At 46.1% G+C, this 70459-nt stretch overlaps 4 protein-coding genes and 1 pseudogene across 14 annotated transcripts; 2 read left to right on the plus strand and 3 right to left on the minus strand.

Moving 5' to 3' along the window:
- Positions 1-9055: 9055 nt before the first annotated feature.
- Positions 9056-11741, plus strand: LOC136552179 (uncharacterized). Of its 2 annotated transcripts, none has more exons than XM_066543713.1 (5): positions 9056-9316; positions 9476-9645; positions 10640-10715; positions 11134-11207; positions 11289-11741. In XM_066543713.1, exons 1-5 carry the CDS (start codon positions 9148-9150, stop codon positions 11409-11411), a joined length of 612 nt encoding a protein of 203 aa, XP_066399810.1. In that variant the 5' UTR covers positions 9056-9147; the 3' UTR covers positions 11412-11741. The 2 variants fall into 2 exon arrangements, with proteins under 2 accessions (XP_066399810.1, XP_066399813.1); XM_066543716.1 differs by having other exon boundaries at positions 11137-11207.
- Positions 11742-18976: 7235 nt separating this feature from the next.
- On the plus strand, positions 18977-22513 carry LOC136552180 (subtilisin-like protease SBT3.5; annotated as a pseudogene).
- A 186-nt stretch (positions 22514-22699) lies between these two features.
- LOC136550056 (vegetative cell wall protein gp1-like) lies at positions 22700-23743 on the minus strand. Of its 3 annotated transcripts, none has more exons than XM_066541499.1 (2): positions 23242-23743; positions 22700-22904 (listed from the first exon to the last, which is right to left on the minus strand). In XM_066541499.1, exon 1 carries the CDS (start codon positions 23657-23659, stop codon positions 23258-23260), a length of 402 nt encoding a protein of 133 aa, XP_066397596.1. In that variant the 5' UTR covers positions 23660-23743; the 3' UTR covers positions 22700-22904; positions 23242-23257. The 3 variants fall into 3 exon arrangements, 2 of the variants coding, with proteins under 2 accessions (XP_066397596.1, XP_066397595.1); XM_066541498.1 differs by having other exon boundaries at positions 22701-22910; XR_010782155.1 differs by having other exon boundaries at positions 22708-22910; positions 23059-23737.
- A 1340-nt stretch (positions 23744-25083) lies between these two features.
- LOC136550057 (uncharacterized) lies at positions 25084-31626 on the minus strand. Of its 6 annotated transcripts, none has more exons than XM_066541502.1 (12): positions 31469-31624; positions 31303-31382; positions 30699-30804; positions 27168-27266; positions 26998-27063; positions 26746-26859; positions 26356-26409; positions 26123-26225; positions 25977-26024; positions 25755-25876; positions 25443-25652; positions 25084-25363 (listed from the first exon to the last, which is right to left on the minus strand). In XM_066541502.1, exons 1-11 carry the CDS (start codon positions 31532-31534, stop codon positions 25551-25553), a joined length of 960 nt encoding a protein of 319 aa, XP_066397599.1. In that variant the 5' UTR covers positions 31535-31624; the 3' UTR covers positions 25084-25363; positions 25443-25550. The 6 variants fall into 6 exon arrangements, with proteins under 6 accessions (XP_066397599.1, XP_066397598.1, XP_066397597.1 ...); XM_066541501.1 differs by having other exon boundaries at positions 25084-25357; positions 26123-26226; positions 26336-26409; XM_066541500.1 differs by having other exon boundaries at positions 26123-26224; positions 26334-26409; positions 31469-31623.
- Positions 31627-37081: 5455 nt separating this feature from the next.
- LOC136552181 (2,3-bisphosphoglycerate-dependent phosphoglycerate mutase 1-like) lies at positions 37082-39508 on the minus strand. Of its 3 annotated transcripts, none has more exons than XM_066543718.1 (6): positions 39227-39508; positions 38916-39009; positions 38010-38068; positions 37782-37900; positions 37535-37691; positions 37082-37376 (listed from the first exon to the last, which is right to left on the minus strand). In XM_066543718.1, the coding sequence occupies exons 1-6, from the start codon at positions 39335-39337 to the stop codon at positions 37239-37241; spliced, it is 678 nt and encodes a 225-aa protein (XP_066399815.1). In that variant the 5' UTR covers positions 39338-39508; the 3' UTR covers positions 37082-37238. The 3 variants fall into 3 exon arrangements, with proteins under 3 accessions (XP_066399815.1, XP_066399814.1, XP_066399816.1); XM_066543717.1 differs by having other exon boundaries at positions 38007-38068; XM_066543719.1 differs by having other exon boundaries at positions 37082-37389; positions 38007-38068; positions 39227-39505.
- Between the last annotated feature and the right edge of the window lie 30951 nt (positions 39509-70459).

Raw genomic sequence — 70459 nt, forward strand, 5'->3', positions numbered from 1 at the left:
TTGAAAACCTCATCTCTTTTACATACTTGAGGTTGTATTGTTATCAATCACCAAAAAGGGGGAGATTGAAAGCATCTAGGCCCCTAGTTGAGTTTTGGTGATTAATGACAATACGAGATTACTATAACTAACATGTGTTTTGTTGTGGTCAAGTGAGAGTTCATGCTTGTTACTCTTAGTGATCACCATCACCTAGACGGCTTGGTGGTGATTGGGTGTTTGGTGATCATCCGGCAGAGCTTGTGGATGACCCAACTCAAGTTGTGAGCGGTTGTGGGTGATTCACCACAACGGAGTGTCGAAGAATCAATCCATAGAGAGCACTTGATCCTTGCATGTATCAAGGGGGAGCTACACCCTTATGCAAGTGCTCCAACAAGGACTAGTGGGGAGTGGCAACTCTCCGATACCTTGACAAAACATCGCCGCATTTCTTCTCCTCTCTTTACTTTGAGCATTTACTTTTGAGCAATTCAATTCTTGTCTTTACATTCTTAGAATTGCCATGCTAGAGTAGGATTGGAACTTAGGGAGCTAAACTTTTGTGCGGTAGATCATTAAAATCACATTCTAGGCACAAGGGGTGAAGTGGGCTAAGTGTATGGTTTAATTATTGCAAAGAATTTTAGAATTAGCCCAATTCACCCCTCCCTCTTAGGCATCTTGATCCTTTTAGATAAGCTAGGAGACCGCTAGGCTAGTGGCATCCGAGTGGTCGATGCACATGGCACATCCATCGCAAGCCGAAGTGGAAGCTATGAAGCTCATCGCGCGCATGCGACATGGACTATGCGTACGTGCAGAGATGGGCAGATCCAGCGTGGCGGTGGCTGGCTAGAGTGGCACTGCTGTGAACTAGGGTGAGCAAAAGCATCACCGATGTTGGCTACATATAGAAGTGCACACGGTCTAGCCTACGACGGCCCACAACAACATGGCCACACATGAGCTACGAGCCCATGGTAGCGGCCATGGCGTGACGCCTTCTGCAGCGTCGCGCGTGGGGCGCGCAACATGTGTGGCATAGCATGAGGCGGTTAGTGGTGGGCTAGTGGTGCTGGCTTAGGTAGTGGAGAAAGGGAGATATTACTCGCCAAGGATGCCCATGGTGGCAGATGGAGCACGCGGCTACGTATGGCGGGTAGAGCTACTAGCGGCCTCTCAACTTGTGGAGATGTGCATCGGATTAAGAAGGTCGAGGCGGAGGTGTATAAGTTTTAGGTGAGGACTATAGCGGTGTAGGTGGCTTGGAACATCGGTGATGAGTTGGAGCTCCCGTGCATGGGCACGGTGTCGGTGCGAAAAGTGACCAACAAGTAAATATTTGTAGTTTTGCTATGCGTTGTGATCCAATGTGGCCTAGCACTCAATGACACAGGATTTATACTGGTTTAGGCAATATGCCCTATGTCCAGTTTCAGTCGGTCGGTAACTTTATTACTAAGCCTAGGTGTTCAAAGTTTGTTGTGGGGTTACAAACGAGTAGGAATGAGAAGGGGATGTTAGAGGCCCGGCCAAACTCTAAACCGAATGGCAAGAGTGATGGATGCTCTAACGTGCGCTAAGTATTAGAGCATATGTGCTGTGTAGTTGGGGGGGTTCTAGAACCGTTGAGCTGTTCGAGTGCTTAGGTTGCCTAGAGCCAGAGAGAACGTCTAGCCTTTTTTCTTTCGAGAGCCGAGAGAACCTCCTCCAGAGAGGAGAGAGTGCATCCCCTTTTATAGTTAAAGGGGATGGCCTTACAAGTTAGAGAAAGAGAGAATGAATATGTGTGCTACCTAGTCTTGTTGCCCATATTGTCGGGTACGAGGTGGTCATCGGTGCCCACAATACTATTTATGTCAGACGCATGTGGCAGGCTCTACCATGTTTGTCTGGTATGGCAAATGTCGGTGCCTACAATACTATTTGTACTCTGATATGCCTAGAAGGTTGCATAGCGCCCGTCTAGCATGACCTAGTGGCACCATCCTAAAGGTGCATAGAGCAAGGTAGGGTATGGTCCTCGATATTGCGGTTGACTTGAGCGCCTTACCTTATCTACTCCGCCTGATCCCCAGGCCCTCACTGAGTGGGTGTCCTTGGTCGATCGTTCCCAGTCGGCCCTAACCGTATCGGTCGGGGAAGAATCGTGGGCAGAGGTCCAGTGTATCCTTAGTCGGAGTTGGACTGTGTCCCCACCCTGGCCTAGTCTTCTGGTCAGGGATCGAATCATTGCCTCGGCCTATCATTATGTTTCTAGGCTGGCCCAGGAGGCGCGCGTTGTCACGATGTCATCTGCTGGGCTAAGCTTTTTTGTAGGGAAGCGGGTCCATTGAGGATCTCAGGTTTATGAACCTGACACATGGTGACTCTGGTCCTATGGTAATAGCAATGACATCCATAGGCTTGGCTCAGCTTTGAAGGTGAAGGCGAGGTGCAAGCGCAATGTGGCCAGGGGCGAGTGCGACATGTACATCGCCTAGCAAGGTGCAACAGAGGCACGGTGGACAACGCATGTAGCACTTTGCGGCATTGCACTGAACAGGTGGCGTGCATGGCTATAGTGTCGAGATGGTGGACTAGAGGGGGGTGAATAGTCCTTTCTAAATTTAATCGCATCGGCTAACCGAAATGAATGTGGAATTTAAAACTATCGATCTAGCCAAGACTATACCCCTCTATCGAAGTTCTCAAGCACCTTACAAAGATCCTAAATAGGAAACAAAGGTTCTGGGCTAGCTAGAGCTCACCTAACAATTCTAGCTTGTAAGGTCACACAAACCTATGCAATTAGTACTTCACACAACCGAGGGAGCTCCTACACAATCTAGTAAGCAAATGCACAAAGCCACCTAAGCTCACTAGCAAGGCTCAATAACAAGGCTACACAAAGCTAAATTAGAGAGCGTAAATTACTTAGCTACACAAACTAAGCAATATGACTAACACGGTTACTTAAACCGAATTAGTCACGCAAGGGAGCTACTTCTATGCTACACAAGCAAGAAGGTAACTAGCAAGCTACACAAGCTAACTAATTACAAGAGCAACTACACAAAGCACAATGTATAAAATGTAAGTACAAGCTTGTGTTGTGGGGAATGCAAACCACCAAGAAGATGATAAAGGCAATGTTGACACGGTGATTTTCTCCCAAGGTTCACTTGGTTTCCACCAAGCTACGTCTCTGTTGTGTCGACCGCTCACTTAGTGGTTCGGTGGCTAATTGGCATCACCCGCCAAACCCACATGTCTAGCACCATAAGAACCTACCCCAAAAGTGAGGGTAGCACAATGACACACTCAACTAGAGTTGCTCTTCGTGATCCTCGAGGGGTGAGAACAATTCTCCTCACAAAATCCTCCTCTGAAGCACCGCATAATCTTCTCGCGTGCTTCAACGAAGTCACAAGCCACCAAGCCATCTAGGAGGTGATAACCTCCAAGAGTAACAAGCACCACCGGCTTGCAACTCGATCACCTAGTGCAACTCGATGCAACCTCACGATACAACGCACTAGAATCACACTCACTCACAATCGGATCACACTCTTGCAAGCACAATTGAGTTGGAGGGCTCCCAAGCACACCTACACAGGCCATCAAGGCTTAAGGGTGCTCAGCAACTAGCCCAAGCCCGAGCTCCACCTTTATTTATAGCCCCTAAGCCAAATAGAGCCATTGGAGTAAAGCTACTGGTTTCTACGATGGCACTAGGCACGGCGGTGCCTTACACCAGACACGACGGTGCCCCTTTCAACGGTCGAATTCCAACACTATGGGGGATATACCCCCAGATGTTACATGGGCCGCACCATCCGAGGTGGCCCGGCCCGTAAGATCGAGGCGTGCACAGCAAGATTACAAGTTGTACTAGATATTATAATAGTACCAAATAGGATACTTTATTTGTAACCCTCCTCCTCCAAACTATATAAGGAGAGGCAGGGGTCCCCCTCAGGGAGGACAATGGATCTAGACCTTAATCGATACAGAATAATGAGACACAAGACATAGGTATTACACCAACACATCGGCCGAACCTGTATAAATCTTGTGTCTTGTGCCTCTGTAACCATCTGGTTCCTGATTACACACAGCGTCTACCTACAATCTACTACCTTAGGCATACCCCTAGGTAGACTGCCGACCATATTTCGTCGATAGTGGTGTGCTAGGTAGGGGGTGTGCGTACTGCTCTCCAAGCGAACAAGACAGTCATCATCCCTGGCTCCATGGCTACACCGAACGGCCTCACGTTCATCGTCGGTCAGATCACCTAAACCACCGGCTCTGATGACTTCATCGCCATGACCATGGAGGAGGCGTGGATTCAATCTGCATCGACTACTGCTTCACCTGCATCGGCTATGTCTCTGACCACGGTGGATACGGCTCTGACCACGGTGGATACGGCTCCGACCATGGTATATCTGGCTCCGACCACCAGACCACGTCGACCACATCTAGAGTGGCTCCGCCGAGCTCCGACCACTAGACCACGTCTAGAGCGGCTCCGTCGAGCTCCGACCACCGGACCACCAGACCACGTCCTGAGTGGCTTCACTGAGCTCCGACCACCAGACCACGTCGCAATGATGATCACCACAAAGAAATGGCGCTATGACAACCGCGACCACCGTCACAACAGGCCGAAAAGTACGAGGATCGGACAACTTTATCGCCATCGACCAGATTTCTATCCAAAGATAAGTACACTTCTAATATTTATATTTAATATAATTTTCATTACGACGTTTCTCCACAACGTCCTTGTCATGATTATTCTTCAAATAATGTTTGTCCATGTATACAATCTTAAATATAACATACATCTATACTTAATGCAAATCCTCGACCAGTCATGTTGACGATCGATGTCTCTAGAAAAGGCCCTGTCTCCGGCTCCTCCCTACACGTGCACGAGCATTTGCCCTCTGCGTTATGGATGGTCGGCAGCGGGTCCTTAGCAACGCTTTGTTCTTCCTACACGTGCATGGGCTCCACGCCCTGTGTTATGGTTAACGGGCTAGCTAGGGCTGGAGACTCAGCTACATACTAACTGGTTGGGCAGTTTATATTAAGTATAAACACAAACTTCATATTAACACTGATGTTTACAAAGCACCAACTGCTTTATAACATCATGCTCATGACTGTTGAGCGTTATTTCTTCACCGCTGATTTTTTCTCCATAATTTATTATTTTGTACATCATGTACTACCGTTCTACATATTTATATTGTAGGAATTTCGAGCTATGATCGGGGACTTCGTCGCTCGCTTCTCGACCTACGCTCAGGGACTGCCTTGATCACTCCCCGACCATAGCTCGGGGACTTTGTCGCTCGCTCCTCGACCTATGCTCAGGGACTGCCTCAATCACTCTTCGACCATAGCTTGGGGACTTCGTCGCTCGCTCCTCGACCTATGCTCGGGGACTGTCTCGACCACGGCTCAAGGACTTTGCATCTCAACTATATGTGACTGGCAACTCGCATACAGTTGGGATATTTTTTCTCACTTAGACCTTGCTACAAGGCTCATACCTCGCCTTCTAGCAAGCTCGGGGACTACATCGGTATGATGCACCTGCCGGTGCATCTCGTATCGCCTATACGACGATTAGATTCTCAACTTAACTGGGAATTCTTTTTAGACCCTGGCACCATGTGCCTACGTCACCTACTACCAGGCTTAGGGACTAAGTGGGCACACTTCACCTTGCGGTGAATGTGTTTGTTTTTTGACCCCTACGTCTCTGATGATCAAAGACGCTACGCTTCAAGACACCCTTATGTTTCTTCACAGAAACCCAAGTGGGCACACTTCCTAGGATGAAAATCTTTTTTCTTTCTTCTTAAGAGCACCATACATTCTTCGGACAACCTACTTCTCTGGCGACAACGGTGGTCGGAGATGTCAAGAACTCAAGCCTCACTGTTCGGAGAAGGTTAAAATGGCGTGTTGCATCAGAATACATGGCGCTCGGGGACTAGCTATGGGGGATATACCCCCAGGTAACACAAGATGGTACATGGGTTGCACCATCCGAGGTGGCCCGGCCCGTAAGATCGAGGCGTGCATAGCAAGATTATAAGTTGTACTAGATATTGTAATAGTACCAAATAGGATACTTTACTTGTAACCCTCCTCCTCCAGACTATATAAGGAGAGGCAGGGGTCCCCCTCAGGGAGGACAATGGATCTAGACCTCAATTGATATAGAATAATGAGACATAGACGTAGGTATTACGCCAACACGGTGGCCAAACCTATATAAATCTTATGTCTTGTGCCTCTGTAACCATCTGATTCCTGATTACACGCACCATCTACCGACAATCTACTACCTTAGGCATACCCCTAGGTAGACTGCCGATCATATTTCATCGACAAACACCGAATAGCTAGGGGTGGTGCACCACCATAGGGGTGGCGGTGACCCCCTGGCCAACTGCGCGAAACACCGACTCTCTAGAAAATTAGGGCGATGCACCACCGTCACCATGGCGGTGACCCCCTGTGCTCAGGTCCAAACTCGCCAGCCTCAGGAAGAAAGCGGTGGTGGCACTAGACATCCCCTGGTGGTGCAACGCCCTGCACATGGTGGTGTACACCATCACCAGCGACGACCACCTTCATTCTTGCTACTCTAAACCAGGGACAGGTGGGCACCGCCCTAGGGGTGGCAGTGCCATCGGACAAGGCATGGCGGTGCCAACCCCAACACACCTTTTCGGCTAAGGCTAGGTGGGCACTACCCTTGGGGTGGCGGTGCCACCTAGGTAGCACCCCGAGCCCAGTTTGCCTTCTTTTTTTTACCAACTTTTTCTCCTTTGCAATTGTGCCAACACCATCAAGTGTTCACCAACTTGTGCATGTGTGTTAGCTTTTCACAAACCTTTTTTTCCAAAGGATTAGCACTCTTTTCACCACGTCACTCAATCCTAACACGTGCAAAGTTAGATCGCTCGAGTGGCACTAGATGATCGATATGCAAACAAGTTTGCTCCTCTTGATAGTACGACCATTTATCCTAAACCCGGTCATAAACTTCTCTACACACCTATGACCGGTGAAATAAAATACCCTTGGTTATACCTTTGCCTTGCATATTCCATTCCATCTCCTCCATTGTTGATGTAACACATGTACCAATCAATCACCAAATAATATGATCCACTTCATATCATCACGTGACCCTATTGATTTATCGATATTGACTTCACTTTCTCTTCACCGTTGCTTCGGTCCATCGGCGCTAAGTCATCACTCAACTTGCCCTTCACACTTGCAACCGGTCCATCGAGTTAAGTCTTGTCTTGATCTTCTCCACCTTGATCACATTACTCTATGTCATGTCTCATATATAATGAGCTCCTTCATCACATATGTGAGCTTTGCAACATCTCCATGCCATTTCACCTCCATAGCAAATGTTGCTCACATATGATGTACATATGGACTAATCACATGTATATCTCACATTAAACACAATTAGTCCACCTAGGTTGTCACTCAATTACCAAAATCAAACAAGGACCTTTCAATGGCCTGGCGAGGATAGAACCTAGATGCCCTGTGGGGATATTCCATTTAGATTTCAAGGGGTTCCTTGCATATTTACCCGTCACATGGTAACACCACGTCAGATAAAATGCCCACATGGTAAATATGGACCTGCGGTGTATCATTCAGCAAGTTTAAGTACCCAGAAATGCATTTTATAAGTTCATGGACCTAAGTGACACCTCGTGACAAGTTCAAGGATATCTCATGCATTTAACTCTTTTTTTAATAACTACATAAGTGGTAATTTTGAAGAAAATTTAAGAGATAAGTACTTATCTATTATAATGACAAAGGGTATTACATGTAAATTTATGGTTGCTCTATATGATGTTTTGTAACAATAGCATAAATGGGTGATTTAAATACAAATTAATGGGTTACTTTATGTGTTCACAATCATGGAGGTGGGTAATTATTTGACGGTGGCAAAACCCTAGAGATGTTGTCGGTAATGGCATGACCAACTTAGATGGGTTGAGTCTGACCACATTGTTGTTGACAACAGACTTCATGACGAAGGTGGTGGCGAGGGCTAGGTGCCTTGCCGAATCGGTGACGAGGTCCAACCACACGAAGCGCATGTCTCGGTGAGGAACAAAGTTGATGAAGATCTATGGGGCATTAGGCAGAGCTTCTCAGAGCAGATTATCTTTGAGAATTACTCCTCAGTTGAACAGCAAAGCTACGCATAGATTCTAGTAGAGGTGAGACAAGAATCACTTCTCAATTTAGCTGCACTATATTTAATTCTCACCAAAATCACTCTAGAGTCACGGAAACAAGGCTTCTATTTTAGTTGGTTCCAGCCTTATGAATTACAAAGTTCGGTGCATGATCCATAAACAAGTCTGAATCACCAACTCCTAAACCTCCACCGATGGTAGCTAAACTATCTTTACATCTGTTACAAACCGAGATTAATCAAGTTGAAAACAAAGCGTGGGGATGCGGTGACCGCACCTGCGTCTTTTGGTGCCTCTTATCTGGGTACAACTGTAGTATCTGCTTATGTACAGACACACACCAATCCTATACACGCACACCACACTCACACCACACGTACACCAGCAAACCTACAACTATACTCAGATCTCGGAATCGCGTCCTTCTTGAGATCACCGGATTCATAGACCTGTAGACGACGAGGCACGTCGTATTTCCTTTGTAGCTCCATGCGAGAGGCAACAAAATTAGGCACAAACCCTAATGAGAGACACGAGTGGGGTTCACAGGAATCGAACTCGCGCCGGCTGCCTGTCCACCGACAGAGCAAGCCACCCGAGCTCTGCTCGGTTCTCACTGCACCTGCGTCTTGCGCGGGGAGGAGATGGATGGGCTCGGAAGAGGAAATATCGCTTTGACAGGGGTGCTACGTGCAAAAGTACAACATGAGTGCCTCTAGGACTCTTTACCAGCCCTGCGATGCGGATCTATCGGTTCGCTGGGTGTAAGCAACAAGGTTACAAGGCGCAAAGTCACGGTCCCACATGGCAGCCAGCACGGTTTTCTCCCTTCGATAGCTAATTTCGCCGTCACCCGTCAGAGGTCAGATCGACACGGAGGTAGGAGAGGACGGAGGGGAAAAGAGAGATGGTGGAGGCATCGCCGGAGTCCGGTGCCGCGGCGGCCGGAGGCGCCTCTGGTACGGCACCGCCGCGGAAGGGAAAGTCGTGCAAGGGATGCCTCTACTACTCGTCAGTGCTCAAGTCCCGCGGCTACAACCCAATCTGCGTTGGGATCCCCCGCTCCATCCCCCAAGGTCACAAACCCTAACCCGATTGGTATTTGCGGCCCAATCCACAAATTTGTCTACTTTTGGATGCGATTTTGTTTCTTTGAAAGTTGAAAGAAAAAAAAAAGTCCGGCTTTACGCCTGATCCGAAGATCTCATGAGGTTATCGATGATTTGGTGTGTTAGTTCCTAACTACGTGGTGGATGAGCCTAAGGAGGAGGCGACGGCGCAGGGGCATGATCTCAGGCGGTTCAGGTACGGGTGCGCGGGTTACTCCATGTTCGTCGACAACAGGGACGGCCAGGGTGGTGAGAGCGAGGGCAAGACGTTGCTGCCGTATTGCAGGGGCCTCGAGGTTGGTTTTCCTCTCCTTTTACAATCTGAGAATCTCTGAACTTAGCAGATTTTCTTTTTACTTTTTTTTTTTTTTGGCCAATGGCCCAATGCAGCTGCCAGCGTGTGTATCTCATTTGTTTCTGTTAAATTTCATATCTAGGAAACATAGCACAGTATATGTAGTGAGTGATTAGAACATAGTATAGGGCCACGAATTTCTTCAGATTTTGTTGTAGTGTAACAAAATAATGGGCTGACCAATGAGTATCTCTCTGCATCCTTCCCTTCATGGAAGATTTGTCGATATTCTGACAAATCAGCAATCCACATATCTCATGTAGGAACAGGATTTATAGTTTAGAAAGATTTATGGACACTAATTCCATGATTAACTACATGGATGCATGATTATGCTAGTGCATATACAACCATACAAGGAGAGACAGGTTTTGTTACCCTCCTAGTAGGAGGGACATTCCATTACTGTCACCCTTATGTTTGCTATTCCTTGTGAAAGTTTCCTTTTTTCTCCGCTGGTAACCATTTTATATTGACCTTTTTATTTAGTCTTGACCTCCTTTTGAGTGTTTTTTTTTCTGCCTACCACCAGCACCATCGTCACCATATGAAAAAAAAAACCCAATCCTGATTTAACCCTGTAATTTGATGTCACCTTTTGACTGCCTCATGCACTACAAAGAATCACTGCTTTGATTCCTAATCATCCTGAAAAGATTCATCGGCACATATGACTCCTGCGAATCCTTTGGTTCAATCTCACTGAATACGAAGAAATGGTAACAAAAAAAAAGCTCCATATGCTTTGCTGTCAGATTCTGTTCTTGAGAATGCTGTGCTCTTTGAATGCAATGAACGAACTTTCTACCTCCTAATAGTACATGTAACTTTTAGGATTCACTAATAGGTGTACCATACATTTTCTATTTGTTGAAGCTTCTCATATGATAAGCTTATGTGCACAGTCCTAACAGGAGTGAGAAATGTCCCTGCAGTTATTGGTGGACAGCAGATTGGTTGAGAGAAAACCATCGACAGCTGAACAAGCTCCAGCACATGTTGCAAAGGATGGTATGTGAAGTTTTCTGTTGATGTTATATATCTATTGGTTCATCCTCTTCTAATTTCATCTCCAGTGATCCTATGTTAAAGATGGAATGATTTGTTCCTACTGAGCACATTAGGTTCGACATGGACTATACTTTGAACAAAAACCAGCTGCAGTGTTATAGCCAAATATGATATTGTACATAGGATCATTTCTTTTCATTTGATAAATGCAGACAGGAACTGGTTGTATTACTACTATACTATTATGCCATGTTGTTATGGTGTTTAGTCAAAACGATCTGTCATCCTGAAGGTTTTGGTTTTGGTTTTATTTTTATTTTCTGGTCTCTTGTTTTTCTTGCACTCAGTGAACCGTTTCTGGTGTTGATCTTTTGTGGAGACTGAACTCATCATAGTAATGTCTTCATGTTTCTTTTAGCAGCAGCTACCACCCGCTCTCACCAACAAGGACAACAGAGACCTGCAAACTTGTCGAGGCAGGAATTCTTGGAAAGGAAAGTTACTGTTCATATATCTTCTTGGTCCCCAGCCCCCACATCGATATATTGCCTTTCTGATGTATATGGATGGTGCAGGTTTAAGAGGAGTGCTGGACTGGTCGCTTCAGGTGTTGCAAAGAATCTAAACAAAACAGCCCATTATATCAAGGAAAATATTCAGGACATATTGTACCCCGATCGGCGCCCACCAAAGTAGTAGCCATGTCGAGGGATCATCTATGCTCAGGTTGAGAGCTGAAGAAATGGCTTACTGCTGGAAAACCTTACATAAGGACTACCTGAGTCGATCCAAATCTTAGTCCCATTTAGAAGCAGCTCCAGTTTCGTCACTGATTAAAAAATGGAGCCTTTCTGGGATGCCAACTTTCTTTGCTCTACTTGCATAATCTTGTAATTTACGGCTGCATATGTACATGCAAATAACTTGCTGCTTGTTTGAAGCGAAAATCAGATTTCGTTTGGTGTATTGATGAACAATGTCAACAAGTCACAGTGCAGTTCAAAGGGGCGAAAGATTTTTCACTCTCCTGTTGCTAACCGGAAGACGATGATATTTGCTCGTTGTCACTTAAGCGACACGTTTTTCTTTTAAATTTTCACATTCAGAGTCACATCTCATGTTCATAATAGTTGCGAATGGTAATCGCCTTACTGAAAGGTAGGAAATAAATCTTGTTCACTAGGTTCGAAATGAATATAGATTAATCGTTCATTGCTTTAGGACCTGTTTAATCCAGCTTATAAGATGCTGAAGATAAGCTACTAGTACCTTTGTAGCTTTAGGAACATATAAGCTGGGGCTTTTGGATACAAGCTTATATAAGCAGGAGGGTAAAGAATCAGTAAATGTGCTCTTAGCCAAGCAGGTATGTTCAGATTACGAGAACGAGCGCGTAGCTCGGTGGTTAGCTTCTCGGGTGCGAGAGCTGCCGGCCCGAGTTCGATCCCCTGTGCTCGCAACCCTCGTGTCTCAGCGGGGCATGCCCCCAAAATAAATCTCGTTTGGACCCCCGGGCTGTGCGTCTGTACAACAGATGCTACCTAGATGAGAGACAAAAAAAAAAACAAGCTATGTTCAGATTACATAGAACTAGATATTAGTCCACTACTTATTAGAACTAATTCTTGTTAATTAGTGAACTAGTTAGGGTAGTCATAGTCCAGAAACTATGAAATGGTTTCCATGCTTATGAAGTTAAGTAAACACTACAAATAGAAACCACATTCACAATGAAAAGTTTCTTTAGAATTATATTTTACGTACTCAGATTACATAGAACTAGATATTAGTCCACTCGTTATTAGAACTAATTCTTGTTAATTAATGAACTAGTTAGGGTAGTCATAGTCCAGAAACTATGAAATGGTTTCCATGCTTATCAAGTTAAGTAGACACTACAAATAGAAACCACATTCACAGTGGAAAGTTTCTTTAGAATTAAATTTTGCATACTCAAATGTCTTCTCTCTTATATCATGTACTAATTACATCTCTTCACATCTTTATTCTCGTGTAACATAGTTTTCTATATAAAAAGTGTTTTATTTTCTCTCTTCATAACTACAATGACACATTATCATTTTGTTTAGTTGACACATAAGAACAACTTCAAGAGACTCTTTATATCCCGTCTAATTTATAGGACTAGAGATTTTGATGAAAAAAAAAACTCTCTAACGATATCTTTAAATGGATCTCCAACTATAGACATCCTCAAATCCGGGTTACTCGTTAGCTAAAGATGGACAGCGAGGATGGATCTCTAGAGTGCGCACAAGCTATAGAAAAGTTGTTAGATGATACAAAGATATAGAAAACGATTTTTACTCAAATGACTTTTTGAATGATGATTTAGAGAGTAAATTTTAGAAAGACTCTTGGAGATGATCTGGTGGCCATAGAAATCATCTAGTTTCTGAGTTGGAAGTGCCTTTGTTAGTTGGACGATCTAGAATTAAACTTCACTACCTTCATTGCCAAAAGATGCAATTCTAAGTGTCGTCAAGTCAAACTATCATAAATTGACTAAATTTATAGTAAATATTATCAACTTTTATAACTCCAAAAAGGTGCATTACGAAAACTTATCATAAAGTTAACTATACTTATTGGTACGCTAAGTATTAGTACAGTTTTATATAACTTTTGTTAAATTTAAGATTGTTTTATTTAATATTTGAAAATGTCATCTTTTATAGTAGTTCCTCCATTCTAAATTATAAAATATTTTATCTTTTGTTATGTATTTAGATATGTACTATGTCTAGATATATAAAAAATAATGTATGTATAAAAAATTAAATTTCTTTTAATTTAGAACCAACTGAGGAGGAAGGAGGCAGTAGGTATTAAACTTTAGTTTTGTTATTAGTATATACTCTCTTCGTCCTTAAGAGAATGCAATTATGGAACAATGTCATATTTTAATATATCAAGTTTGATCAATTATAAATAAAAAATATAAATATTTATAATGTAATAAATATCATTAGATAAATTACAAAATGCATTTTTATAATAAATTATGTTGGAGCTATAAATGTGAATACTATCTACTGAAAACTTGATTAAACATGAAACACTCTAACTGGCACGCGACTCATAGTTGTATCCTTAGGCTATCTCCAACAACAACACCTAAAATACAAGACCCATTCATCCTTTGGGTAGCGCTACAGGCAAAAGTTTCAATACATATTCAACATCTTCTCCAACAACAAGACCCAAAAGAGAATCATTTCTGCAAATGGATTTACAGGAGAGAGGATGCTCATATTTGGGTTGTGCCTCTTAGGCAACCCAGAATATGTTTCCTGTATATGTACTCTGTTGGAGACTGATTTTGGGTCTCTTGCTACCTATTTTGGTTTTGAGTGTCCATATGGGTTTCTTGTTGGAGCGAGTCTTAGGGGACAGAGGTAGGGGGTGTTTGGTTCCACGGACTAAATTTTAGTCCCGGTCACATCGGATGTTTGACACTAATTTGGAGTATTAAATATAGATTAATTACAAAACTAACTGCACAGATTGAGACTAAGTTGCGAGACGAATCTATTAAGTCTAATTAGTCCATGATTTGACAATGGGGTGCTACAGTAAATATATGCTAATGATGAATTAATTAGGCTTAATTAGTCTCCGTCTGTTTAATTGGTTTTATAATTAATTTATGTTTAGTTTTTTTAATTAGTATCTAAACGTTTGATGTCACACTAAATTTTAGTCACCCCCCGTAGTATATCAAACAGGCCCTTGCCCTGCTTGGCTGCTTTGCTCAGCTCTGGCCTGCTGCCCTTCAGGGTTGAACGGTCGTCCGCGCTGCCAGATCCACGCACACCCACCCACATGCCCTCCGGTCACTGTACTGCACTCAGAGCTCTCATCTCATCTCACGACTCACAGTCACAGGTACGGCGCACGGGCGCGGAGTGAGACCAGCTGCGAGTGCACCGGATCTGGTCTTGTTTACATTACTCCTATACTGATCATGGGAATGGGATAAACAAATGCTTAATTAGAGATTAGATCATCCAAATCTACTACCACCCCAAGAGTAGATTTTACAGCTGAAACCTGAAGAGAAACCAGCCACAGCCAGTGCGGCGTGTTCTCCGTGTGGTCGTCGACTCGTCGTCACCGGGGACAACGGCCAACGGGAGGGCGCACGGCGCGGCACCGGACACCCGACCCGACGGTGAGCCTAACATGACATCACGTCACATGAAAGATCCGTACCCAGTAAATGCCTCACCTACTACTGCCACCGCCCCCACGCTCCTCCCTGCTGGGCGTTTTCTGAATTTCTCTTCTGCATTTGATCAGGAGAACAGTACAGTACTATCCCTCGGTCTCAAACAATGTAGAACAGTACTAGAAGTTAAACTTTTAAGATTGATCAAACATTAATATTTATAACAGCAACAATAAAATCTTTAAGTCCTAATCAAATTGGGTTAGGATGAGTCGAAACCCAGCGAAACTAATCAAGGTTCAGGCACCTACGTACAGCTACGAACTGGCGAGGTGCTGGGTGCTCCTGGCTGGTGTCATGCCACTCTGAAAAGTGTTCACTCACGAGGCATTACTCCGAGCATTGACCTGAAGCAGGACATGCACCGTCGGTACCGTATCCATTGAAAATATCTGTCGCTGCCACTCTGTACTTGAGGCTGCAAACAGAGAGGGAAACACCGCTGCAACTTTTCTATTCTGCCTTCCTCAGACACGAAGCAAGCAGCCCCGTAGGTCTTACTGTGTTTAGTTCGCGATTTTTGAGAATTTGGCTAGTGTAGTATTTTTATTTTTATTTGGTAATTAGTGTTCAATCGTGGACTAATTAGGATCAAAATGTTCGTCTTGTAATTTTCAACCAAACTGTGCAATTAGTTTTTTTTCGTCTACATTTAATGCTCTATGCATATGTTGCAAGATTCGATGTGATGACTACTGTAGCATTTTTTAAGAATTTGGTTAGGAACTAAACAAGCACTTACAAAGAGAGGTGTCCCCCGGACCCTGGTGATCTCCTCTCTTCTCATCCCTTTCTCTAGCGGGGCCTTGTTTAGATGGTAAGTTTTTTCATTCTCTCTATCACATCAAATCTTTGATACATGTATGAAGTATTAAATGTAGATAAAAAAATTAATTACACAGTTTGATTATAAATTACGAGACGAATCTTTTGAGCCTAGTTAGACCATAATTGAACAATAATTATCAAATACAAACGAAAGTGCTACAGTGTCAAATACTTATTTCTAACCTCAATTAAAAAAGGCCCGGATCAGGGGACGGGGGACGGCGGCTCCTTCCTGCCCTGCGCCTGCCGGTCGGTCCACGCTCCTGCTGGTTGCTGCCACTCATCAGGGGTTCAGGGCTCAGCAAACGCATGGCATCATGATTCACGCACGAATCACGACCTGACGCCATTAAAAGATGCCTGGGGTCTGAACGAACGTTTAAAAGGCGGACGAAATCTAGCGACGTGTGCTGCTGTAGTAAAAGTTCGAAAGCGACAAGGCATCAAAGCAGGCCCGACAATTATCTCTCTTAAAAAAAATGAAAGAGGCCATTGCTCAGCGCCTCAGCACCAAAAGGTGAAAGAGGCGCCCACTGATGTTATTTATCTTTCAAGTCCACTCCTCGGTCAATTGGTTGTCTCTGTAGTGCGTCTCTGCTTATTTTACTTGATCCGATGTTACCAAATCTGTTACAGTGAAGATCCAAATGTTCCCTTCTTGAGAATGTATATCCTGGGGCCAATGATCTACTGACTAGGAAGTATTTTAGGCTATGTTTGGATCTAGACATTGAGACTCTGGAATTGGCATTGGTATTGGATAGCACAAAATGCCCCTGTTTGGATGGTTTAGAGTTTGGAATTGGAAATCAACTTCAATGCTGTATTCGCTACACCTGCTTCCTGTCGCCCGCAATACAGAGCTCGGACCCTCCGTATTGGGGGGAATTGGAGATGCGCGCATACGTGACCGTGCTCGAGCTCCTCCATGGTCGGCGACCCCTTCTTCCTCCGCATCCGGCGACCTCGCATCCAGCGCCGCCTTCTCCCCCCTTCTTCCTATGTATTCGGCGCCCCTTCTTCCTCCGCATGCGCGAGCAGTTGTGGAGGCGCATCCATGCCTGGGATCGAGCTCCCCCATGGCCGCGGTCGAGTTTCCCCGATGCCTCCCTCTGCGTGTGCGCCCCAAGCTCGACGCCTCCCTCTCTGCATGTGCCCCAAGCCCGACGCCTCCCTCTCCGCGTGCGCCCTAAGCCCAACGCCTCTGCTGGTCCGGCTCCGGCGCTCCTCTTCCCTAGGCTCTGGCGGTCTCTCCTTCTTCCTCTGCAGTTACAGGAAGGGTTTGGTAGTGTGGTGGAGATGGGTAGAGAAGATGGGTCAATTCTGTGTACATCCAAACAATAGCTTTGGCATTGTAAGCCATTTCCAATACCAGACTGATTTGGTATTGTATCCAATTCAATGCCAACGTCTTCAATATCTACATACAAACAGAGCCTTAGTGTAACGTAACCTCTTCATCCGGATGACCAGATCCCACTATCCCAGACCTATGCAAAATAATGCAGATTCAAACAACATTTTGTGAGGTTGTGCTTGCATGGAAGAAGAAGAATAGCAAAATAATTCGTTAGAAAAGAGATCTAGTGGACCTTTGTATGCAAAGGATCATAATTTTCTTGGTCCATATTTGGTCTTTCCTCGATCGCCCGTTTCACGCTTAAGTGAATCCGAAGAGTAATGGTATAATTCTCAAAAATAAAAAGAGTCATGGTATAGCTTTAAGTCCAAGAATTTTTGGAATTGGTCATTACCTGACTAAAAGCTAGTGCTGTGGGCACACTGAAGGTATTTGATTGAGAAAATAATACAATTCCAGCATCTGATCACGTCAAATTCTATTGAGTTTAATCACATTTTTATAAGAACTTATTATTATTTATAATACCAAATAAGCGTCATTAGTTTTGTTATAAAATATATTTTCATTATACACTTATCTTATGTTATAAATATTGATATATTTTTTCTATAATCCTAGTCAAACCGTAGAAAGTTGAACTATGGATAGAGGTGGAATTGCATCATTTTCGGACCAAGGCAGTATACTAAATGGCTGTACTTAGCGCTATTCTTTTTTAATCATCCAATGTTTTAGTGTTTTTTTAATAAGAACAAAGGCCTTCGTACCTCTTGCTTGGAGGTTAGCGTTTCTTCCGAAGCAAAGCTAGAGAAGAAGCGGCAAACGAGTTGGCAATGATCACACGTGTGGTCCGACGCTCACGAAGGAACGATCCTATGCCCCATTTGGCTCGCTGAAACTTTGACTAAATTGACTGAAAAATATTATTCTAGCTGAATTGTTGCGAGAAAAAAATATTATTCTAACTACAAAAATAAACTTAATAGTATAGATTATAAGGTAAGACGAACGGTGCGTGTAACCCGTCCATGTGTCGAGAGATTCCCTGTACCTGTCGGGCACATCTCCTTCAGGCTTGAGGGAAGCAAGATCCCGAGAAAGCCCCAAAATTAACTTGCAAGCAAAAAGCAAGATAAACAAAAGCCACTCAACCCCACACACACTTCAACAACATTTTCCTTCCAAAACACACACTGTAGCAAGTGCTTGGTCGGGGACTCGGGTAGGTGCCGGCGAGCCTAAGGCAACGTTCGAATCGCAGCAACCTCTCCTGGTACTAGTAGTAAAATTTTTCCTTCCACCCATCACGAAAATGCGGAGAAAGCAACGTGAGAAGGGACCGAAACCCTCCACTACGGGCCACGGCACCGCCGCCGCCGCCGCCGCCGCCGCACCGGGCAACGAGCACGACGCGTTTGGCCGAACACCGCATGACCACACCGGGGGGGGGGGGGGGGGGGGGGGGGGGGGTGCGGCGCACGCAGAGAGAACACAGCTTAATTGTTGGCAGCCGCCAGCAGAGGAGGATGGACGAGGACGACACCGGTCAGTCATTAAGCCCTGTTTAGGTCCGTTCGTTTCGTAAAAAAATAAACTAAAACACTCTTCTGCTAATGTTTAACCCTTGCATGAGTATTAAATATAGATAAAAAAATAACTTATTGTATAGATTACGACTAATTTACGAAATAAATATTTTAAGTCTAATTAGCTCATGATCTAACAACGGAGTGCTACAGTACACATATGATAACAACGGAACACGCACGTCGCTGCGTCAGGACGGGAGAACAAAGAGTAAACAAACCAATCCGCGCTGCAACTGCAACACTCTGGTTCTTGAGGAGGCCACGGCACACCAACCCTTCTAGCGCCTCCTCCTCCCCTTTCAAACCACTCCACTCTGGTTCCCTTCCCACCTGCGCCAGCTTCGCCTTGCTTTGAGCTGCCGGCGGCCTGCTAGCTACCTCGCTCGCACGTGCTGCCTGGTGGCGGCGGCGGCCATGTCTGCCCTGCTGGGCTTCTTCTTCCTCCTGCTGATGCTGCTGCTTCAGCTCGGCCCCTCTTCTTGCAGCAATGTGAGTGAGCCTGAACGGAGTCCTGTGCCCTGGTGGTTCAGCTTCCCGATCCACGAGTGGTTCCTCCCTTGAATGATGCGGTTCCGTTCCCTGCAGGTGTACATTGTGTACATGGGGGAGAGGAATCCCGAGCTGCACCCGGCGCTGGTCCGGGACTCGCACCACGGCATGCTCGCCGCCCTTCTTGGCAGGTGAGACCACCACTCGTTAGCTTTGGTTCCAAGCCTGTCCTGCCGATTGACTAGTATCCACGATGCCCGTGCCCCTAACGAGTCACGGTGTCGAGCTCTGCAGCGAGCAGGCGGCCAAGGTCGCCATCCTTTACAGCTACAGGCACGGCTTCTCCGGGTTCGCCGCCGTGTTGACGGACAGCCAGGCGGCGCGGCTCGCCGGTGAGCTCACACTTCACTGGTCTCGTGTCTCGTTCTGCTTAGACCTTTCGCTTCCGTATGTGTGTGTGTGTGTGTGATGTTGACAAAACCCCTGCTGCTCTCCTGTGTGTTCTGGCTCAATTTGAACTGTGGTATCAAAGATTCGCCTAGGGTTGTGCGAGTGGTGCGGAATCGTGTTCTTGACCTGCACACCACCAGGAGCTGGGATTTCATGCGAGTGAATCCGTCGCATTCGGTTGGAATCCTCTCAGAGAGTAGATTCGGTGAGGATTCCATTGTTGGTGTGCTAGACACTGGTGAGGCGATTTCCCTTCATTTTTTTTTCTTCTAGTATAAAGTTACTAGTAACAACTGGGATTAGGACTGATATTTCAATTCGAAGACTGAGGTATCCTGGTGGCTTGCACTTTGCAGGAATATGGCCAGAGTCGGCCAGTTTCAGAGACGACGGCATCGGCCAGGTTCCGCGGCGGTGGAAAGGGCAATGCGTCGCCGGAGACAGGTTCAATGTTTCCAACTGCAACAGGTTGGCCCCGCGCTTGGGTTTCTTTCACCTTACTGTTCTGCCTGCAAAAGATTTTTTTCACTGTCTTAAATAAGAGGGGGAGAATTCTACTGGTGGGTTTGCCCTGGTAGTGACTTCAAATTCATGATAGGATAGGAAAATAATAGGCGCGAAATGGTACATCAAAGGGTATGAAGCCGAGTACGGGAAGATGAACACCACCGACATCTATGAGTTCATGTCTGCGAGAGACGCCGTTGGGCATGGCACGCACACAGCCTCCACTGCTGCTGGCGCTCTGGTAGCCGATGCAAACTTCAGGGGCCTTGCCAGTGGTGTTGCAAGGGGAGGGGCACCCAGGGCAAGACTGGCGGTTTACAAAGTGTGCTGGGCCACCGGAGATTGCACTTCTGCAGATATCCTTGCGGCTTTTGACGATGCCATACATGACGGTGTTGATGTGCTTTCAGTGTCACTAGGCCAAGCACCACCGCTCCCTGCTTATGTTGATGACGTCCTGTCCATTGGATCCTTCCATGCTGTCGCGAGAGGGATTGTTGTGGTCTGCTCTGCAGGAAATTCTGGGCCTTATTCAGAGACGGTCATCAACTCGGCGCCATGGATTGTGACCGTTGCTGCTGGCACCATTGATAGGACTTTCCTCGCAAAGGTCACCCTAGGCAACAATAGCACCTATGTGGTAAGAGTTTCATTCATCTGAAGTTTTGGGTTGTAATGCAAGGCTCATATGCAAATATTTGTGCTCACATTCTGATGTCTGATGGTGCAGGGTCAAACACTGTACTCTGGAAAGCATCCTGGAAAAAGCATGCGCATAGTCTATGCTGAAGACATTGCATTCTAATAATGCAGACGATACAGATGCAAGGTAAACTTTGTCGTCCTCAATCTCTTCTGATCAAACCTTTAGTTCGACTTCCGTATTGGCTGATGTCTTTGCAGAAGCTGCACTGCAGGATCTTTGAATTCTACTCTAGTGAAGGGAAATGTGGTGCTTTGCTTCCAAACAAGGGCACAGAGATCAGCTTCAGTGGCAGTGGAGACTGTCAAGAAAGCTCGTGGCGTTGGAGTTATCTTTGCCCAGTTCTTAACTAAGGACATTGCATCTTCTTTCGATATTCCCAGTGTTCAAGTAGACTATCAAGTTGGAACAGCTATACTCGCATACACTACTAGCATGAGGTATACAAACAGTGCTGCACATGTTTCAACAGTTACAACAATCTAGCAATATGCTGTTGCTGTTGGCAACTTTCCAATAATTTCTATTTTCCATACACAGAAACCCAACAGTTCATGTTTGGCTCAGCAAAAACAATTCTTGGAGAACTGATTGGCCCAGAAGTTGCATATTTCTCTTCTCGGGGTCCAAGTTCTCTGTCCCCCTCTGTTCTGAAGGTAAAAGATCTCCTCCAGTTCAACAGTTGACCAAACTTCTACATTAGTACCTGTCCTTAGTTGGCTGAAAAAACCCTGCACCTTCTTCTGCAGCCAGACATCGCTGCTCCAGGTGTCAACATTTTGGCCGCATGGACTCCTGCTGCTGCCATATCATCAGCCATTGGATCTGTGAACTTCAAGATTGATTCAGGAACCTCGATGTCCTGCCCACACATTTCAGGAGTTGTTGCTCTCCTAAAATCAATGCATCCTAATTGGAGTCCTGCTGCAGTAAAATCAGCACTTGTCACAACAGGTAATTCGTCATCTGCTTCTCTAATCAAAGAAGTTTTGAGCCTAACAAGTCAACACATTTGCAGCCAATGTCCATGACACATATGGGTTTGAAATTGTATCTGAGGCGGCACCCTACAATCAGGCGACCCCATTAGATTACGGAGGTGGTCATGTGGATCCAAACAGGGCTGCATACCCCGGTCTTGTGTATGACATGGGGACATCTGACTATGTGCGCTTCCTTTGCTCCATGGGCTACAACACGTCTCGGCCATCAGCTCCATGACTCAACAGCATGAGACCTGTCAGCACACACCAAAGACAGCAGCTGAACCTGAACCTGCCATCCATCACTATTCCCGAACTGAGGGGCAGGCTTACTGTGTCAAGAACAGTCACCAACGTCGGCTCAGCCTTGTCGAAGTACAGAGCTCGTGTGGAAGCTCCTCCAGGGGTGGACGTCACCGTGAGCCCCTCACTCCTGACCTTCAACTCGACTTTGAGAAGGTTGACGTTCAAAGGTGACATTCCAGGCCAAACTGAAGGTGCAAGGGAGATACAACTTTCGGCAGCCTGACATGGGAGGATGGCGTGCACACGGTGAGGATCCCTCTGGTGGTTCGGACGATGATCAGTAAGTTCTACGTCAATTCATGAGCTAGTGTGTGTGTCAGTGTGTATTACCTTTCGCTCACCACCGGTGATGGTGAGCCAGACAAGATGTAACCTGCTAATTTCTCCCGATTCTAATGGCATTGGTGATTGGTTAGGGTTCCTTGTCTAGAATTCGATTACTGATTAAGATGAATGAACAAAATGCTAACCTTCTCACAGAGAAATTGAATCTTTCATTTGTTTGTAATATAGTAAATCATAACTTTCTCTTCTTATACAACAGTGAGGGTGAACTGACAAAGCATCTCAATCTAGCACATGCCTACCACAGCAGGCACAATGATATTGTAAGGGCTTCTCCAGTGGGCTCCTGAAAAGCGACTCATGGGCTGAGGTGGCAGGCCCTGAGTCGACTCATGCCACCGGAGCAATCGACTCATCTCATGAGAGAGATTGAACTGTACCTGCGTGAGTCGATTCATCGCCGGTCAAAAACGATTAAAATAAAGAAGCACAAACGGCTGATGACTCCTTGTGAGAGAGCGGCCGGACAAAAGCTAGGAAACTGTTTAACAGTTGTAATAGTTTTGTTTATTTATGCATAGGACTCACTTAGCTCAGAAATCGATCATCCAAAACTGACGTGGCCGTCCTTTTTCTTAGTTGCATCCACTCACCGCTAGAGATGGCCTAATGTCTCGGTGTTAAGAATTGGTGGCGGCGTATGTGAATCTGGTGAGTGGTGAGACGGCCAGCAATCAATCTAATTCAGTTGGGAACAGAAGAGGTGATTACACATGAGAGATGCGCTTCAGGACTTGGCGCCGTCGCTGGGCTTGGTATCGGCGGAGTCGTCCTTGCCGCCGGAGCCTGAGGAGGCGGCCGCGTGGGCGGCGAGGGCCTTGTCGTATGCGTCGAGCTCGTCGAAATATATGTCCCAGACGCAGCGGACGCAGCCACTGCCGCAGCAGTCGCCCGGGAGAGGCTTCTCCGGCGGCAGCGGCGTTGGCGTTGGCGTTGGCGTTGGCGCGGGCGCGGGAGCGGGAGCGGGAGCGGCGTCGGGCTTCGCGGTGCTGCCGTCGCGAGGGGTGGCCGACGCCATGGGCGCCTCGGGCGGGAGGCAGTGGCGGCGGCGGAGGAGGAGAGGGCGCGTCGGCCCGGGCAGGAGAGGCAGCAGGATCGGGGCCGGGACACGGACGACGGCGCCCAGCATACAGCCTCCCGCTCGTCGAAAGGGAGAAGGGACGCGGAGGAGGCTGCGTGATTGGGACGCAATTTGAAAGAGTCCAAGTGCCACAAGCCAGCGCGGACGAACAAATTGACAAACGACACGTCGAGCTTGGTTGATGGGCTGGTCCGTCTACGCTCGCTCGCTGGGTTAGTTTCCTTTCTGCGTGTGCCGAATCAACATCTGCCACAAACGGAGGGAGAGCCACCAAGAGTTCCACTTTCCCAACGATAATGATATAGGGCGGACGTCCGGACGGAACGGACGCACTCACGCCAAACCAACCCGTCGCAAGACCTGGACGCACCCACATCGAACCAACCCGCCGCACGCCGCTCCCGATCCTTACTCACTCCTGAGTCCCGCAGCGCTCATGTCACCCTCTCCGTTCTGCTGTCGCGCGCCGCGTGCTCGCTGGGAAACACCGCACGCCACCTCGTTGTCGTGCCCGCCCGTCCGCCGACACTCCCTCCCTTCCTCCCCTCACTCCTTCCCTCCCTCTACGAGCTCCATGCGACTTCGCATTGCCCAGCGACCAACTCTCGTGCCCCCCACCGCAGACGAGGACGAACGGCGGCGGCTCCGACGAGTTAGGTGGTCCTTCTCTGGATCTGAGCCCTCCTCCTCCTTCTCTGGATCTGAGCCATCCTCCTGCTCCTCCTCTGGATCTGAGCGCTCCCCCTCCTCCTTCTCCTCTGGATCTGAGGGACACGGCAGTGCCTAGGGTTCCGGCGAGCTCTGGGTCTCTATTCCCTCCTCCCCGTGTTGCAATGAGTGTTTTGAGATGTTGCAACAGATGATTTTGAATGTTGCAATGGAATTTTTCAGTCGTTGCAACAGATGTTTTTGCGATGTTGCAGTACTACTGCTTGAGATGTTGCAATATATAATTTTTGATGTTGCATCACATAATTTTTTATGTTGCAGCATATAATTTTCGATGTTGCAGCACATATTTTTTCGATATTGCAGCAAAAGTTTTTTCGATGTTGCAGTATATGTTTTTCAATGTTGCAGTACATATTTTTTTCGATGTCGCAGTACTTATTTTTTAGTTGTTACAGTAGATATTTTTTAAATGTTACCGTGCATGTTTTTCAATGTTACACTATATATTTTTTTAATGTTACAGTATTTACAACCTATTATTGCACTACATAGTTTTTTCATATATTTTTATAACCAGTTGAAGTCTTACATGCTTTTTTAAGACAGAGGCGCTGTAGAGGAACCGGGTGCGTTGGGGAACGGGAGTGAGAAGCGCGTTGGGGAGGAGAGGAAGCGCGGGTCCCGTTTCCCATTCTGTTCCCTGCGGGTGGGCGAGCATGGTTCCGTGTGGAGGGGGCGGGGCGGGGTCCTGTGCGGTACCGGCGTCCGGACGTGGGTTGCGTCGCTTTCCGAAACTTGGATATCAGAATTTTTACTTCTCCATCTGTAGTTCTGTATGTATAGACGTACGTAGCATATTACAGTTTTCAGTCAGACGAAACCAGAAAATCACATTATCCCAACAGCTAAACCAGCCAGGCCTTCGGGATGAAAGCTACTAGCTTAGGAAACGAAAAATGGGCAATCACGCGAATAAGAAGGGCGATTTGCTGTAAATGCGTGCTTCTCCTGGCTTATCTATTCTCTCCAATCCCTGTGCTCTCTTTGTGTGATCAGGTCCAGCATCAGGCGTATCTGAAACTGAAAAGATGAAAGCTGTTTAACACGCAGAGAATAGAGGACAAAGCTTCTGCGTTCTCTGCCAAATGGGCAAACGTACCTCCCCCCAGTTCTCTGCCAAACAACTTCAACCAAATTAAGCCATTGGTCCATCAGACTACGCGCAAGCGGGAAAACATGTATTTAGTGTAAACAGGATCAGCAGACTTTATATTGTTGGTCCTTGAAGCACTTTGACAACTTCCTCTGCTCTAGCCTGTATCTCTTTTAGATACTCAACCAGTACGCGTTGCTGGTAAGAACCACCTTCCTGTAGAACAGAAAGAGAAAGGAAGAACGTATATCAGTGGGAAAAGATGCTCAAGACAAGTCCCTCTGCTCCCTGTAGAATCCAGATGTTTGTGGTTCTCACCGTACGGATCAAGACTCTCTCAATTCTCTTGTTAATAACGGCATAAAGATCATCTGGTGAAACGTCTCCTTTTCCTACTGTAAGCCCGTCAAGCAACACCTTGTTCCACTCGTTCTCAGGCGCTGCATTGCATAATCTCCATTGATCAGATATGATGACTAGTAGATGCAGAGAGAGAGAGAGAGAGAGAGAGAGAGAGAGTCGCTGCGTGGAATTACAGACCCTGTATTACACATTCAAGGAACTTTTCGGGAACTACAACTTGCCCCCCTGAAAAATGGAAGGTGCTCATGAACAAAATGAAAGCGTAGTCCTGTCTCAACATCTCAGGTCGAACAGCCTAAAAGTAATGCATGAAGGAAGACTACCTTTGTACGCATAACTACGTTTTTGCAGAGATTTGGAAGCATATAACTGCAACACTTTTTGCAGCATAGCTTGAAGCCCAGGCTTATCTCCATCTTGTTTAGCCTAAACACATGTAACATATACTAATCACATGAAAAAAACTAAAATCTAATATAAGTTGGAATAAAAATAAACAACTTTCTAGCATAAAAAGCAGAAACTAACACTTACCTTGCCTCAACTGAGCACTAACTTCTGACAGAAATCCCTCATCAAGCTGTCCTTCTTGTTCTCGGCGTGTTATTTCCTGGGAATGTCAGAAGTTAGTGCTCAGTTGGTATGTGACACAGAAAATTACATATAATCAACCGAATCTCTGAAGCCCAAAAGAAATGTTGGTTGCAAAGTACAGACAACGGCAACAATAGGCACATGTAAATCATAATTTGAAAGAAATTGCTGAAGAAGAAATGTTCGGATATTTGCCCTGACAAGTACATTTTCACCACAAATTTGTTAATTACTGTAGATATCAGTGTAAGAAAGTTCAGTTTTATAGGCAGTGCAAATGCAAAGACCATGACAAAATGCAAGTAAAGGATGTAAAAAGCATTTAGAACAACAGGTAGAGATGTGACCATACTTTCTCCATCAATTTGAGAGTGTCTGGACCTCTTGGTGGCCACTGCACATCTCCCTCATGCATCACAGGACTAATGATTGCCTTCAGCACATCTGTTGATTGTTCAATCTTTTGCTGCATAACATAAGGGTAAAATTAGCAAATGGAACAATATCAGTAATCAGTAATCACAAAAGAAATACAAAGTTTTCCTCGCTTATGAGGACATAGGCAGAGGTACTATACTTATGCATGATGGAACATGGTTCTTACATCAGTCTTGTGAACAAGCCGGTCAACAATGTTCATGACATTTTCTGCCAGCTCTTCATAATCTTTCTGAGAACGCAAAACAGAGAAACCAATCACAAAGTTAAATTAACTGAGGTAGAAGATAATAACATCCATAGGAAGCAAAATTGTCTATATATGTGAAACCATGCTTTATCATCATCTGATTTGCAGAGGTCAATTCTAGCTGCTAGCCGAACCCAGAAACCAGCGTCGAATGACAGAACATTTTCAACCACTATTTGATCAAGCTGTTTATAAGAAAGAAAGGTGTATTAGTAATTTAATCACTTGAACTCATTATGTCAAAAGAAACAATAAAACAAGCAAGGATTCTCCCAGTTGGTTGAACAGAGAATAAGGCCTTCACTTAAAAAAAACAGGACACGTTAGTTTAATCTAGTGATACCTTTAGACAAACCCAAATACTGTACAAGCATGTAGAACACTATAGTAAGAATTGAGAAGACTAAAAGAAATAAGTCAAACTGCCAACTAACACTATACTCAGAGCAGTTGACTGAAACTTAGGTCCAGAGATAGATTTGCCAACCAGTTCTTAGTTCAGCTCTGCAAATGGTAAAACAAGAGAGCAGCATGGCTTCTTGGCCAGTGGAGGGCCGAGGGCTTTCACGTCATCCCAATTAGCGCCCACCTAGGGCTGACTATTGCATGGAGCCGCTTAAATCAGAAGCAGCTTCTCATAGTTCTGTTTGACTTCTACAGCTTCTAATGCTTTGAGGGACATGGCAGCAGGTGCTTTGGCGCGCAGTCCGAGCTGGTGGAGCGCCCACGGCATTCAAAGCCAAGGGCCCCATATGCGCACGAGTGGAGGTCCTACTCCTACAGGCCATGCTGATGGTGTCAAATCTGACCCTCTGCGGGCCTCGTCGCCCTGTGCCGAGGGACATGGTCCAGATCAGGCTGTTGTGCCCAACCCTCGTCCACCAAGGGAGGGATGCACTCCGAGGGATACAGCCTGCCATGCCGATCCTCATGCATCGGTTGGTGGCGTTATGCTTGGAGGCCCTGGCGCCATCTCCATCTGCAGCTCCTCTCTGTAGTACGTGACCTCACCGGTACACCGTTCACTCCACCTATGCCAGCCACCACTCTCCTCAGTGCTCCTCGCCTAGCGGTGCCCCACCTATCCCAAAGCCATCTTCCTGACCAGTGCCTCCTGCCCTCTTCTCCATGGCCCATGGGCCACATCCTATGCTGAAGGCCATGGCATCCCTGCTGACTCTCCACCGGATGGACGCGTTGTCCCATTTGCTCCAGCAGATCTGGCGTCTTCAAACCAATGTATACATTCTCTCTCTTTGTCATGGTGTGGCAGTGGATTGAGGTTTAAATCTACCCCTATTCTTTTTTTAAGAATCTCCAAATTACTTAGGGAGATTCGGTGCGACTGACAGTGATAGGAATGGCACCGGTGAGGCATGGCAGCGGATGCCTGTCAGCAGTCAGCTCCATAACAAGAAGGGCAGTTCACAGAGAAAACAGAGGCAGGTAACTCGTAAAGAGTTGTTGGAACTTCCAGGTCATTTACCTTTTTTGTCCACTCAAGTTAAATTAGTTAGTGAACTCTAAACTTGATTAAACTTGCCAGGAGTGGAGTGTAGGATGTTAATGTCTCACTCTGAGTATATTCACACTACAGGTTCATCAGGTGTGAGTTATGGAATTCCAGAACAGGCCCCTGATCTGACAGTGCTTTGATTTTAGTGATTTGAGCAGGTTAGTGCCAACATATTGTTCCTCTTACACTTATAGTTCACAGTCCATTGATATTTTGCATGAACCTCACTTTTTTTTTACCCATCACTGTCATAGTGGCAAAGGGTGAAACAGAATATGGTGTTACTAATTATTTTGTTCGCTTCCAGAGTTGCAACACAAGAAATAGATCATTTCATCACTTACTTTGGATCACGTGAAGTAGATAGTAGTAGAATAGAATGGAATGAGCGAAGGGCAGATGATGAATGTTGAATAAGATCATATTGTTTAAGACTACTTCCTTTTGTTATTTTGTTGCAAGATTTAAATTTGAGAGCACAAAAGCACCAGCAGGATTGCTTTTTTTAATAAATTCATCTAGAATTTTAGAGCTATCCTATGAACACGCCTGACTAAGTGGTACTTTCTATATTTCTATCCTAGTTGCTGATTTGCTATTTATTATGCTCAGGTCTGCTGGCCATGTGTATGATGAGGCTGAAGCTAAGACACTTATTGTTTTCCTTGTTGGGAGCCTGATGAAGACTTATCAATGTAACTAAACTGTCAGTTCATTGCTTATGAAAATGCTACAATGAGATATCTAACTACTGATACTGGTAGTGTCATATCAAGCCAGGAATATCTCAGTGCAAACACTCTTGTCACCGCCATTTTGATCTTCCTATTCTAGAGGCTCGGATATTTTGCAGAAAGTGCACATTTTATGGCAGCCTAATAATAAATTACATACACCCTATACATCAAATAAGATGCAACCTCTATGTCACTGATATATCACCATGGATATACAGTTTGCAGAATCAATTATACAAGAGAAACACGATAACAGTAACAGACTCAATTTAGTTATAGCCTATTGTTTTAGAACTCCCCTGTCTGTATGACTTTATCAGCTCCTTGTTTTGATACCTTCTTTGGTGTGCTCATTGGTCAACTTATTGCCAATGTTATGTTGTTATGTCAAATGTTTTCATAACAGATGTGCAAGCAGCAATCGAGAAGCAATTTAACATCATCAGATTTAATTCAACTCAAATTCGAGATTTTGTTCTTTCTTTTAGGATGCAAGATCAGATGTACATCTGGGTCAGCTTAGTTATAGATTTACAATATAGGTCTGAAATTCAGTTACCACTTACCACTATGGTTTCCAATTTTCTTCTCTTGCTTGTTTTTTGATCTTCTCTTGCTTGTTTTTTGATCATATCATTATGATTTCAATAGACATCCACATTGCAATGAAATGGGTGGGTTATCTATTTCTAGAAGGGGTTAACTGTGTGGGAAACTCTACCTTTTATTATTTGTGTTTGAGAGGATTTGGAGATTGAGGGTGAAAATCAGTTTGTTAGATATAACAGATGTTGATTGTTCTCTCTGGGGGAAAAAGATGGATATCCTTTTCTTCATGTACTTGGTTATGTGATATGCATGTACTGGGAAGATAAATCATATCTCATTATCATTTGTTCAGATGCATAAATATGCTTTATGTATTAGACAGGGCAGTTTGCTGTGTTCCCAGCCATGTTGGTGTTTTGAGCCAGGTAGCAGCTCATCAACATTGTATTACAAATTGAAATTCATGAGTTGAGCTTTTCAGTTTCTAGGCCCATTTTTCCTAAGTTGCCTTTCTATCTATATTGCTATTTACATTCTTATGCTGCTGTTCCTTTAAAAAAAAATCTCATGCATCTGTTACTGTAGAAAGTCATAACGAATGAAGTGGCCCTACACGAAACATGGGCATGTGCAGATCACTAGTTTCGAACAAGCAACACAGGAAGCAAGCTCTAAGACTGGTGGTTTTCAAACTGAAGGAGATCTATAGTGTGAAGTCTGGATCGAAATGTAGGACAGTAACCACAGTTCAAAAAGGATAATGTGAACTAAATACCAGGCCAGAGTGAAGACAGAAATCACATATTCACGGTTACCTCTCTAGGATTTGCGTTCCTCAGCATATCAATCAGCCAATCCACTTCTACGGTCTTCTTGAGGGATTCTTCAGGAGGTTTATCAGCTGCGCATAATAAAGTCGTCCTGCTTATCGAAATCATAAGTCCTTAATTAAGAATATTATCTACCGATTTTCATGTCAAAGTTCACGATAGAAAAATAGATCCTGATGACCGCAGGTAGTTTGAACACGAATCACAAATTTGCGTCAGCAACTCAGCAAAGTTATCATATCCAAACTTTCGAACAATAGCCATGCTACTACTTGATTGGTTACAATTCCAGGGTCACATTTAAATGTTGAGCAACCACAAAACACAATGGCAGTTCTACAGCAATGTTCAGTGCGTGCTCATTGTTCAGTTATAAAAGTTCCCAATTCATTAAATTTCTTAATCCCCGGCACAGCTATGCCACAGCATGGCTAAGGAGAGGATCGGTTTAATACACTGTTAACCAATCAGACCAAATCGCACAATTGAGCAAAATAAAGGTCGTTACTACTTCTTAATCCAAAAGCACCCACCAAGTGCGCACAAGTAAATTTAACTAAAAAGCGGAAAGCAAGGATAGAACACGAACCGTCTCCGCCGTTCAGCATGGAATGCTCTCCGCCCGGCGGACTGCACCGGGATCCCCCAACACCACCGACGGGGCAAACTCTGGTTAACACAAAGGCGGACGATTAGAGTACGCTTTGAGTTCGTTGGAGAAAACAAATTAGGATGACCAGGGTGAAGAGTGCAACCGCGATGGGAGATGGGGACGGAGGCAGTGGCCGGAGCGACGTGGATGCGGCGGTGGCCGTCGCCATCGCCGGCCGGGGACGGAAGCAGTGGAGGTGCGGGCGGTATGCTCCACACCTGTGGAACTGGTAGATACTAGATAGAGCTGTGAGCCTGTGACTGTGAGCGTCACACTTGGGATGGGTTCATCCCGGATCTGAGGTCCTAGTGGGATGATATCATCCCCTCTTTATGTCCTAGAGCGTGTTTGGTTTGGAGGTGGGACATGAAATGGGTGGGTGGAAAAGACTCACCATATTAGGGAATATGTATACCTCTAGATTTAGGGATACACCCATTCCGTCGAAAATGAGTTATGAGCTCGTTCCTCGCAAAAGGCGATATCATCTGTTTCCTGCCTGCGGTGGAACCTCGCGTTGCTTCTCCGAGCCACCTAGCGCCATTAAGCTCCGTCTGCTCCTCGTCGCACCACAGTGAAGCCCACTTCATTGCTCCGTCCGCTCCCCATCGCGCAACATGAGCAGGCGCAACCACCGTGTCGCCCCGCTCATGTTGCGCCTCATGACGAGATCTAATAGCGCAGTAAGCGACGATGGCTTGCAGGCCTAGCAGGTGAGGGCGGATGCGTTGGGAGAGGACAAGAGCACGTAGGGGCAAGAGCGACGGGCATGGCTACGCTGAACGGGGAAGCAGCAATGGACGGAGCAAGTAGGGGTCGGGGGTGACAACGAAGCGCTCAACGATGGAGGCAGATGATGGAAGAAGGAGTAGAAAGGAATAGAAGAGACTAACATCTAGGGCGCACTTGATAGTTGCCTAATAGATAGGAAACTATGTTGAATCCTCTCAGTCCCCTTCCCTCGTATCAAACATAGAACATGGATGACCCTAGTCCCCTCAACTAAATAAAAAGATGGAATCATCCAAAAAAAACTAAAATAGACCCATCTCGTCCCTCGTGTTCCCAAACAAACACACTCTAAAAATAGAATATCTCAATTGGTGTTATCCTGCCCTGCCCTCGTCTATACAATATTTTCCCCTTCATCTTTCCATGGCAGCCTCCCATCGATGACCGCAGACAATCTCATCCTTCGTTGCGCCTCATCCAATGATCGCGAATGACACGATCAAGAAGACAATGAAGAAGCCCGTGGTGTACAATTTATGACATGTACTTAGGGTAATATGGTATTTTGATTACATTTCCCTTGTCTCATTGACTAAGTTCAAATCTCTCAATTTGTTGAGTACTTCATGTCTTACTACACTTTCTGAAACCATCTTATAATTTTTCAGTAGGCGGAATAAGCAATTTGATCCTTAAGCTTTCACGCAAAGCTCACATTTGTCCTCCAACTTTCAAAAGGGTTATTTTAGTTTTCTAACTTAGAGTTTCGGCACAATGTCATCCTCCAACATGTCTTGCCACGTTAGGTCACCTCATCAGCACAGTCGCCCCAAATCAATGGCTAGTTTGGTCTGGGGGTGTTATAAATAGAGTGTGGTCGGCATTTGGCCGGCTCTCTTGGCTCTCCAACTAATCAAACACCCTTGTGAGCTTGTGTAAACATCTCCCACTCATCTCTTTGCCTAGTGCTTCATCCATATTGAGATTGGGATTGATTCCAGTGCATTTGCATTGAGTTCTTGCATCTAGTGGGACTAGTGATCAATTGAGTTGTGTTTTTATTGTTACTCTTGGTGGTTGCCACCACCTAGATGAATTGGAGCAGCTGGTGGTCGTTGAGGAAGATTGGTGCTTGTTCTTCGCCTCCGCCCGATTGATATTGTGAGAGGTATTGATCCCACCTCGTGGAGTGCAAAGGGATACTCTAGTGAAATTGTGGCTAGATGGAGTGCACCATTTGAGTGGTTCTTGTGGCACCCTTGGTGATTCTATCTTGTCATGCTAGTTAACTTGCGAACCATCACTTGTGGACTTGCCACAACGAGAGCGTAGATTGTCAGCAAGCAACCGAATCTCGGAGATATATCTTGTGTCATCACTTGCCCTCGTTGGTTTGCATACTACTCACTCTTGCAATTACTTTCATATATTGGTTGTGTGTAGTTATTGTTTGCCTTGAGCTAGAGTAGTTGTAGTTTTAGTTGTAAGTAGTTTTAGTTGCTTTCTTAAGTAGCTCTTGCTAGTTGTAGCTCTTTAGCTTAGTTGGTAGCTTGTTTGCTTGTGTGACATAGACTAGACACCAAGCTACTAGAATTGTGTAGGGGCTTGCATTAGGTGAAATGTGCTAGAGCAAGTAGTTGCTATTAGGGCTTTTTATTGTACTAATCAACCTTAGCTCTAGTGTTTATGGTTTGCAGGAAAAAAATTTATAGGCTATTCAGACATCTAGGTCCTTAATGATTTTGTGTACTTATATGGAAGGACAAGTATTCTTTATTTTTTTTTGTTCTTGCAAATTGTTCAATTTAATTAGTTTAGTTAGACAAGGATATAGTGAGAGGCATTTGAATATTAGTGCACATGATGTTCTGAACTCTATTAGTAATGCTTATCCCTCCATGATTGATTGAATTTGTTACAATTGGAGTTGATGGTTCTTTGCGTATTTAAGTTGTAGCATCTTAGACTGGTTGGTCGAACTAAAGTTATCTGTATTTAGAAATATTCCTTGCTAGTGCTCTTTTCACGGAGGTGCTTAATGTAGCATGCTAATAGTTACAGCCAGAAGACTGGGGCCTTGTTTAGATGCCATCCAAATTCTAAGTTTTTTTACTCTCTTCATCACATCAATTTTTAGCTGCTTGCATGGAGTATTAAATGTAGATAAAAAAATAACTAATTACACAGTTTAGTTGGAAATCACGAGATGAATCTTTTGAGCCTAGTTGGTCCAACGATTGGACAATATTTACCTAATAAGACGAAAGTGGTACTATTTATCGGGTTCAAAAAATTTGCAAAGTGAACCAGGCCTGGAATGATAGTTGATACTAAAGACAAGGAGTAGAGCCCAAAGTTCTGTATTGTTTCAGGTGCTCTTTGAAAGGTGCTTCTATAAGATGTTTTCTATTATTAGTGTTTAGAAACTAATTGTCACATCTATATAATGCCATTTTCGCCTGTTGTATGTTGATGGATGCCGTATAGTGACGCTCCTGCTCAAAAAGAGATCACGAGAATAGCCCGATTAACACATCGCCATGTTATCTTCTGGGCCCTGCCGTGTTGCCCGGCGTGCCCAGGAGCAGCCCAGGCACAGCCCTATGCATCGGGCCAGACTGGCCTAGGCCCGTTGCTCACCGTGTTTGGTCGTGCTCGTGCCGGACTAAAATATTGTGCTTGAGCCGGACCGTCGTGCATGCACACCTATATTCCTAAGGCCCCGTTTAATTCTGATTTTTTTTTTTGGCGTTTGGCTACTGTAGCACTTTCATTTGTATTTGACAAAAATTATCTAATTATGGACTATTTAGGCTTAAAAGATTCGTCTCACGATTTCTCGGCTAACTGTGTAATTAATTTTTTTTTTCGTTTACATTCAGTACTCCATGCATATGCCATAAAATTTGATGTGATGGAAAATCTTGAAAATTTTTTGTTTTTAGCTTGCATCTAAACGGGGCCTAAATGTTCCTAACTGTGATAGGCTTGGCAAAGGGCATCTGATGTTTTAGTGTAAGTACCGTGCGAAGTAGTGACAGATCGTTGAGAAAATAAAAAAAGTGATCATCAATCTAACAAGAAATACACCACTAGAGTACAGCGCGTGTACTGGTGCGTAAATTCAGTTGCTCTATGTCTGTTTAGTTCCACTTCATTTTACCAAATTTTTCAAGATTTTTCGTCACATCGAATTTTTGGACGCATGTATAAAGCATTAAATATAAATAAAAAATAAAACTAATTACACAATTTAGACGAAATCTACGAGACAAATCTTTTAAGCCTAATTAGATTATGATTGGACACTAATTGTCAAATAACAAAAAAAAAAAACACTACAGTTACATTTTGTAAAAAATTTCGCATCTAAACTGGGCCTAGTAGGACTGGTGCAGAAATATCCGGAGTAGAGTACTATGGTGTGGTGGTGTTGCCCTAGCCTACCAGAAGCAGTTGTACTGCCTGACTCTGCTTGGGTTAATCCGTACTGTACTCCAGCACTGTGTCAGTAGCAGGTGGAGTCCGAGCCCTACAAGCAAGTCCTGCGTCAGTGCTGTGCCCTCAGCCCGTCACTGGCTCACTGCCGCGGCAACGCCATGCACACGCAGCATGGTGGTGCAGTGGGAGTTGTACGTACGCCAGGGTACAGTCGAGTGGTTGCAGGCATGCAGGCTGCAGACCATCCGGCGCAGTAACTTCTTGTCGACTGGGATGAGAGGTTGAGAGGGCATGTTTGGATCAGGGTTACTACTTCTATGGCCTTGTTGGACTCGCTGAAATTTAACTGAATTAATTATAAATATTGTTCTGATTGAATTACTATAAAAAAATATTATTTTAATTAAAAAAATAAGTTAAATAATGCGAATTATAAGGTAAACTGAATAAGCCCCGTATATAAGTCACTTCTTGCGGCGTCCCCATGGGCCATGGCTGCGTGCGCGAGCATGGACTAGCTCAATAGCTCATGGCGTTGAGGGAGTGGTGGTGCGCCCACGATGTGGTGTACGCGCAGTATGCCACGAGGAACGATGGCTTGGCGATGAGGCCATGACCTTGCAAAGCTGTCGGCATAGATTTTTTTTAACATTTTTTAAATAAATTTTAAATTTAATATTGTTTTTTTAAAACTAATATTTTTGGCCATGCCTATTTTTTGGCGTGGCGAAACACCTGTACCGTACCATGCAGGGTGGCACGGCGAGGGGATGATGTGGGGACGATTGGGGCGCTGACCGGTGACGTGGCAGGTCTGCCGCGTCACCGATCTTTGCGCGGCAGTCCCAGATAAATATCGTCCGCGAGCCGTCCTCCCTCTGTCTGCCTGTCCGCCCGCCGCCGGCCTTGGCCGCCCGCCCGCCTACCTGGTCGCCCGCCGGCAGCGCCCGCCCGCCCTGCTGGCCGCGCCACGCACGGCGGCGCGCCACTCCCACCGCGCCTGCACGCGCCCACGGCGCCGGCCGCGTCACGAACGTCGGCGCACCACGGCCGCCCCCCCCTCGCGCCATCCGACGACGCACATAGGTATTTATAAAATTCAACTAGCTTTTGTAAAATTCATATAAGTATTTGTTAGGGATAACAACAGTCTCATGTGCAATGAATTCTGCGTGTATGTTTCGTTAAATTTCTTCTGTAAAATATATTCATCACCTTTCGTTTTAGAGTTGGCAAAGAAGCTTTTATTATAGGGGCTCTTGCGTTTGTACCCTTGTTTTGTATCGAAATTGTGATTTTGCCCCTATTTTTTTGACTTTGTGAATTTACCCCTACTGTGTCGTTCACGAAGCACCAGTTTGCCCCTGCTCCGTCATCCACCCTTAACGGTGTTAAACTTTGTACAAAAGGACATGAATGCCCATGCGATTTTGCCCCTGTTTGTTATGCCTAATTGTGATTTTACCCTGATTTGGAATTAGACTTTTTTATTGTATGCTGACAATTGATTAAATTTGGTCAAACATATTTGGCACAACTTGCAATTATTTGAACTTAGATTTAATATTGATAAATACTCAAAATTTTGGGGCCAAAAGGTTCATGATCCTGGGATGGGAGATTACATAAGATGCTACAGAGATCGATTCATATGTAGACAGTGGACTGAACTCTGCCGTGTTTCAGTGTGATGTAAATGATCACGCTGCACACATACACCTCTCCATGTACAAGCTAAGGCTAGGATCGTCAGCGACTCTAGCCCTGGACGCTGCCACCTTCTCCTGGTGAAACCTCCCGAAGTCGGCGCCGAGGCCGACGTCCCCGTCCCGCTTCATCTTCTCCGCCAGCCTCGACAGAAACATATTTAGAATTAGTTGGTAGAGATAATTGAAGGCTAACCATAGTTTCAAAACCAAAGCTTGCAGCATCTGACTTTTGTAAGCATACAAAGCAACATGTAAACTGAAATAGTAGTGTCTGATAATATCCTTACTTGGTCTTTGAAATAAGCAACTGCTCTCTCTGCACACATCTCAAGGCTCTCTCCATTTGGGGTAGGAATATCATAACTGTGACGCCATTCATGAACTTGTTCTTTACCAAATCGATCAGCGGTTTCTTGCTTGTTAAGGCCTTGAAGCTCACCATACCTTAGATGGCAAGGTAAAATTACATGTCAGGTTCAACAAGAAATAATACAATGCACCAGATAATCATTCTAGACTACAGGAAACTCTTACATTCGTTCATTCAACTGCCAAGCTGTTATGACACGAATGGACTGCTTCTTTGTCTCTTCACTGTATATCTGACTCCACTTGTGAGCTTGTTCACTCTCATTGTGCACAATGATTGGAACCTAAAATGGTCAGTGGCAGATGCCATAACCTCTTTAGTTTATCAATTGCAAACATGAACACGCTCGATATGAATACTGGAAATATAAAAGGAAAAGATTTTAAAACCTTCTTACGACGATGCTGCATCATGGCAAGCATAGCGGTCATCTGAATGAGTGCGCTTTCACCTACAAGCACGTGAACAATAATCTTATAATATATTTAGAACATTAAGCTTGACAGAAACATATTTAGAACATCAAGCTCTGGCTCCGGTCGGCGTACAGCGACCCGCTCATGCCGAGGTCAAAGCTGGAGGGGGCGTAGCTGACGTCCAGCCCCCTCAGTTCCCACTCCGTCTGAAAAGGGCCACAGCAAAAAAAAAACGACGCATTTCGATCACCTTCTGTTCATAAACAGACATTAGCTCCTGAGGAACGTATAGTTTTCCTTCATCACCTAGAACTGGGTCGCAAACTACAGCATGTTTGCAATTAGCAAACAAGAATTAACCATGTCTAGTCAGTCTCTAGCTATGACCGAACTTGTCCCAGTTAAATCAAATTTAGTAAAGAAGCAAGCATACAAATAACAAAAGGGGGAAAGGTTACCATATAAAAGATCAGGATTGACTGATCATAATTTGTCAACAACTTATAGCACAGTATCTAATAAGGAAACTGAGCCTATATAACCTGAGAACCATAAACAGCATGGCACTGATTTTTTGCTTGCTATCATGGCGAAATATCATCAGTGACCAAGCAATTAATCAACTTTCTATTTCCTAGACATGAAGGGCGGGCAGGTCTAGTTAAAAGAAGTTATGAAAGTTTCACCTGTTAATAAATGGGTATAATGAAGCAACTGATTTGCCTCCAGTCCTTCAATAAGATCCCATAGCTATTTGCCATTGAGAACCTGACCTCTAAATGTTGGGTATCCTGAGATAACACATAACGGGAAATCAGGAATTATTTAGGTGTCCCAAGCAAATTACACATGAGATTCTGTACGCGTACGATGTACCTTTACCTGTATGATTAGAAAACTGTACAGAGTTTATTGGATCCACATCAAAGCCAAGGAGTTGCAGGGGAAAGACGGACGATTTGTTGCCAACATACCCCTGAATTGGATCAATCAGGGAATGAGAAGAGCATACTATGAAATAAGAAGGTGAAAATGCTTAACAATTCCTACTCTGAATCAAAATCCATGCAGAGACATAGAGGCAGTTGCAGAGTCTGAGAGTCCGGGCTCCTCTTATCATTGAGGGGAGCAAGCAGGAACCTAGATAACAGATGGATGACAGGACGGGATCAGGCAGGGCAGCGGCGATGGACCTGGACGGTGTGGGACTGGATGCTGAGCATGCGGTCGGTGTCGGACGGCAGCGTGATGGACAGGATCGGCGGCCGCGCCATCTTGGGGTACACCGCCGCCGCCCTCCTCATCCTCGTCCTCCAGCCCCTCCGCGTCAGCAGCTGCAGCGACCACCACGACCCAAACGCGTCACTGCAGGCACAGCGCAGCAGACACGCTTTAAGCGAGAACCAATGCACTCCTGGTCAAAACTCCGGTGGTAGCTTAGCGCGGGGACGTCGGATCCGGTGGCGGCACAGGGAGCCCCCTATCTCCTCCCTCCAGCGACGGCGCAGCACGGGGACCGAGGAGCTCCTCTGTCTCCTTCTCTGGCAGCGTGGATCTAGGCGAGGAGGTCCTCCCTCTCTCTCAAGCCCGCCGGCCATGCTCGCACAGGCGCAGCGCCTGGAGGAAGTTTGTGCCCTCACCTAGAGCCGTGGCCCCGCGCCCACAACCAGGAGGCAGCCCCTTCCCACGCCCGCGCTCTAGAGCCACGACCTCCCCTTCTGTGCTTCTGCAGCCACCGCCGCCGGGAACCTGCGCTCATGAATAGCCCGAGCCCGATGCAGACAGACGACGCCCATGCTTCAGTCTAGGATGGACGAGGAGATAAGCATAAGGGGCATTATGGTCATTTAGCCCTTGCTTTTCAGATTTGGAATTTTTTTAATTCGTTTAATCCATGTTAATTTGACGAACGTGAGAAGTAGGGGCAAACGGACCATTCAGTTTAAAATAACAAGGGTAAAAACACAAAGTTAAAAAAGTAAGGGCAAAATCACAATTGGCTTATTGGACAAGGGTAAGAACACCATTATCCCTTTATTATATATATTATTATCGTAAGGCTATGGTTATCTTTCTATATTATCTGTATCTATTTTTATTTTAAAGTTAGCAAAGAAGCTTTTAGCATACTCAGCGGCACGAAACCATGGTTTTGTTTTCCTACATTATCCATAGATACGTTCACCCGCCCATAGATACATTCATCCGTTTTTGTATAGCAGTTAGTAACGAAACCTCTAGCATACTCATTAGCATGGTGCCATGAATAGCTTCTCGTATTATCCGTATTTATTTTCATTCTAAAGTTGGTAAAGAAGCTTTTAGCGTACTCGCTCGCGCAAAGCCGTGGCTTTAATTTGCCTTTTCAAGTTGAGCGTAAATGCTTAAATGTGGAGAGCGAGTGGGGAAAGGCTGTCGTTTCTGGTGGATGGAAATGGGCTATCATGAGAGGAAAGAAATGAAAGCTATATAGCAAATGCAGTTATCTCTCCAATTATAGATTGTGTAAATTATATACTGTAAATCAACAGTGCAATGAAAAAGAAAGGAAAGCTATATAGCAAATGCAGTTATGACATCTTCTAGTTGTCTTGTGTCTGAACAGCTATACATAGAAGTTGCTTATTTTCCTTGTGAAGTTGTTTAATATGTCTGTTAATGTTACTTTGAATATATATATATATATATATATATATATATATATATATGTGTGTGTGTGTGTGTGTGTGTGTGTGTGTGTGTTTTCATATTGTGTTCGTATTGCATAACAAGTAGTTCAAATTTTGCAATGCTACATAATGTTAATTTGAATATTGTTAATTTGAATACTCTAACCCTTTGTTTATCAATTTGTAATAGGATAACCTCTCCCACGCAGCACCAGTTGTACCCCCTTCTTGAGGTAGAGTACGACGATCCACACCGAGCACACTTCTTGACTGACATCGACGTAGAGGTGCCCTTGCCTCCTTTGAGGCCCCGCACGCACACTAGGGCGCACCATTGGGACGAACGTTACGCGCTGTACATACGACGTGCTGGCTTCCCCGAGCTTGTCTATGTTGTCAACTACGGTCTTCTGTCCCTTGACCCAGCACTACTTACTGCAGCTGTAGACATGTGCGAGTGCCTTTATTGTACGTAAACGTTCTTATAACAAATTTGAGGTAACTAACAGTCGTTCTATTCTTATAACAGGTGAATGTCTAAGACCCACACGTTTCACTTACCTTGCGGCGAGATAACCTTGACCATGCAGAACGTGAAGGCTATCATTGGCCTTCGGTTGGGGAGACTTTCAGTGATAGGTACAGTTGACAACGATCACTAGAGGGAGCTGGTGGCTCAGTTCAGTGGCTTTCTTCCACCAGATGATGAGGTTTTCAAGAAAAATAAGTGAGCAATTCAAGCCTATTTAATACCTGCTTTGCTTTTTTGCAGCCATCAGGTCTCATTTTCTTTGGTAAATTTCAAAAAAAGTTTCGGTGTTTCGTCGTTATGGATCACAGAGCGCTTTGATTACTTAGACCCGTAGGCTGCTGAGGCTCAGATTGACAGGTTCACTAGAGTGTGGCTCTGGCACTTCCTTGGTGCTTTCCTATTCCCAAACACCTCGGGCAATACCATCAGCTGGATCTTTCTTGACATACTACGCCAGTCGTGGGATAACATAGCGGCATATAGCTAGGGCAGTGCAGTCCTGACATGGACATATTGACAGCTATGGGCCTGTTCGCTTGTCTGAATTCTAGAGGAATCTGAATGGTGGAAGAATGCTGGAGGAATTTATGAGAGAAAAACACTATTTTGGATGAAAAAAATAAGCGGATCAAGCTAGGTTTCTGGATGTGTTGCCTGCCATCGCACCTTAGGGTATGCGAACCTTAGGGGTGGCTCCTACCTATTCCAGGTTTGGTGTTGGGAACGATGGCTCGTTGGGAGGCCCCTTGTTACTGGTTTCCCTGTAAGTACTTCAGTTCACTATATTCTTTGAGGCAGTTACATATGATGAAATTATTAATGGCTAATTCATTATCTTGTTCAATGCAGCATTCGAACAGGCAGGATACACTCCCTATAGCTCTATATATCTAGATGCAAGCAGAGTTAGTTAGAGAAAATGCGAGGCGCAAGTTCAGGGAGTATACGGACTGTCTCGACATCCTAACACAGCACCAGGTTACACTCTCTTTACTATCATGTGTCTTGTTCAATGTACACTATATCACAACCTAAGTCAATTACGAAATGTTCGGTGCATTGGTGTCCTTAGGATGCTTTGGAGCTCTAGGACTATCTAAGTCTTGTCACTGGGATGAGTCAGACGAGTATCACTGTAATGTCCCTCTTATTTTTTTCCACGTGGTCAAGATTCACTTGCCCATTAGGGTTTGCAGGCAGTGTGGAAAAATGATAGGCTACCCACCACCGCTTTACTCCACCAACCAAGAATTACACGGATGCGTTATCGATTAATAACAAAGCTACAATTCAGAGATGTGTATAGTACAACTAACCATCATTTTATTGTAGGTATGACCGTAGGAAGAGGTACAAGACCAAGGATTGATGCGTGACACACAACGCGTATATCCAGTTGTGGCAGACCAGTCTCCGATAGCCGGTCGATGCGGGTCCCCCACATGATCAGCACACCTTCGACGAGTACCTATGGTGGCTTCACAGGTCTACGAGGACACATATCAAGCCCCCTATCGACATAATATGCTCGGCAGTCCACCGAGGGGTATCCCACGATGGTAGATTTGTTGGTGAGGATGCGCGTAATTAGAAACCGGATGGTGACACAAGGCGTAGAGATAACGATTTAGACAGGTTCAGGCCATCTAATCGACGTAATACCCTACATCCTATGTCTTTGGTGTATTATATTGAATATATGATATCGAGTAGAGGACCCTGCCTCTCCTTATATACTCTGGAGGGGCAGGGTTACAAGTAAAGTATCCTATTTGGTACTATACAATGTCTTGCGGTGCACATCGAGCAGCGCCGTGCACGCCTTGATCTTATGGGCCAGGCCACCTCCGATGGTGCGACCCATGTCTTGGGGGCTATACCCCCACAGTTAGTCCCCGAGCCTGACAGTAGGTGATGCAGTCATGTGGTGCCAGGATCATAAAATAGAAGACCAGCCGAGCAGGCAGCCAGTCCTCGGGCGTAGCCTCAAGATGAGAACAAGCACATTCACCACAAGGTGAAGTGTGCCCACTTAGTCCCCGAGCCTGCTAGAAGATGAAGAATGAATCTTATAGTAGGGTCAAAGAAAAATAAGTCTGAAAGCTTGCTGACGTCGTCTGACATGAACGTATCAAGACCCCAGACGTGCTACCCAAGATCAGCACCCTGATCCGAATAGTATGGAGTAGCTTGATAGCACACCAATGAGACGTAACAAGATCCAAGCACCGAGGAGTCCCCGGCGTAGCCGGTGATGTCCGACCTACCAGGGAGTTCCTGATGTAGCTGGCGGTGATCAAGAACCAAGGAGCGAGGAGTCCCCAGCGTAGGCGGTGATGACTGAGCATCGAGGAGCGAGGAGTCTCCGGCGTCGCTGGCGATGACCGAGCACCGAGGAGCAAGGAGTCCTCGGTGTCAGCGGCGATGACTGAGCACCGAGGAGCGAGGAGCGAGGAGTCCCTGGTGTAGGCGGCGATGACCGAGCACCGAGGAGCGAGGAGTCCCCGGCGTCGCTGGCGATGACCGAGCACCAATGAGTGAGGAGTCCCCGACGTCGCTGGCGATGACTAAGCACCGAGGAGCGAGGAGTCCCCGGCGTCGCTGGTGATGACCGAGGAGCAAGGAGTCCTAGGTGTTGGCGGCAATGTCCGAGCACCAAGGAGCGAGGAGTCCCCGGCGTCGCTGACGATGACAGAGCACCGAGGATCGAGGAGTCCCCGACATCGCTGGCGATGACCGAGCACCGAGGAGTCCTTGGTGTAGGCAACGAGGTCCGAGCACCGACGTAGCTGACGACACCCGTGTGGTGAAGTGTGCCCACTTAGTCCTCGAGCGCGAAGAATCCGAGCACTGAGGAGTAACCAGCATAGCTGGCGATGAAGCACAAGCATTGAACAGTCTGGTCAACTGGTCGGTGGCGAAGTGAACATTGAGTAGAAACGATCGGCGAACAGTCCGATCAACTGGTCGGCGATGGAGTCCATGAACCAAGCAGTCCATCCAGTTGATCGGTGGAAAAGTCCAAGCACCAGGTGGTCCGATCACCTGGACAATGATCCTGTAATACAAACATGTAGAGCAGGTAGTACATGATGCACAAATAAATAAACTCTGGAGAAAAATCAGCAATGGTAATGAAACAGAGTATGTAGTTTGGCGATCAGTTGGCATGAAAATATATTTATATTTAATATAAACTGCCCGAATAGTTAGTGTGTAGCTGAGTCTCCAGCCCTAGCTAGCCCATAGTCCATAACATCGAGCGCGGAGCCCGTGCATATGTAGGAGGAATAGACGTGACCAAGGAGCCGCTGCCGACCACCCATAACGCAGAGCGCGGAGCCCGTAGCACGTGTAGGGAGGAGCCGAAGACAGGGCCGTCTCTGAAGGCATCCGAGCATCAACGCGACTGTTTGGGGGTTTGAAAAATCATTTGGAGAGCAAACATAGAGAAAATAGTTCGGAGAAACATTATAGTGATATACGGAGATTGGAGAATATTTAGAAGAATATTAAAGCGAGACTTAGCTTTAGACAGAATGTCTGGTCGGCGGCGTATGATGTTATCTGGTCAGCGACGCGGGCAGCTCGCTTGCAGCTCCGCGGCAATGAGGGATGTCGGCGAGGGCCACCGAGTAATGACGACGAGACAACGGTGAGGGACGTTGGTGAAGGATGTCGGCGAGGGCCATCGGCAAAGGCCGCCGAGCGGTGAGGATGAGTCGACGGCAAGGGACATCGGCGAAGGATGTCGGCGAAGGCCGCCGAGCGGTGACGATGAGTCGACGGCGAGGGATGTCGGCAAAAGATGTCGGTGAAGGCTGCCAAGTGGTGACGATGAGGGATGTCGGCGAAAGATGTTGGCGAAGGCCGCCGAGCAGTGACGACAAGTCGACGGCGAGAGACATCGGTGAAAGATGTCGGTGAAGGCCGCCAAGCGGTGACGACGAGTCGACGGCGAGGGATGTCGGCGAAGGCCACCGAGCGGCGACGATGAGTCAACGGCGAGGGACGTCGGTGAAGGATGTCAACGAGGGCTGTCGGCGAAAGCCACCGAGCGGTGACGATGAGTCGACGACGAGGGACGTCGGTGAAAGATGTCGACGAGGGCTATCGGCGAAGGCCGCCGAGGGCAGCGGCGGCGAGTCATCGACGAGGGCTAATGAGGGTAGCGGCGGCGAGTGGTCAGCGAGGGCTGACGAGAGCAGCAACGGTGAGTCGTCGATGAGGGCCAACCAGAGCAGCAGCGGCTAGTCGTCGACGAGGGCTGACGAGAGCAGCAACGGCGAGTCATCGGCGAGGGCCAACCAGAGCAGCAGCGGCTAGTCGTCGACGAGGGCTGACGAGAGCAGCAGCGACAAGTTGTTGGTGAAGACAACCTCGAAGGTGGTTTTGAGATTATATCTGTTGTCGCAGGGGCTGGTGTAGCAGCGATGAATCATCGTAATGGACCGGGATGGATCTCCATGAGATTGACGACGAGAACGCGTTGTTGATTTGAGGTCTATCTGGCTCGCCATGGATCAAGCGCACACCCCTACTTGGCGCGCCAACTGGCGACATAATATGTTCGGCAGTCCACCGAGGGGTATCCTACAATGGTAGATTTGTCGGTGGGGATGCGCGTAATTAGGAACCAAATGGTGACACAAGGCGCAGAGACAATGATTTAGACAGGTTTAGGCCATCTGATCGACGTAATACCCTACGTCCTGTGTCTTTGATGTATTATATTGAATACATGATATCGAGTAGAGGACCCCTGCCTCTCCTTATATACTCTAGAGGGGCAGGGTTATAAGTAAAGTATCCTATTTGGTATTATACAATGTCTTGCGGTGCACGTCGAGCAGTGCCGTGCACGCCTTAATCTTGTGGGTCGGGCCACCTCCGATGGTGTGGCCCATGTCTTGGGGGCCATACCCCTACACCACCGTACACTGAGGAGGCGATTGACGAGGACGACGAGGAAGATGTGATCGAAGATGTGTATGACGTTGCCACTAGGGACGACACACAACTACAGAGAACCCCGCTTTAAAGATACGTGGTAAGATACTTGAATGGTACAATTTATTATCCATTTGATATTAAGTATATGTACTAAAACTGTCTAACCGCGTTTCTGTACCCAGGCGACACAATTGTCAAGGCTATCCAACGAAGCAGCGTTTTGGCTTCACGAGTCTAGAGGGCAGGGGCCAGGCGTTCTCGAGACTTTTGTAGAGTTAAACATAAACTTGTCTGTTCCAAAAATATTTTTTAGTGTATATGCGTTTGGGAAATGCACTAACTTTAACATCTATTTATGCAGATGGTGAAGCGGAGCTGTAGGAAGCTAGCTCAGAAGTTGAGCTGTATGGACGCTCCTTGGGTGGAACCTGATTACCCGGCACGGTCGGGTGGCACTTCTTCTGGCTCTTTGAGGAACCCAGCCGGCTCTTCTCAGCCGGTAATAGGTGTCGCTTTTGTTGTGCGTACACCACCATATTATAGCACTAGAAAGGACCCTGCAAACGAGGACGATGACGACGACCCCCTGGGCTTCCGCATACAGCACCACCAGTGGGACCCTTAGCAACAGGACGAGATCGGTATGTCTCAGCTAGGTGGTGTCCCGTTTGGTATCCAATGAGCCTCACAGGTAGTAACAAATGTAGTTTCTTTAAATACGTAGGCTCCATGAACTAACGATCATAAAGATTATAAGTAATCGTGCATATCATATACTTGCAGGGTACGAGCCGTATGCACCGAGAACACGACCACACCGACGTTGGCTACACTCCCAATATGTTGCCTACAAATTTAAAGAGACAGGGATCCTTACACTCCTGGCACTTAGTTGGTTATGTCGAACTTATATCGAACGAATATTGTCGTCCGAAACTTACAGACTTAGTTAGTTATGCCGAACTTATGTCGAACCAATAAAAATGTTATGTGGCAACTTATCAACTTACGTAAGGACTTCATTTCTTTGCTTCATATTCGTTTCAATGCGTCGCGACACTTGTAGTTGTTCAGCTCGCATTCAATTACAATTGAGGCTGGTTGGCTTCTGTCTACGTCTAGGTCCTGCCGTGCCGTGGGCCTTGACGTGTCAGTGCTGCGTCGTGGGCCTTGACGCGTCAGTGCCGCGCTATGTATGGTGGCGCGGCAGACCTGCCACGTCACTGGTCAGTGCCCCCGTTGTCGCCACTTCATTTCTTTTGCCGAGCCATCATGCATGACGCGGCACAGGTGTTTCGCCACGCTAGAAAAATAGACGCGATCAAAAATATTAGTTTTGAAAACAATAAAACAGTGCTAAATTTAAAATTAATTAAAAAAATATTCAAAATAAAAAAAAAATTCCCGGCACCCCCTAGTACTAGTAGCGTGTGCTTACGCCACGTCCGCATCAGCTGCTATCCATTGGCGTGCATGGGCCCTCTGGCTAGCTCATGCTCCTCCATTTTGCTCCCAGCAGCGTCTTCCTTCCCCGTCTCTGCGGCCTTGTTTAGTTTTAAAAAGTTTTTCTAAAAAATACTATAGTAGTCATCATATTAAATCTTATGATATATATATAGAGTATTAAATATAAACGAAAAAAATTAATTATATAGTTTGGTTGAAAATCGTGAGACGAACGTTTTAAACCTAATTAGTCCATAATTGAATACTAATTATCAAATAAAAACAAAAGTGCTACAATAGCTAAATTCTCAAATTTCATCAAACTAAACAAAGCCTCAAAGCTGCGTCCCACAACATCCTTGTCACTACAGTTCCAGCTTCGTCGCCGACACCCCTGAGATTCATGGAAATGCCTGAACATGGTGGTGGCGCCTAGGTGACCGTTGTGGCCATGCTTGCCGCATGTCGGCATGTAACAATGGCGGCGACCTGGACCAGGAGGCACGACGTGTCCCCGAGCGGCGTGATGTTTGTGCGGCTTACAGGCTCTGTTCGTGGTTCTAAAATTTGGTTGAAACTGGTTAAAAAATACCGTTTTAACTGAATTATTATGAAAAAAAATACTGTTTCGATTGAAAAATCAAGCCGAACAAATTGTAAGCCGTTCTCTTCCCCCCTCCCCCACCCCCCACCACAATGCAAGCAGACGAGACATACAAGAAGGACAAGGTCAAGGATTCATCTTAGACGAACGACTTGTTTGCTGGTTGGTTTCTAACCTAATAAATTCGGCTTGTATTGGTTCATTGAGAGAGAAAAATACTGTTAATTGATTGATAAATCCTGTCTGAAACTAACAAACGAACATAGAAATAACTTAACTGATTTGTGCTAATTAAACGAAATCGTCCTCCATAAATTCGAAAAAAAACTCACTATCCCATGTGCTTGTTTGCCGGACCCGTACACATATTTTATTAGGGAAAAAAGGAACCCTGCGGTTGGGCGACGCCGCGGATGGAAGAGCGGCATTTGCACCGGAGCACTCCTCGAGCTGGAGAGACTGCGATGGACTGACGTACGAGTAGACGGGGAAGGAAAAGATGGATGGTTACAACGCTGCGCTTTTCTTGCTCTCCGACGTCAAATCCCATTCATGGCATGGTCCGGCACAGTCGTCATCCACAAGCCCAAGCAGTACTCCGTACAAGGGACAGGAGATGGCAAGACTGCACGGAGCACATCGAGGAAGGACCAACAACTCGACAGGAGATGGCATGGCCTGTAGTGGGGATTTGTGGCACGGTGCTTCGCGGAACTGTGACCTGGAGTTTCTGCCGCCCCCATGCATTGCACTCAAACTATCTTAAAACACATCAACTTAAAAATCAACTACTACTAAAATTGTCATAATGAGAGTAGAACTTCTAATGCAAGAGTTGTACACGTGTTAAAGTCAGTTGATACTCTCTCCTGTATTCACATCACATATTTGAATAATCGAATAGAAGTACTCGTATATGCCCTTTCTGATCTGTATCTGCTTGTTATGATTTTAGTTACTTTTGTATGTTCATTTTTATCATCATTCATATTTTTCAACTTTCTCATCGGTGCCATAAAATTAATTAAGGGTGCTAAGAGCCTGTTTGGACGGTCTACAACTAAAGTTTAGATGGACTGAAATTGTGTTGAGCTAAAGTTTATGTTAACCACTTTTAATCAAGCGGTGTTTGGATACATAAACTAAAAGCAAAAAAAATCCCTAGAAATAGACTCGTGAACTCTATTTAGTTCACTTTAGTCCACGTTTGCCAACTAATGGACTAATGGCTAGTTAGAGTATAAACAAAAGTTTAGTCCATTTTTTTTTTAGAACTGACCGAATTATATGGCCCACGTGTGCCGGTCATTGTCTTTCAGACTTCTAACTGTTGCACATATAAGCCACACAATCCCGATAGTCTGTCGGGTGTCCTTGGAAAACCCGAATCATCCTCTGTCGATAGAATATCGTCGGCAGTCCTCAGAGGGGTATTCCACGAAGATAGATTGATTGGCAGAGATGCGTGTAATCGAAAACAAGAATGCAACAAAGACACACAAGTTAGACAAGTTCGGGTCGTCAGCACGATGTAATACCCTACTCCTGTGGTCTGTTGGATTGTATTGGCTATCGTATGATATTGCGTGTATTTGGAGGGGGTCCCTGCCCGCCTTATATAGTCCGAGGCAGGATTATAGGTCAGTTAGATTTAGGAGATAACCAGAAAGTAATAACGGATTACAGGAATCATGGGATCATACGTATCATAACATATCTCGTAGTATCCTTAGGATATCTTTCCGGTGTCTTGCGGGACACGCCGAGCAGCGCCGTGCCCTGTAAGGCTTCGTCTTGTGGGATGGGCCGCACCTAGGGGCGCAACCCATTTGGTCTGTCGTGGGTGTCCGAGTTCGTACCCCTCACAGCTAGTCCCCGAGCGCCTTGTATCCGTTGTGCAACATCGTCTTGAGCTTGTCCGAGCAGGTGTGAACAAAGCCGAGCAGTCAAACTCATGGTTCGACCACCATGATGAGTTGCCGAGCAGTTGTGAACCGTCGCCGAGCAGTGTGAACCTTCACCGAGTAGTGTGAACCGTCGTCGAGCAGTGTATCCCAAGTTAGGCTTGCCATAAGGATATAAGGAGCTAAAGTCCAAAATCAAATATTTTCTCGCAGTAGACCAAGTGCGCCCACTTAGACTCCGACCACGAGAAAGTGAAATAGTCTTCTTCAACTTCAGAAGGCGTGGAGTCTTCCAGATAAAAGCAAACACACTCACCATGAGGTGAAGTGTGCCCACTTAGTCCCCGAGCCTGACAGTAGGTGACGTAGTCACATGGTGCCAGGGTCTAAAGTAGAAGAAAAGCAGAAGACCAGCCGAGCAGGCAGCCAGTTCCTGGGCGTGGCCCCGAGATGAGAAAAGTACATTCACTGTAAGGTGAAGTGTGCCCACTTAGTCTCCGAGCCTGACAGTAGGTGACGTTGTCACGTGGTGCCAAGGTCAGAAACAACAGTCAACAGAAAAATAGTCCCCAGTGTGGTGAGGAACCAAGTCGTATTGATGGCGTAGTCCCCGAGCCACAAGTGGAAATCTTAGAGAAAACAAATCGTGGAGAAAAAACTAGAGTAACGGCTGTACAGTAGGGGTTACTGGGCCTTAATGGATTGCCGAGAAGTCGGCGAATATTCGGTGAGCAGCAATAAATTGCGACAAAAAATGGGCGATACAGGCCGCAATTGCGCGAAAGCATAGGGAAAGGCCCACCACGCCGTTTCAGAGAATTTGGAGAGGCGCAAATCATAGAGCGGTTTCCAAAAACCCTCTAATGTGAAAGGTGGGGTGAGTGCTTTACAGCTGCGCCGCCGTACCCCACGCTCCCACCTTTGCTACTTCATCTTCCTCCTCAGCCCTCGCACTTACAGATTCACACGCGCTTCCGCCGCCAATCCCAAACCAAATCTAAGAGATGGCGTCGAAGAGGGGAGTTGGAAACCCAAAGAAGGCGGCCACCGGAGCCAGCCGTGACAATGAGTGGGTGCCGTCGCTCATGGGGGAGGCGGAGATCAACAGGATGGTGGAGGCAAGCATTCTATCAGACCATGTCATCGCTGGATGGTGGCCAGCCAGCGGTGCGCCCTACCCAATGCCTCATACCGACGAAGCTGTAGTTTTTGAGGATTACTTCTGGCGTGGATTAGGATTTCCCATCCATCCTTTCTTGAGGGATCTACTAGAGTTCTAGAGAGTTAGTCTGTGCAACCTCCACCCAAACACTATCTTGCACATCTCTATCTTTATCCATTTATGTAAGGTGTATCTCAGATTTCTTCCTCACTTCAACCTCTTCCATCATCTGTTCTGGCTGAAGAAGAAAGGTGGCGGTGGTTCCAGGGTGGACGGCGGCGTGTATCTATAATTCCACGATGGGATGGTAGGCGAGTACCTCACTATACCAGTAAGCATGTCGCTGAAGGGGTGGAATGCTAGGTGGTTCTACATGAAGCAGAGCCATCCTGCCATCCGTTGCGACATCGACCACGTCCCGAAGAACTAAAAGAGCTAGTCGAAGAAGCCGAGCAGTGCTAATATGGAGTAGGTGAGGGAGCTCCTCGGTATAATAAAGGGCATGAAGACCAATGGTGGACAGGTGGCGGCGAGCTTCATAGTGCGCCACGTCTAGCCCTACAAGGAGAGGGCCCACATGGGCTTTGACTTCAAGGGGGACACCGACAGCACCCGAGAGAGGATGGAGAGGCTATCGTGGGATGACATGTTAGAGCAGGCTACAGAGCTATTTGCTCCAAATGCCTCATTGAAAGGTCTTAATATGGCTAGAGGGGGGTGAATAGCCTATTTAAAAATCTACAAATCAACTAGAGCAATTTGATTAGTATAGCAAATAGCAAAATGCAAACTTGCTCTAGCACTACAAGGGTTACAAGCCACCTATCCAACAATTCTAGTTGCTATGATCACTAACACACAATTTGCTATGTCACTACTCACTAAGAGTTCTCACACTTGCTACACTAAAGAGCTCCGCTAAATGAACTTAAACTACAAAGCAAGCTATCAAGTCTAGTTACACTAAAGAGCTTGCTACAACTAGTTTGTAAGAATATAAATGAGTGGGTAGGGTGATTATACCGTCATGTAGAGGAGTGAACCAATCACAAGATGAATACTAAATCAATCATCGAGAGAATACCAAAGGGCAAGAGACAACCAATTTTTCTCCCAAGGTTCACGTGCTTGCCGGCACGCTAGTCCCCGTTGTGTCAATCAACACTTAGTGATTCGGTGGCTAAGAGGTGTTGCACGAACCTCATCCATATAATTGGACACCACAAGAACCTACCCACAAGTGAGGTAACTCAATGACATGAGCAATCCACTAGAGTTACCTTTTGGCGCTCCACCGGGGAAGGCACAAGACCCCTCACAATCACCACGATCGGAGCCAGAGACAATCACCAATCTTTGCTCAAAGATCCTCACTACTCCAAGCCATCTAGGTGGCAGAAACCACCAAGAGTAAGAAGTGAATCCCGTAGCGAAACACAAATACCAAGTGCCACTAGATGCAATTACTCAAGCAACGCATTTTGATTCTCTCCCAATCTTACAAAGATGATGAATCAATAATGGAGATGAGTGGAAGGGCTTTGGCTAAGCTCACAAGGTTGCTATGTCGATGCAAATGGCCAAGAGAGCGAGCCTAAGCCGACCATGGGGCTTAAATGGAAGCCCCTATGAAATAAAGCCGTTGGCTCCTCAGTCCACTAAAAAAACAGGACGATCGGATGCGCAGGTCAGATCGACCAGACGCTGGACCCCAGCGTTTGGTCGTGCGATGTGTGCCATGTGTCCCCTGCTTCAAACACTGATCTCCTGATCTCAATGGTCATCAGTACATTTAAGTTGTGACTGGACGCACCGCTTGAAAGTGACTGGATGCAGGACCTTAGCGTTCGGTCGCTTCCAGTAAACTTCCATTTGTGAAAAATCACGACCGGACGTGTTCAGTCATGCTCGACCAGACTCACCCAGCGTCCGGTCACTCGGCGTCTCCTTTGTGTGATGACACGTCAGCAAGACCAAACGAACCCCATCAGTGTCCGGTCACTAAGTGACCCAGCGTCTGGTCGAAGACCGACGCCAGCGTCTTCATGCTACCACTGACCGAACGCGCCGGTCCAACTAAGACCAGCGTCCGGTCACTTACAGTGACCTCTGTCTTTTCTATATAGAGCGCTAGTGGCACTATCGGACTGTCCGCACTCTATGGGTAGACACTCCGTCGGTGAAGTTCCTAACCCTTGTTCAAATGTGCCAACCACTAAGTGTATCATCTTGTGCACATGTGTGTTAGCATATTTTCACAAACATTTTCATGGGTGTTAGCACTCCACTAGATCCTAAATACATATGCAATGAGTTAGAGCATCTAGTGGCACTTTGATAACTACATTTCACTATGAGTTTCACCCCTCTTAATTATACAACTATCAAACCCATATGTGATCACACTCACTAAGTGTCTTGATCACCAAAACAAAATGGCTCCTACCACTTATACCTTTGCCTTGAGCCTTTTGTTTTTCTCTTTCTTCTTTTCAAGTCCAAGCACTTGATCATCACCATGGAATCACCATCATCATGTCATGATCTTCATTTGCTTCATCACTTGGAGTGTGCCACCTATCTCAGAATCACTTTGATAAACTAGGTTAGCACTTAGGGTTTCATCAATTCACCAAAACCAAACTAGAGATTCCAATCTCTCCCTTTTTGGTAATTGATGACAACCCTTTCACAAAGATATGAAGTGAATTTTAATTGAATCCATGTTGCTTGCCCAAGCATATTTACAATGTGTAAAAGGATATGAACAAGTTTCATGAACCCCAAATGGTAGCAATTTGCTCCCCCTGCATATGTGCTAAGAGTTTGGATTGTATCTTGCACATATGCTTAGATAGGAAATATAGGAGACAATTTCTACCAAATGATGCTAAGGTATAAGAGATGGACCTTTGAAGCGTGATACCAATGGGAGTGCACCAATATGCTATCCTTAGCACCATTAGTAAATAGATATACACAAAAACTAGAATACCCCATAAGATCAACATTACAATCAAGGGTCTAGTTTTCATACGATGAACATAAATCTAGTTACTTTAGCCTATGTATGCTAGTTTTTCATTTTACCATTCAAGCATATAACTAGCATACACCATACAAGCATGGATATTGAAATTTAAAACTTATGCCATGCAAGCAAATATATGAAATGCACATTCAAATGCAACATACAAGGTTTACGAGCCAGCGGCGGTGCCCGGGGCAACGGCGGGAGCCGCCGGATCTTCGAAGGCGGAAGCTAGAGTTGCCGATGCCACGCCAGAGTCTGGAGTGGAGAAGACAGTGGTTTTAGAGGAGTAGACGACACTCCCTGAGGTGTTAGAGGGCGTGGTTGGACATGCTATGCAGCCACCGAGCCCCCTTGTGGTGCCCCTAGCTACAGAGGAGGACAAAGTGGAAGAGATTGAGTGTGAGGATGCTCGCCCTCGAGCCATTCAAATCCTCCACAAGCGGGGTGATGAAGTTGTGGTGGTGGAAGAGGAGGACACCACCAGGGAAGTCAGAAGGCTAGAGTCCACCCTTTCCACGGTGATGAAGCAGATCAAGGTTAGTATTGCGTCGATAATGTTTGTCTGTGTTGTCAAAGATTGGGGTTCTTCATAATCTTGTTGCTTTTGCTAGGCATAGCTTGAACTACCAAACAATGGTGATAGCTGATCAAGAGGATGGAACCCCTCGCCGAGGAGAACAAAAAACTGAAGGAGGCAGTGAAGCTTATGGAGAAAAACGTCTAGAGGGCCCAGCGCGAGCGTGATCTTGCTGAATCCAATGCGCAAGATCTAGAATACTAGAAGGGCATCCTATCCAAGCAGCTGGTGACCATGTCCGAGCAGTTGCTAGGCAGCTTTGAGCAGCTGATGAGTCTTTCTGAGCAGCTAGAGCACAAATTAGCAGAGAAAAGGTATGGCGGATCGGCGAATTTGCTTTGCATTGCTAAATAATCTTATTGTTGCTGACGACCGTTATGCTTGTAGAGCAAGACACAGAGCTCGTTAGTTGCACCAAGTCATTGGTCAACTCTAGGAGGAGGAGAAGAAAGGGTCTGGGCGGGCAGAGAAACTGACCAAGGAGCTAAAAGGTGAGTACTTCGTGACCGGAGTTATTGCTAAAGTGACTTCTTCGTTTGACACATCCTTTTGGTGCCTACAGAATACCGGTGAAAGTCCAAAGCCTAGTTTGATGTGCTAGAGTAGGAGGAGCTGACCCAAAGGTGAAAGCTCGATGCCGTGGTGGCCGAAGTTAGGCCGATGCTTGACTGCATCGACATGGAGGTAGCTCCTTAGCCCAACGATAAGCTGCCTCATCCAAACTCCATCATCGATAGGTGCAAGGTGGTGTGGGAAAACTTCAAAAGTTGTGACCCATGCTTTGGTAGTAGTCTGATCTCATTACCCTACCATCGATCTACGAGCAATAGGGGCCAGATTTGCTAGAGGCACTGGTGCAACAAAGCAGCAGGAGCTAGAAGATGAGGTGGAGGATGCGGCGAAGAGGCTAGCAGGAGACGTTGACCTGTTTGGTGAGGTGGAAGGAGAGGGCCAGACATAATGGCCTGCTCGAAGGGTAATCTATAACAGCTAGAGAGGATAGTTAAAACATGCGAGGGCACAGATAAACATTTATGTGTGTGTATAAATGTTGTAAAGTGACATGTGCATGTTTATTCAGTATGCCAGTATTTCATTGAAAAATCATAATAGTGTTAACCCTAACGCAATTATATATGGTATAAGTAGTGTCCGAGCAGTTAGTTCTTTACTGGGCTCTTGGCCTTGGCTATCTTGTATTCTATAACGTCGAGCACGAAGCCAGTGCATGTGTAGGAGGAACATGCATGACCAAGGAACCACAGCCAACTGCCCATACACAGAGCACGGAGCCCGTAGCAAGTGTAGGGAGAGATCGGAGACTAGATCTTCTCCAAAGAACATAGAGTGGAACATGTGTTGCTTGGCGGTTAGCAGAATATCTTGGAGATATGGAGAAATGTGGTAGAGCATTTATGGAGATCACCTATTAGAGTTTGTTTGGGAGTAGCTTAGAGCTGGTGATCGCAAATGGAGATTAAACTATAATGGAGATATAATGGAGACAAATTACTGCAACAAAAACTTCATTCATTATGGAGTGGAGAGTACATATCTAGAGCGTTTCAAGGATAGAAACGTATCAGGTGCTTGATGTGCCATGAATTAGGAATATCAATTCTGTCCAAGTCACATAGCCGGTAAGACCCTGGTCGGGTAACCTCTTTGACCATGTAGGGCCTTTCCCAGGGGGAGGAGAGCTTGTGCATCCCTTCGGTTTTCTATTTTCTACGGAGAACGAGGTTGCCGACAGCAAATGGACAACCTTTAATGTTGTGGTTGTAGTATCTCCGCAAGACTTCTAGGTATTTGGCTATGCGGATGCAAGTGATTAGATGTTCTTCTACTGCCCTGCCGACATCCTCTGTCTGAACAGCTGTGGCTTTCTCTTCATTATAATATTCCACCCTAGGTGCTCGGAAGGCAATGTCTGCTGGTAGTATGGCTTCTGAGCAGTAGACCAAGAGATATGGAGACACACCGGTGCTGTGACTAGCTTAAGTGCATAGTCCCTAGACCACTGCTGGGAGCTCTTTGAGCCATCTGCCCAAATGCTTTTTGAGGGTATCAAGGATCATGCCGTTCGCTCGTTCGACCTGGCCGTTGGCTCTAGGATGGGCAACGGAGACATATTTAACAGAGATGCATTGGTCTTTGTAGAAGTCCCAAAAATGATGACCATTGGATGCAGTTCTGAGGTCGGTGATTGTCGGTGTTTCGGACCGGTGGGCCCTCAACCAACTAGTAAAAATGCACTGCATGCCCCTAATCCCGAATAGCGATACAAAGAGACATAAGGTTTATACTGGTTTGGGCGATGGGTGCCCTACGTCTAGTCTGAGATCTTGATCTTGTATTCCTTGCTCCGAAATGCTCATAGTAGGGGATTACAAGCAAGGCGAGAGAGGGAGTTAGTCCCCAAGTCTCTGCGTGGAGCGGTGTGAGTTGCTTGAGATGCCAATCTCAGGCAGCAGGTAAACGTGCGTGTTACAGAGCATTGCTTGCGCGTGAGTGAGTGAGTTCGTCCGTCTGCCTATGCGTGTCCCTTAGAAACAGCCCCGATCCCTCCCTTTTATAGTTGAAGGGGGGTCAGGGGTGATACATGCGTTCGCTATGCAGCGTCCTATGAACAGAGGTGGCATGTCTGAGCCCTGTAGCCTGTTACTATGGTGGTATGGTCGACGAGCGGTCCTGTCCTTGATGCACTAGAGCAACGTGTCGGCCACACCCGATCCTGTGCGACGTGGGAGCTCCAGTGATAGCCTGACGTAGGGCGTGGCCGACATCATGCCGGTTGCTGTGTGCTGATAGTGTAAAGAGCCGAGGCTCAGTTGGTGCCGAGGCCGAGCCATTGTGGGGGCACGGCGGGCGTGAATCCCGAGGTTGTCGAGACCCTAAAGTAGATTGTCGAGGCATGGAGGGAGCAGTTGGTCTTGTACACTGATTCTGAGGCTATAGTAACCTGGACCTGACTTTTTGTACGACCCTGGCGCATCCTTTTCGTTCGGAAGGAGGGGTTGTTTGCTGAGCCCCCCCGAGTGTTGGCCTGGGCCACTGGGTCTCGGCAAGGTTGCAGGAAGAGCCCCCTAGCCTCTGCACGGAGTGAGAGGGCCATAAGGGGTCCCCTGGCTTTTTGTACGACCCTCGCGTATCCTTTTCGTTCGGAAGGAGGGGTGGAATATGCCAGGCTACCCTCGATGGGCGTGAGCGGTGGCACTTCCGGTGAGCTGTTATCGGGTAAGTCCGAGTGGAGGCCCGTGCCCTATTTGATAGGGTCGGCTAGCGGTCCAGAGACGCACTCCAAGAGTACAAGAGGGTTTCTCGGTGCTAGGGCCGTTCGATGGGCCTCGGTGGCTCGGTGCCTCCCTACGATGGGATCCCATTCGAAGACTTCCCTGCCGGTCTCGGACATGACTTAGGGCATCCCAAGCGTTTCGCTTGCTTGGGACTTGGCCCCATATGGGCTCGCCCGTAGTCGTCCCTGACTCTATTGCCCTGGGGCAGCTGTCGAAACCCTCAGGGCCCAGCCTTCGAACCCCTAGACCGTAACGGTCTTAGTGCCCAGTTCCTTTGTCTAAAAGGAATCAGGTGGGGGATATTTCCCCCCATTGGTTTGACAACAGCAGGCGCGCCTTTTGAGGTGATTTTCTCGGGGAGGCAGAACGGCGCCTGCCACCATAGCGGTCGGATGCGACGCCGTGTCAGCGGATGGAACATAACTGTTCACGCGATTAATGAGGAAAAGGTGAGTACGTGGGCGGTGAAATCGGATCTGGATTAACTGTGCCGGATCTGAGGGAAACCTTCCCAATTTCATCGCCCACCCGTTTTGCCTCCTTCCTGCATAAATACGCAACGAGCCTCGCCCCTCCCCTCCTTACCTTACTTGCATTCGCCTTTGCCAACCTTGAGCCATTGCTAGAATAGAGAGCGCCTGGGAGAAGAAGAGAGAGAGGCGAGGTAGAGAGGGCGAGAGAGGCTCACCGCCATAGTTGTGTTCTCTGTCGCACCCATGGCTGGTGCCGTTGTCATTGAGGTGGACCCTTGGGGTCAGTCTAACATATTCGTGGAGACGCTCCAGTCGCTCGTCGATGACGGCCTTCTTCGTCCGGTTATCAACCCCAATAGGCAGAGTGGATCGCTCTGTCGGGCGAGCCAGAGCCGAGGCCACGCGATGGCTACGTCGTGAGCTTCATGTCCTTTCATGAGCGTGGCCTCGGCTTACCGGTGGACCGATTCATGCAGGCGCTCCCACACTACTACGATGTGGAGCTCCACAACTTCAACCCCAACTCCATCGTGTAGGCTGCCATCTTCGTCGCTGTCTGTGAGGGGTACCTAGGGGTTGCTCCCCATTGGGAGCCGTGGCTCCACCTTTTCTGGGCAGGGCAAACCACCAAGACGACGTGTAACACCCCTGGTGTTACGATCTCGTTTAGCACCGCAATTTAGGCCTAAGTAAAATTTTCAAAGCGAGGTTCTCATGTTTTTAGTTTAAAATGTACTTGAGGCGATAAGCGAATCCGGTGACCCAGTTTTATGGACTCGAATAAACGCTCAAGTTAAATTACACAGTGCGTAGAAATAATTGGGAATGTCAAACGACGATGCTAGCGGATGGTTTGTCCTGTTAGATTAAGCATAAAAATCAACTTTTATAAATAAAATAAAATCCATTAATAAATAGAACGATACATATATATAAACTCATGGGTTTATTTTGTTAAGCATGAACTGACGAGAAAGAGAGTGCAGCAGCTTCGTTTATTTTTTCGACATGCAACGTAATCGCCTGGCAGTACTTTTTGATCACTGTCTCGTTCTCATCGTGGCCCTGCAATTCTCTTCATTGCAAAGTCTCCTCATCCATCCGCATCCATGCTCTCCGGCTTTTGCTTTGCTTCAGTCTCTGACTTGATTACTTATGTCTACATTTGCCGAGCCGAACTACCGTGTGTGCACCAATGCCACAGCTCTGCTCTCCCTCCCCAGCTCGCCATCCCTCTGTTTGCCTCACGCCGATGCCGACCATGAATATCACGATTCACAAGTCTACCACTAACAGTTAGGGTGCTCGTAAGTAATGCACGACTAATAACAATCTGGATCCTTGCCTTGTACTCTGACTACAGGCAGTCAACATCTTCCTGGGATTGGTTCTGGCTGTACAGCCACTGAGTCACCACAACCAGAACTAGGTGCAGCCAATAGAAAATCTAACTTCCGAAGCATACAAAGGACTAGAAGCTAATGACAGTGATTAGACTAAGCTAGCCTGCCAACCACGACACACTATTGTGTTCCAAAGGTATACCCGGGCAGTCATGGTATGATGATGGCTCAGACTTTGGTCATGGTCACCTCTGCAGTCAAGACTTGCCCTTCGGGCACTCCACTTCTCAGACACCCTTTCCACTTAAAGCACTGTAGCACGAAGAATCACTGTAGCGCCGAAGAATCACCGCAGCAACGTGGGAACACTGTAGCTCGTGGAAAAGTACTGTAGCATAGTGGAAACACTTTTCCTCCGAAGCATCGCGTCGTGCGCAACAATGTTTTATTACCTTTAAGCAACCTAGTTAGCCGCTAACCTTATGACGCGTCGCTGTCGCACCTTCGCGTCGCTTGCCTTTAAAAGGTTACGCCGAGCCGTTCCGCTCCGCTGCTCACTTGCTTCTCTCAAATCAAGTTTCTCTGTTCTTGCCCGTGAAAGTTGCGTCTATCGATTTCTCCCGAGCTGCAATAATCAGCTGAGGTAGCTAATCTGCAATTGATCTTCTCATTCTCTAATGTTTCCTTGACCTATGGTCTCCTCCCCCATTAATTCCTTGAACTACATGAATGAATCAGCACCCCACCACTAAGCACATTTAGCCCAAAGCACACTCTAGTCCTAATGTGCTCGTTAAGTCCAAAGACCACTTAAAGTCCCTCATTTGAATTAATTCACTCATGACCAAAGACCCACTCCAAGTTTATCACGTGAAATCCAATTCACATGACCAGCTAGCCAAATGCCAGCTCCACCTCTAGCCCCACATCTCCTGCCTATAAAGGACACGCCAAGCCTGCCGAGACATCCCACTCCGCCGCTCACCATCTTACTCTCTAAATCGAGTTTCTCTGTTCTTGCCTGGGAAGGCTACGCTCTGTTGATCTCCTTCCTCGAGTTGCAATAGACCAAGGTAGATAGTCCCCATACATCCCCTACCTCCCTTCTACCTCCCCATGCCCTTAGATTTGGAAGTCATGGCCAGAATCGCCATCAGGCAAAAGTCCAGCAGCTGTCCATGGTGGACGAGCTGAGGAGCACAAACACCCAGTGCTCTCTGTGTCTCTCTCGAAGAATCCTAGCCGTATACCCGCTCTGCTCTTTGTTTAAGTCCATAGCAGCAGCTTGTCGTATGCCATGTGCTAGTAGCAAAGCCGAGAACCAACTCAGCTCATATACACGTAAAGTCAAGAGTCATGAGCCATTAATCCACTCCACCAATTTTTTTGTTCCTTTTCCCTTTCTAATAACCAGCGGTAGCTCGTGGCCACTAATCACGTTTCATTTTCTCTCCTCATGATTAATTAGCAGCCACCTTGCACAATTAATATCTCCACTATGCTAACTCTGATTCCATCACTTCTTCCTAAATTCATCTAAAATCGAACCCCACCTATCCATAAAAGTTTCATAATTTTTGGAACGCAGTTGAATTTATGTGAATATTTATTTGTGTCTGTTTGCTGAGTACCGCGAGTTCGACGCCGATGGAGGGACGTCGATGGATCGTGGAGTCATCGGGAGTTGCTGGAGAAATGGTACTTTTGGAAGCGTGGTTGGATTTCTAAGAATTTTGGCTGTCGTTGATTATTTACATCTATGCATTTGCATCAATACATATCATAATAGGAACAATGGTGGATCAATGGTATCAACTGGAGTAGCTGAAAGATGATGCTATGGTGATCATATCACGAAGATGGAATGCTAACTTTTGGTTATATTTTACCAAGGCAAGCCCAGGTGCATAACCCCTACTTTCTACAGTTTAAATTATATTTGTGCATTAAGTTTTAAGGAGTTGAATGAAACCCACTTGCATATATATATTTATCCTATGAGTCTTACTAGTATGATAGGATCGTGTAAAATGCTATGCTACAGGACTCCGGTAGAAGTCGAGTGATTGCCTGTCACTCGCGAGAGATAGGAAATATATTATTTGATTATTATCACTTGGAAAATATAAAAATGGTGGAAAGAAAAAATGGTGACCGGGCAGGGATATGGTTTGGGTATTGGTGGGTGTAAGAGGTTGTGTCGCCGTGGACACGGGGCATGGCTTGGTTACACTGCTTTCTCTGTCTGGTCAGTTAAGGACTGATTGTTGCATAAGGCATCTAGGCAAGTCACAGACTTATTATCCCGAGCACATACTTGGGTATGGGCGCTTGGAAGACTTGTTGCTCTCTTGTCGCGGATCTGGCTCTCTCCAGATCGACTATCAGGGTTTTATTTTGGTGGAGGAGGTCCTTGCACCGCACTGAGTTTGGGACTCAGGGGCAGGGGCTTAGAGTCCCAGTTTGGACAGGGACCTGGACACCTGAGACAGGAGAGTGATGGGTTGGTCTTGCTTATGCCTGGGGTACAAGCGGGGCATGTGTTTTCGGGGTACCCAGCTGGGGGCATTGATTCACGAATTGCCGGGCGATCTGGTATGGCTTGTCTCGTGTTTAGCATCGTAGTAAGAACTGAAAGATGCAAGATGGAAAAAGGAAATCTGATTGCTTACCACCTGCTTGAAAGTAGCACAGGTGCTTATGTAGAATGGTTAGTTAATGAACCAATGCGGCTATTAATAAAAATCGAATATAAGGACGCACGCTTAGTAATGCTTCCTGCAAATGCAATAAACCCACAAGCCAGATAGCCTTGTATATCCTTGGAGTCTTTTCTTTTCTCCTATCGGGTAAGTCTTGCTAAGTACAATTGAGTACTCAGGGTTTTATTTCCCCTGTTGCAGGTGATAGGTGGATGCTAAGGCTGACTCTTGTGTGTGGATTCCTCCTGGTGGGCTCAGCGAGGATTCCTTTACGTCGTGATCATAGTTTTATTTATAACTCTCACCAAATGTTTTTATAAATGAAAGTTTCATAATATGTTGCAGTAGTTTATATATCAATACTTCATCATGTCATTAATAGATGTTTATTTCCGCTGTAATTCTGATCACATGTTTAAATTCCGCTGTACATTAAATTGTTCATAACTCTAATAATATGATTACATTCCGCTGTTATACAATAACTATTATACTCTGATGTTGTACTAAAAGTGATGAATGAAATGGTTAAGAATGATGTAAGCTTTGTTCTCTCATTTGTGATCTTGATGGCAAAAATGTGGATTTTCGGGTTCTCCCCTGGGGTGTGCCCGACAGAACCGAGTAATTTAGTGTTTTCCCTTGAGTGCTTAGTGTCTAATGGAAGACAAGCACTCCTATGAGGCATTAGATTAGGAGGTTCTACCACAGGTGGTATCAGAGCATAAATGAGGAAATAAAGCTTTCAAATCCTTTTCTAAGCTAAAATTTGACAACCTATTTTTGCAAAAAGTTAGGACGTTTACATGCGAAGTTATATAAATAGCCCTATTACTATGGTTATGTATCTAGGATAGATGGCACTCTGCTGACTTAGATAGGGTTTATCAAGTTTCTGCAGGTACACTGACTCGAGCATAGTCCGATAGTATCGACTAGCTACAAGGAGAGAACAATATGCCAAAAATCTAAGAACAGTTGCCCTATATGCTGGCAACAGTGGAAGGACATATAGGATGTGCATTCATGCATATCCTGTTTGTGCATTGTAGCGCTCGTATTGCTTGTAGATACACCCTCCATAGGTGTCACGACTGACTCGTTCCTGTTCCATAGTTAGGTTTGCACTGTGGCTTTGTGTTCTATGTTCGCCCGTGGTTTCACGCCTGTTGTGACCCACGTCTCCCCGTACCCCTTTTCTACGCTCTTGTCGGACCCTTGCCCTGCAGTCGTACTAGTCAGTAATGGCCTCGGACGTCGCTCATCTCGAACACACAAAATTTAGTCAATTTGTCATAGTGATCTCACGCGGGAACCCTGGTGAACCGCGCCAGGACCACTGAGCGCTCCGCCTTTATAAGTAGAGCCTAACTTAGCCCTTAGTTTCACCACTTGGCGCACTTTAGCTCGCTTAGCTTTTCCTTTGAGCCAGCTTTTCGCTCAGCCTTCCTCACCACCACCGCCAGAGATGGTAGGAGCCTGGGTTAGTAGTTACTGTCTGAATGTTGAGGGTTTTCCCAAAATCCTACATGCCACCCTGCAAAAGCTCAGAGTCAAAGATTGTCCCAAGTATGAGGGCCATGAGTATGAGGAGCATGGCACCGAGCGGTGTGAGGTTATCGTCTACATCGGGAAGAGTGAGGAGTTCCCCGACCTCACTAAAGCCTAGAGTGTGACCGCAACTAGGTGTCGCTTCACCAACACCTACCAGGTTGTGGCCCGCAAAGCCTTGTGGTACCTCTACCAGATCTATGAGGAGCCCATTGCCCGTACCCCCATGCGGTTCTTTCCACCTTTGGATAGGAATCGATGGGCATGGAGGGCTCGCATGGAGGCCTTACAAGGGCGGGATGCGCAAGAGGACAATCCTACCGTGGTGCACTTGACCATGTACCTGCTTGCTCTGGATGAGCAGTATAACCGGCAAGCCTTGGAACTGAGGATCTACCTCCATCGAGCCAAGGAAGCTGAGATCTTCACCCGTATGCTCGAGGTGCAGCTCGCTGAAGCGCATGCTAGTGCTGCAGCTGCTGAGAGTCAAGAGACTGTCATGTCAGAAGCTCTAAAGGAGGCTGAAGATCGACATGTCCATCAGCTGCGTGAGGCCTATCTTGTCACTAGGGCCAAGCAGAGGACGCTGGCTGCTGAAAGGCTGGATGCCCCGATCTTGGAAGGGATCCCTATCCACTCGCCAGAAGGAAGGAGAATCGGTGTGGCAGTGCCACCAGCACCTCCACCCTCAGAAGTGTCAGAAGTAGAGCCCTTAATTCCTCTCACTCAGCCTTTGCCACGAGAGGATGTAGATTAGTTGCCTTAGGATGCTGTACCCATAGTAGTAGTGTTTTTCATCACTATCCTCCGGTATTGTATTCTTGCCGTGTTGTTCGTCCGTAGTTGTTAAGATCGTCCGCCAGTAGGGAAGGTGAATGTTGTATCGTGAATGGGAGCCTGAATGCATGTATGATGTACCCGTATCAAACCATTGGAACATGCATTTTATTTAGTTCACTGTGTTTATTGCGTTCATCTACCTTAAGTTTGTTAGATGTGCTTAAGAGTTTTCATGGGCGAAATTAAGCGGGTTGCAAGAGAAGTTGACATTCTGATGCCAGCAGATTAGCCATGAACATAGGATACTGTATTGACTAATTGTGGATGTCCCAGCAGAACACTTGAATCTCTTTAAAACAAATCCGCCATTGGATTTGAATTCCTTGTCCCATGTTGTAAAGGGAACCCTTGTCGTTTGAATTTTCTCTTGCAATACTCCCCTCACTCTGTGGTCTATAACCCCACCACCTTCATAGCGTGTAAGTTGGTAATAGTTGCCTAGTTAAAAGCTTATGGTGCCATGACAAAACCGAGGGCTCCCTGTGGAACAGGTACCACATGGCGACGCTGCTCGGCACGCGCTGGTATCGAGGTTGTTAACCAAGTACCTTTACCAAGTTACACCACCATACCGTTTTGCTACAAAATTTTCTCCTTGGAAATGTTCAGGTGTTCAAATGGGAAGTCCACAACGGGTTGATGTAGAAGTGTTCTCTCAAGGTAAACAAGATGTGGTTTTGGAGGAAGAATGTATGACAAGGTCTTAGTCTACATGAAAGATAGACGTGGTCGAGTAGTAGGGAGTGCTTGTAAAAGTCTGAGTGGATGTCATGTCCCAAGCCCTGTGTTTAGTTGACCACGCTATGTATGTAGGGTTATTTCATTGCATGCCCTGCGAATGCCGTCTATGTTGGGCCCTTTAGCTTCCCTTTCTCACGTGCCCGTAGCATTGTGCCGCACTCGCCATCCTTGTGCACTGTGCACTTTTCCTTTTCCTAGCGTCCGGTCGGCTCTCTACCCCGCACCATCGTTCCCCGTACTGGACCCCCCTCATTTCCCCTTCTCCCTCTCTTCCTTCTTCTTTTCGTGACATGACTGCCCGCACGCCTGCCTCGTTGAGCGGACCCCCTCTCCTCTCCTTTATTTCCCTCTACCGCTTGCACTGGAAGCGCACCATGTCTTTGACCTTATCTCCATAGCATGCACTGTCTATGTATCCCATCCCCACCGCATACGCTTCTGGTGTGTTGTGCCTCATCTCCGTTCACCGCTATAAGATCCCCTTTGGTCCTTATTCTTCTTCTTCATCCCCATTCCCCTCGCATTCAACGCAGAGCTACGAAATCTAGTTAATAGTGTGAAGCTAGGTTCATGAGTACGAGGTGATGGTGTGATCTGAGAAGAAGAAGGGATCTGGTTTTCAGAGAAGTTCAAGTCTACCTTTGGATAGCTCAATCTTAGGGCTCGCGATGTTTTACTTCTCAGTCGACTGTTTTTGGATCTCTTGGTGCTACGCCATGTTTTGGATAATCATTATCTTGTTGTTTCTCCATTGCCCTCGTCTATCTCGACTTCTAGATTAAGTCTCGGTTGTACCAGGTTGCTCTTAACCATGTATCCCTAGATCCCCATGTGGTTTAGTATTCGAAGTCGTGTAATCTTTCGTGTAATCCCTGATCTACGAAATGTGAACGCGTTTTCCCCTCTTCTTGTTCTTGCTTCGAATCTTGGGACGAGATTCTTTTTAAGAGGGGGGGGGGGGTTGTAACACCCCTGGTGTTATGATCTCGTTTAGCACCGCTATTTAGGCCTAAGTAAAATTTTCAAAGCGAGTTTCTCGTGTTTTTAGTTTAAAATGTACTTGAGGCGATAAGCGAATCCGGTGACCTAGTTTTGTGGACTCGAATAAACGCTCAAGTTAAATTACGCAATGCGTAGAAATAATTAGGAATGTCAAACGACGATGCTAGCGGACGGTTTGTCCTATTGGATTAAGCATGAAAATCAACTTTTATAAATGAAATAAAATCCATTAATAAATAGAACGATACAAATATATAAACTCACGGGTTTATTTTGTTAAGCACGAACTGACGAGAAAGAGAGCGCAGTAGCTTTGTTTATTTTTCTGACATGCAACGTACTCGCCTGGCAGTACTTTTTGATCACTGTCTCGTTCTCTTCGTGGCCCTGCAATTCTCTGCATTGCAAAGTCTCCTCATCCATCCGCATCCATGCTCTCCGGCTTTTGCTTTGCTTCTGTCTCTGAGTTGATTACTTATGTCTACATTTGCCGAGCTGAACTACCGTGTGTGCACCAATGCCACAGCTCTGCTCTCCCTCCCCAGCTCACCATCCCTCTGTTTGCCTCGCGCCGATGCCGACCATGAATATCACGATTCACAAGTCTACCACTAACAGTCAAGGTGCTCGTAAGTAATGCATGACTAATAACAATCTGGATCCTTGCCTTGTACTCTGACTACAGGCAGTCACCATCTTCCTAGGATTGGTTCTGGCTATACAGCCACTGAGTCACCACAACCAGAACCAGGTGCAGCCAATAGAAAATCTAACTTCCAAAGCATACAAAGGACTAGAAGCTAATGACAGTGATTAGACTAAGCTGGCCTGCCAACCACGACACACTGTAGCACACAGGATCACTATAGTACCGAAGAATCACTATAGCGACGTGGAAACACTGTAGCTCGTGGAAAGTACTGTAGCATAGTGGAAACACTTTTCCTCTGAAGCATCACGTCGTGCGCAGCAATGTTTTATTACCTTTAAGCAAGCTAGTTAGCCGCTAACCTTACAACGCGTCGCTGTTGTGCCTTTGCGTCGCCTGCCTTTAAAAGGTTACACCGAGCCATACTGCTCCGCTACTCACTTGCTTCTCTCAAATCAAGTTTCTCTGTTCTTGCCCATGAAAGTTGTGCCTATCGATTTCTCCCGAGCTACAATAATCAGCTGAGGTAGCTAATCTGCAATTGATCTTCTCATTCTCTAATGTTTCCTTGACCTATGGTCTTCTCCCCCATTAATTCCTTGAACTACATGAATGAATCAGCACCCCACCACCAAGCACGTTTAGCCCAAAGCACACTCTAGTCCTAATGTGCTCGTTAAGTCCAAAGACCACTCAAAGTCCCTCATTTGAATTAATTCACTCATGACCAAAGACCCACTTCAAGTTTATCACGTGAAATCCAATTCACATGACCAGCTAGCCAAATGCTAGTTCCACCTCCAGCCCCATATCTCCTGCCTATAAAGGACACACCAAGCCTGCCGAGACATCCCACTCCGCCGCTCACCATCTTACTCTCTAAATCAAGTTTCTCTGTTCTTGCCTGGGAAGGCTACGCTCTGTTGATCTCCTTCCTCGAGTTGCAATAGACCAAGGTAGATAGTCCCCATACATCCCCTACCTCCCTTCTATCTCCCCATGCCCTTAGATTTGGAAGTCATGGCCAGAATCGCCATCAGGCGAAAGTCCAGCAGCTGTCCATGGTGGACGAGCTGAGGAGCACAAACGCCCAGTGCTATCTGTGTCTCTCTCGAAGAATCCTAGCCGTATACCCGCTTTGCACTTTGTTTAAGTCCACAGCAGCAGCTTGTCCTATGCCATGTGCTAGTAGCAAAGCCGAGAACCAACTCAGCTCCTATACAAGTAAAGTCAAGAGTCATGAGCCATTAATCCACTCCACCAATTTCTTTATTCCTTTTCCCTTTCTAATAACCAGTGGCAGCTCATGGCCACTAATCACATTTCATTTTCTCTCCTCGTGATTAATTAGCAGCCACCTTGCACAATTAATATCTCCACTATGCTAACTCTGATTCCATCACTTCTTCTTCCTAAATTCATCTAAAATCGAACCCCACCTATCCATAAAAGTTTCATAATTTTTGGAACGCAGTTGAATTTATATGAATATTTATTTGTGTTTGTTTGCCGAGTACCGCGAGTTCGACGTCGACGGAGGGACGTCGATGGATCGTGGAGTCATCGGGAGTTGCTGGAGAAATGGTACTTTTGGAAGCGTGGTTGGATTTCTAAGAATTTGGGCTGCCGTTGATTATTTACATCTATGCATTTGCATCAATACATATCATAATAGGAACGACGGTGGATCGATGGTATCAACTGGAGTAGCTGAAAGATGATGCTATGGTGATCATATCATGAAGATGGAATGCTAACTTTTGGTTATATTTTACCAAGGCAAGCCCCGGTGCATAACCCCTACTTTCTGCAGTTTAAATTATATTTGTGCATTAAGTTTTAAGGAGTTGAATGAAACCCACTTGCATATATATATATATATATATATATTTATCCTATGAGTCTTACTAGTATGACAAGATCGTGTAAAATGCTATGCTACAAGACTCCGGTAGAAGTCGAGTGATTGCCTGTCACTCGTGAGAGATAGGAAATATATTATTTGATTATTATCACTTGGAAAATATAAAAATGGTGGAAAGAAAAAATGGTGACCGGGTAGGGATATGGTTTGGGTATTGGTGGGTGTAAGAGGTTGTGTCGCCGTGGACATGGGGCATGGCTTGGTTACACTGCTTTCTCTGTCTGGTTAGTTAAGGACCAATTGTTGCATAAGGCATCTAGGCAAGTCACAGACTTATTACCCCGAGCACATACTTGGGTATGGGCGCTTGGAAGACTTGTTGCTCTCTTGTCATGGATCCAGCTCTTTCCGAACCGACTGTTAGGGTTTTATTTTGGTGGAGGAGGTCCTTGCACCGCACTGAGTCCGGGACTCAGGGGCGGGGGCTTGGAGTCCCAGTTTGGACGGGGACCTAGACACCCAGGACAAGAGAGTGATGGGTTGGTCTGGCTTGTGCCTAGGGTACAAGCGGGGCGTGTGTTTTCAGGGTACCCAGCTGGGGGCATTGATTCATGAATCGCCGGGTGATTCGGTATGGCTTGTCTCGTGTTTAGCATCGTAGTAAGAACTGAAAGATGCAAGATGGAAAAAGGAAATCTGATTACTTACCACCTGCTTGAAAGTAGCATAGGTGCTTATATAGAATGGTTAGTTAATGAACCAATGCGGCTATTAATAAAAATCGAATATAAGGACGCACGCTTAGTAATGCTTCCTGCAAATACAATAAACCCACAAGCCAAATAGCCTTGCATATCCTTGGAGTCTTTTCTTCCTGTCGGGTAAGTCTTGCTGAGTACAATTGAGTACACAGGGTTTTATTTCCCCTGTTGTAGGTGATCGGTGGATGCTAAGGCTGACTCTTGTGTGTGGATTCCTCCTGGTGGGCTCAGCGAGGATTCCTTTACGTCGTGATCATAGTTTTATTTATAACTCTCACCAAATGTTTTTATAAATGAAAGTTTCATAATATGTTGTAGTAGTT

This window comes from Miscanthus floridulus, chromosome 4 (genome assembly GCF_019320115.1).
Source record: "Miscanthus floridulus cultivar M001 chromosome 4, ASM1932011v1, whole genome shotgun sequence".
NCBI lineage: Eukaryota > Viridiplantae > Streptophyta > Magnoliopsida > Poales > Poaceae > Miscanthus > Miscanthus floridulus.

Bases quoted from the DNA above. Each gene is read 5' to 3' on its own strand.
- LOC136552181 (XM_066543717.1), bottom strand. From the start codon at position 39,337: ATGAGGAGGGCGGCGGCGGTGTACCCCAAGATGGCGCGGCCGCCGATC. The intron at 39,010-39,226 runs GTCCATCGCCGC...GATCCAATTCAG, and splicing joins TCCAGTCCCACACCGTCCAG to GGGTATGTTGGCAACAAATC. The intron at 37,692-37,781 runs GTAAGAGTTTCC...TTGCCATCTAAG, and splicing joins TGGCAGTTGAATGAACGAAT to GTATGGTGAGCTTCAAGGCC.
- LOC136550057 (XM_066541501.1), bottom strand. From the start codon at position 31,534: ATGGCGACGGCCACCGCCGCATCCACGTCGCTCCGGCCACTGCCTCCG. The intron at 26,860-26,997 runs GTAAGAACCATG...TATGTTATGCAG, and splicing joins GGCTTGTTCACAAGACTGAT to CAAAAGATTGAACAATCAAC. The intron at 26,025-26,122 runs GTAGTCTTCCTT...TCCATTTTTCAG, and splicing joins ACGTAGTTATGCGTACAAAG to GGGGGCAAGTTGTAGTTCCC.
- LOC136550056 (XM_066541499.1), bottom strand. From the start codon at position 23,659: ATGCTGGGCGCCGTCGTCCGTGTCCCGGCCCCGATCCTGCTGCCTCTC.
- LOC136552179 (XM_066543713.1), top strand. From the start codon at position 9,148: ATGGTGGAGGCATCGCCGGAGTCCGGTGCCGCGGCGGCCGGAGGCGCC. The intron at 9,317-9,475 runs GTCACAAACCCT...TTGGTGTGTTAG, and splicing joins CCCCCGCTCCATCCCCCAAG to TTCCTAACTACGTGGTGGAT. The intron at 9,646-10,639 runs GTTGGTTTTCCT...ATGTCCCTGCAG, and splicing joins CGTATTGCAGGGGCCTCGAG to TTATTGGTGGACAGCAGATT.